The 71387-nt window shown below is 41.7% G+C and overlaps 3 protein-coding genes and 2 long non-coding RNA genes across 8 annotated transcripts; 1 reads left to right on the plus strand and 4 right to left on the minus strand.

The window, feature by feature from the left end:
- Window positions 1–2784: 2784 nt before the first annotated feature.
- Window positions 2785–17380, plus strand: efna1a (ephrin-A1a). Of its 2 annotated transcripts, none has more exons than XM_037795435.1 (5): window positions 2785–3136; window positions 14474–14769; window positions 15299–15364; window positions 15483–15581; window positions 15712–17380. In XM_037795435.1, the coding sequence occupies exons 1-5, from the start codon at window positions 2886–2888 to the stop codon at window positions 15834–15836; spliced, it is 837 nt and encodes a 278-aa protein (XP_037651363.1). In that variant the 5' UTR covers window positions 2785–2885; the 3' UTR covers window positions 15837–17380. The 2 variants fall into 2 exon arrangements, with proteins under 2 accessions (XP_037651363.1, XP_037651362.1); XM_037795434.1 differs by having other exon boundaries at window positions 2787–3136; window positions 15709–17380.
- Window positions 17381–24301: 6921 nt separating this feature from the next.
- On the minus strand, window positions 24302–25175 carry LOC119503710. The gene is made up of 2 exons (XR_005210374.1): window positions 24995–25175; window positions 24302–24647 (listed from the first exon to the last, which is right to left on the minus strand). It is a non-coding gene; the product is annotated as an uncharacterized LOC119503710 (long non-coding RNA).
- Window positions 25176–25287: 112 nt separating this feature from the next.
- Window positions 25288–26060, minus strand: dpm3 (dolichyl-phosphate mannosyltransferase subunit 3, regulatory). Its single transcript, XM_037795602.1, has 2 exons — window positions 25972–26060; window positions 25288–25748 (listed from the first exon to the last, which is right to left on the minus strand). Exon 2 carries the CDS (start codon window positions 25711–25713, stop codon window positions 25435–25437), a length of 279 nt encoding a protein of 92 aa, XP_037651530.1. The 5' UTR covers window positions 25714–25748; window positions 25972–26060; the 3' UTR covers window positions 25288–25434.
- Window positions 26061–39749: 13689 nt separating this feature from the next.
- On the minus strand, window positions 39750–58055 carry trim46b (tripartite motif containing 46b). 3 transcript variants are annotated; one of them, XM_037795614.1, is made up of 12 exons: window positions 57672–58042; window positions 53941–54202; window positions 53586–53775; window positions 51340–51538; window positions 50597–50743; window positions 49592–49687; window positions 47941–48194; window positions 46645–46766; window positions 46065–46403; window positions 43785–44014; window positions 42552–42619; window positions 39750–41164 (listed from the first exon to the last, which is right to left on the minus strand). In XM_037795614.1, exons 1-12 carry the CDS (start codon window positions 57762–57764, stop codon window positions 40699–40701), a joined length of 2466 nt encoding a protein of 821 aa, XP_037651542.1. In that variant the 5' UTR covers window positions 57765–58042; the 3' UTR covers window positions 39750–40698. The 3 variants fall into 3 exon arrangements, 2 of the variants coding, with proteins under 2 accessions (XP_037651542.1, XP_037651543.1); XM_037795615.1 differs by lacking the exon at window positions 57672–58042 and adding an exon at window positions 56824–57196; XR_005210375.1 differs by lacking the exon at window positions 39750–41164 and adding an exon at window positions 44741–44805 and having other exon boundaries at window positions 57672–58055.
- A 5345-nt stretch (window positions 58056–63400) lies between these two features.
- LOC119503446 lies at window positions 63401–64590 on the minus strand. The gene is made up of 4 exons (XR_005210316.1): window positions 64479–64590; window positions 64272–64303; window positions 64014–64172; window positions 63401–63651 (listed from the first exon to the last, which is right to left on the minus strand). It is a non-coding gene; the product is annotated as an uncharacterized LOC119503446 (long non-coding RNA).
- Window positions 64591–71387: the final 6797 nt, after the last annotated feature.

Below are 71387 nucleotides of genomic sequence, written 5' to 3' on the forward strand. Positions count from 1 at the left end.
TTTTAATGTTCAGCTTTCATTAACAAGAGAGCTGCTTAATTAAGTCTATGGTCATTTTTTGCAGCTCTATTTTGTGGTATTATTCTATTGTTAGGTGTTCATGTTTTGTCTCTCCTGTAGGAAAGAATTTATATGTTACAAGTAGGGCTGTCAATCAATTAAAATATTTAATCGCGATTAATCACATGATTGTCCATGATTAATCTTGATAAATCGGAAATTAATTACACATTTTTTATCTGGTCAAAATGTACCTTAAAGTACAAGTATTTAATACTCTTATCAACATGGGAGTGGGCAAAATATACTTGCTTTATGTAAATGACAAATATTGTCCAGAAACCCTCACAGGTACTGCATTTAGCATAAAAAATATGCTCAAATCATAACTCAAGCCCAACAGGCAACAACAGCTGTCAGTGTGCTGACTTGACTATGACTTGCCCCAAAGTGCATGTGATTATCATAAAGTGGGCATGTCTGTAAAGGGTAGACTCGTGGGTACCCATAGAACATATTTTCATTCTCATACTTTGAGGTCAGAGGTCAAGGGACCCCTTTGACAATGGCCATGTCAGGTTTTCCTCGCCAAAATTTAGCGCAAGTTTGGAACGTTATTTAGCCTCCTTCCCGACAAGCTAGTAGGACATGATTGGTACCAATGGATCCATTAGGTTTTTCTAGTTTGATATGATGCCAGTATCTACACACTCGCTTTAAACCTAAAAATGGCAAATTGTGTTAATGGGTTAAAGAAATTAGTGGGGTTAAAACGAATTTGCGTTAATGCGTTATTATCACGTTAACTTTGACAGACCTAGTTACCTCCGCCATGGCCGAAGGCCTTGGTAGGAGGTTATGTTTTCACCAGCGTTTGTTTGTTGGTTGGTTTGTCCGTTTGGAGGATTACTCCAAAAGTCCTTGATGGATTTGAATGACATTTTTTGGAGGGGTGGGGTGTGGCACAATGAACAATCCATTAGATTTTGGTGGCAATCCGGATCATGATCCTGCTTCGGGAATTATTTTTTAATAACTCCGCTCAGCCTGTGCATTAACGACGTACATGAAACCTGCCTTCCACTTCTAATTGCAAGTGCAATGAAAATTATTTTACATGCAAGTAAGTCACATAAAAAAATATATCATATGAATAAGTGATAAGTGATTTCCTGTTTTACAACACGTGTTAATAACCTACTGTACATGCAACACGATGAAGCCAATGACTCATTTTATGGTTTAACTACTCTCAGAGTGTGATGTGATTACCCTTCTAGTGCTATTATAATCCCATAGAAAGGGTTTTACAAATATAGGTAACTATAGAATTGTAGGTATACTATGAAATCTGCAGAAAAGCCAAACATATTTTATTACATTAAAAAAATACCATGAAATATAAGATAAGATAAGATGAACCTTTATTTATCCCCGGAGGGAAATTCAGGTGTCAAAGCAGCAACATCAGCAAACAGAGTGAAACAGGAGAGGTACAGGTATACAACAATTATAAAAACAATAATAGAGATATAAAAGATACAGAGGGAATGGGTTAACATAGTGTGTGCAGTCCGTCAATAAATAAATGTAGTATGTGCAATAAATAAATGTAATATGTACATATGTGCAGTCTATAAAGTGGTATATAGGATGTATAGTGTAAAGTAAGTGTAAAGTGTGCCAGTGGTTAGAGTCCAAGATGGTTGCAGATAGTGCATGTTTAAAGTTCTTAAAGTCCTCATAGTTCTCATATGGGGGTCAGCCTTGGTTGTGGAGCCTGATGAATACCAGCATGAAGGACTGACCCAGGCGCTTTGTGTTGTGCCGAGGGGGGATGAGTCTGTGGCTGAAGGTGATATGATAAGGTTACTTTAAGCACACATTCAACTGTCTGTAAAAATTCCATAAAATATTTCTAAATGTTGTGTTGTAGGTCTGTTCAGACACACTGTGCATAGTAGTAGTAGTAATAAAGTATAAACATACAGTACAGTAGGCTTACATGTAGAGAAAGTTGCGTCTCTCGGACAGCCCTCTGATTGGTCTGCTCCGGTAGTGCTATTATAATCCCATAGAAAGGGTTTTAGAAAATATAGGGAACTATAGAATTGTAGGTATACTATAAAATCTGAAAAAAACATATTTTATTTCATTAAAAAATACCATGAAATATGATGAGTGAAATACTTTAAGCACACATTCAACTAAACATTATATTGCAAAAATCTAGTGTAAAAACTCCAGAAAATATTTCTAAATGTTGTGTTGTAGGTCTGTTCAGACACACTGTGCATAATAGTAGTAGTAATAAAGTATAAACATACAGTACAGTAGGCTTACATGTAGAGAAAGTTGCGTCTCTCGGACAGCCCTCTGATTGGTCTGCTCCGGTAGTGCTATTATAATCCCATAGAAAGGGTTTTAGAAAATATAGGGAACTATAGAATTGTAGGTATACTATAAAATCTGAAAAAAAACATATTTTATTTCATTAAAAAATACCATGAAATATGATGAGTGAAATACTTTAAGCACACATTCAACTAAACATTATATTGCAAAAATCTAGTGTAAAAACTCCAGAAAATATTTCTAAATGTTGTGTTGTAGGTCTGTTCAGACACTGTGCATAGTAGTAGTAGTAGTAATAAAGTGTAAACATACAGTACAGTAGGCTTTACATGCAGAGAAAGCTGCGTCTCTCGGACAGCCCTCTGATTGGTCCGCTCCGGTCAGGAGGCGGGGCTTGTAGCTGTGCACATTTCACAAAACCAGCCAGCACGCCGCTCGAGCTCCCATTCACTACGGATTTGTCGAGTTAACCTGACCTCCATACGGTTCATACTCCTCTGCGAATCTACTTGTTTTCTTTCTTTTACCGCATGCGTAAAGGTGTTTTGTTTAAGCGTGCAAAGCTCCAAGTGCGCAGGACGAGCTTTTTCTCTGTGAACTTTTTTTTTTTTTTTTTTTTGCACAACCTACCTGAGTTGTGCTTCTCTCTTCTCTGTCTCTGCACGCCTCCTCTCCTCTCCGCCATGGATTGTGTTTGGATTGTGGGCTTCGTTGTGAGCCTCTGCGCCTGGTTTGCTTCAGCAGAGCGACACAGCGTCTACTGGAACAGCACCAACCCAAAGTAACTATCTCCTTTCATCTCTCTGTTTCCTACATTAATGCAGCGCTCTTGAACACCACCCATGCACTTTTTAATTTGTCAATGCAAAAAAACAAAGTTTGGCATCTTAAATAAGTTATTATTAGTGCAGATGAGAGCTCCTTTCATCTCTCTTTTCCTACATTAATGCAGCGCTCTTGAACACCACACATGCACTTTTTTATTTATCAATGCAAAAAAACAAAGTTTGGCATCTTAAATAAGTTATTGTCAGTGCAGATGATGATTATCATTATGATCCGGATGCATATGAATAGTTGCATCTCGTGCATATTCATCTAGCTTGTTGTGATGAATTTGTGATGAAGCAACTGGCTGCTGTTGTCATGATAATGCAAGACAGTTGGGAGTCTCTCTTTCTTTCTCCCTCCCTCCTCCTCCCTTCCTTTTCTGGGCTCGAACCTGTTATTATGGTGCTGTTTACCTGAAACACTGTGTGCCTAACCTGTTCACATTTAATCCGTTTCACAATCTGCACACTACCTATGCTGCAGGATTAGTTCCACTAGGTATTTATCTTTTTAAACTGACAGTGTGCCAACAGATCATACTTTTGAGAAAAGATAGCTCTTTTTTAAATTGTGTGTTTAATGGGGCAGAGAAATGCGAGGATGTGTTTTTCTTCATTCCAGGACATGATCAAGTATAATCTATGAGAACACATCTCCTCATTTGGACTCTTTATGCACAAATGTGTCTTTTTTCTGAGTTTCTTTCTTGCAGGAGTGCAGCAATAATTCAGTAGACGTAGTCAGTGAATTTGTGTTATTTAGATGCTTTGCATGTTGAAATCCTACAGGGGGAGGATTTTATCCCCTGGCGAAGGGTTGCATTTTTTTTGGTGTTGGTTTTACAGGTTCTGACTCACACAAAGTGTTGAAATATCAGTTGCAATATCCTCCCCATCTTGACAGAGAGTCCTAACCTCTGTGTGGGAGTGGGAGGTTGCCGTGTCCCCTAAATCAAGAGCTATCACATTGGGGGCTTACGTGGCTGTCAGGGAGACATAGGGCTGTTCATATTTCAGGTGGTAAGACAAGTAATAATGGTGGATGACAGAGACGGAGGAGGTAACTTGAGGCCTGCCCAGTAGGTCACGCTGTGGGAGAGGGAGATAGATTGCTCGGGGGGGAGAGAGAAGAGAAATTGGAGCTGAAATTGTCAGGGCTGTAGGGGCCATTCGGAATAAGTGGGGGTCAATTAGAATTATGTTTGAGGGTATGAGGTGGGGGAGTTAGTTTAACACGCCGCAAAACCAACTTCCATATGCACAAACACACTCGGGAAGGGGCAAGCACAAACAGGGAGTCCTGGCAGACAATCACTCAATCACAAACTGGGACAATCACAGCAAGTGACGTCATCTAAATCAATCAGTGTTCCCTCTCTCTGCTGTGCAAACACATGTCTTGTGTTGGTTGCAGACAACCAGATATTTCAATATTTTCTCCAACAAGCTTACATCCCCCCCCTGTGGGTTGAAACTACAGCATTGAGTGTTGTCAGAAAAGGTCACAATTACAGCGAAACAGTCCCAGATGGAAAGGCGTTTTTTCGTGGAACCACAGTGATCATTCCTGTGTATGTTATACTAGTAATCCGTCCTTTCGCGCTTGCTGTTTCTTTTTCCGGATGACTGTGCTAAATCTCCCCCTTTTGGCTATACTCTTAATCCGGCATTCGCGGAAAAAAGTCTCCGAGATGTTTTCATTCCGTACTTTTCATCATTCCCGGCAATCTGCTGCGCTCCCCTTTGACCCGCTACTGGATACGGTGCATTGACGTCCATCTTTTCCCGCATGAGATGTGTGTTTTTTTTGTTGTTGTTGGCCTCAACCGTTCATTGTTCCATCCCGTTGGTCTGGCGTTAATCAAATTGATCTCAGATTGATCGCTGCGGTCCATGTGGTGCATGCTCATTTCCTTTCGTGTGTTTGTTGAGGGATTTAGCAACACACAGACACACACACTCATGCATATACATGCACAGTTGCCCCACTGATGTGTGCATGTGTGTGTGTGTGTGTGAGCTGGCTTCCAAGGTCACGTCTCCCTGTACTTTGTTTCAGCGTGAGTGAGAAATCTATTCAGCTCTTTCTGACCTTTTCCGCTCTTTGGCATTTTTGTAACCTTTGTGTCCGATTAGCAACGGCTTAATCACGATGATTCCCAGAAAGAGGCTCACCAGTGTGCCCAGTCGGTTCGGGCCCTTGCATGCCAGTGTGTGTACGTGTCTTTTGTGAAGGGAGTGCCTGTGTGTGTGTGTGAGCGTGTGTGCGCGCTCACAACATCACCAGATTCGAGTGACTCACACTCTCATATACACATTAACCCCAGTCATCCACACATGTGCCACACAGTTGTGATTAATGTTAACATCGTCCCTGGAGCCCTCTGGACTCCACAGCTCCAATAATCTGCTCCTTCACTGCTTCTTCCTCCCTTTTCCCCTCTTTTTCCCTGCTGACAGAGCACGAGTAGACCACCATCACCCCCTCCTCCTCTTCCTCCTCCTCCTCCTCCTCCTCTGCTTTGTACCTGTCTCTCCCTCTCTCCAGCACCTCCCTCCCTCCCCCTCTTCTTGGCCAGGTTCCCTTTTTCAACTTGGTTCTGTGGCCTCCAGTTCTTCTGCGAGTCTGTTAACTGTTTCATAGCTCTCTTTCTCTCTCATGCAACATGCTTGATCCGCTGTTTTATTTTAACATCATCACCGTTTCTGTTATGATAACACATCTAATCTGCGCTAACTAGGACTTGTTGGTGTTGCCTTTCTAATGACCTTTTTGATTTGGTTAAAACAGACACCCGATTTGACTGTTATCAGGCCATTAAATAGGCGTTATCATTCACTATAAGCACCATAGATGTGGGTCATTAAGGAAACTTAAAAGCAACACAAACATGTTGTAAAACTGAATGAAACGTCACGTTTTGAACACAAACAAAAAGGCTTCTTTTGGTTTTGGCAACAAAAACACTTTGTTAAGTTTAGGGAAAACATTGTGTGTGTTTTGGGTTAAAATAACTACAAAGACAACTACAAATTGTTGGTTTCACACGTGATGCGAACTCCGGTCTCCTGGGTGAAAACCCTGTGTACGGTTGCTAGAGGTCGCTGTCGTCTTCTTTTATACCTTCTTTCAGTGATCTACCATATGACTTCATGATAAAACCTACTATTGGGTATAGTAGGCCCCTATTAACCCACATCTATGGGGCTTATAGCTACTGATATGGCACATTTAATAACCTGACAACAGTCTAATCGGTTGAAACAGATGGTTTTAACTCACTCAGTGGTTTACTTCATTCAATTGAATATGCTTTTTGTGCTGCTCAAACGAGGGAGTTATTTAAGGTATGTTTCACCCATAAGGAGGTTTTCTTTTTGGTATTTATCCAGTCAATATGGGTGTTTTGTGATGCTTCCCATACAAATTGGGGGACTGGTCTTCACGGTGAGCCACAGAAAGAGAATAGTAACTGGTGTGACCGATCGGGGGGTCAGGGTTCGCTATGTGATGAAGTGGCACAGCCTCTATCAATCTGTCAGTCATTCTGTCACGGCGGTGGTCCCTGAATGCTGCCTGCCACTCAGTCCGGCCTCCTCTTCACACGGGCCGTGGCTCTGCCTCTGGGAAAACTCTCATTCGTCCCCCTCCTCCTGTCTCTATCGGTCCCCTTCGCTCCTTCACCAGGCTTTTATCTCAACTTTTTACAAGCTAACCCTTTTCAGTCTATTATTTCCTCACCTCCAACTCTGGCTCGCGGAGAAGAGGGGGGGGAAAGCATGCTAAGAGGTGTGGAATTTGTTTTATCGTTCTTGGCATCCATGGCGATCCGTCACAAGGCACTTTGCCCTTTTCCTTCACGCTTTTTTTTTTCTCCAGCTCTCTTTTCTTAAAGCTTCCTTCTTCTACCTCTTTTATGAAAAGCCACTCTAGTCTTCCCACAAACCTGTTTCTGTTTTTTCTGCCCGTGTGCTTCTTCTCCCCTCTCGAGTGTCTCGCTGAAGAAGTGGTAGAGCCAGTCTGAGAACTCCAACCATGAAAGGACAGGACTTTAAATGAAGAAACAAAACAAAGGCGTAGGAGTAGGCTAATGTGTCTGCTTGCCTTCCGTGCACGTGAGTGCGTACATGTTCCAGAGATGCGAGATAAGATTAGGTGGAAGTCCGCGTGGTATGATTAGGTGGGCACAATAGATATGAGATTTCTGCCGTTTCCAAGTAATCTGAACCGAAGCTACTTTCCTCGAAAAGCATGCAGGTTTCCCCACTTCACTTCCTAATCCAGCCTTCGCTCTAAACCCACTGCACACCCCTTCTCTTCAGCAAATTCATCCATCTTTTTCTCGCATCGTCCCCTCCCACCACCCTTAATCTGGCGTTGTAATCTGTCTGGTGAATTCAATCTGGGGGGAAAATACTCAGAGATTGTCAAACGGATGGTAATCGGCTCAATGCTCATTGAAGTGCGTTGACGTTTTCCCATCTTTACAGCCCGTAATCGTCTGTAAGAAGACTTTAGCTCGGTGACCATACTGTTCGATATTCCCACTTGTTGTTGCCAGTGTTAGCGGGCGAGGAGGGAGGGAGAGCTTGTTTTATTGACTGCACTAGATAGAGAATCAGGCCAAAGGTTTTACCTTCCCGCGGGCGCGCTGCCGGCGTTACCAAAGTCTGCACGCTGTCTGCTGTGTGTGTGTGTTTCCCTGTGAAGTGCTGCACTTCCTGGCTGTTTCCCGGGAAAACCACGTATCCTGTCTGCACAATAAACAATACAGTTCTCACACCAACACACACGCAAAGACCGTAAAAGCCTGGATTTCCCAGGCTCGTTTGAGGAATGATTTAAACTCGGAGAATAAAGTAGATTAACACTGGTTCATTGTTTAGCTTTTTTATGAGGGATGTGCTCGAGCCTCGAGGATGATTCGCCTGCGCTGCTGCTGTCAAATCTGTGTGTGTCTCTATTTGGGATTCTCCTCTGATCAGTGTCACCCCAACAACCCCCGCTAGTGTTTCTCTGCTCCCCTCCTGCCCCATCCTTAAAGTTGTGCCTCTACCTTATCTTTGCAGCAGACTTCCCCTCCTCCTTCTCAGCGCTGCTTTAAAAAATCACAAAGGAAGAAAAAAGCATTAATACACAGATTTATGATTATGAGTGGAGCCTGCACTTTCTTTCTTTCTTTCTTTCTCATGGTGTGTGTGTGTGTGGGTGAGGAAGAGATTGTGTGTCCTCCAGACTTGTTTGTCAAGTCTTTGACATTCAAACAGTGTTTGGATGAGGAAGAATCAGCCAGCAAGAGTCAGATATTATCTCAGAAAATGAGACATTGTATTTGTTTAGTCGTGTAAATAAGTCTCATTGTGTTACTTTTGTTTTCCTCTTCTCCTGTTTGTTGGGTTTAGAGTGTAAACATGCCACAGCACATACTGCCGACCCCTAGAGGTCAGGCAAAGTATTACCATTATGTCTATCTGTAAGCAATAAGTACTACTACATTTTTTTTTAAAATCCATTTAATAACCTGTGGCCTGTATTGTTTGCCCGTGGGATTCATTAAGCCACAAGCTCAGACTGTGTTTGCAGACAAAACAAAACGTGCGTGAAAGTTTTGCCTCGTGGAAATCAATCCAGAAAAAATCAATTTCCTTGTACAGATATTTGCCGCCTGAGAGATGCGATGTCAGCGGTGACCTTTGTGTTCTGGCCCTTTTTATGAGATACAAATGGCTCAGGGGACAGCGTGAGACAGTTGGAAAGAGCATATGTATTCATCTGAGCCTCCTTGGTGCGGTGCAATCGGCCAATTATTTTTTCTCCGCTGGACTTAAAGCTTTTGTCGCTTTGCTGGGTGGCGAGTTCGGCCGGGGGAACGCCGGCGGAATGACCAACGATCCGCAACGTACAAAGGTTTGAATGACAGATGTGAGAAAGCTGATTGAGACGGATGGCAAAAAGTCAAACGGCGCAAAGAATGAAGGCTGGGAATATTATGTTAAAAAAGGAGGAGCCGGAATGAGTCGGACCATATTTGTTTCTATGGCGACCGCTCGGCATACCCACGCTGCATTGTGCTCTGCAAACGGTGGGTCAGAAAGTTGCATATTTGGAATACCACCCGATTGTGATTGGTTCAGCAAGTCTGGAGTTAGAAGGGGGGAAGGACGGAGTTGACATGAGGATCTGGTTTGCTTATTGAGTGATGAAAGACGGACAGAGAGTGGGAGGGGACGGCTGGCGTTGATGGATGATTAGATAGACAGATGAAACAAAAAAGAGTTTGAGCAATGACGTTTAACAGTCCCCGCTTAACTAAAGTCATTATGCACCTCCTGTGTGATGTACCACCTCCCTGGTGGAGTCACGTAGCCTTTAGATATATCAGGAAAGAAATGTCTCTCTTGTGTCCAGCGTCTTTCATTACTCTGTTAACACCTTTCCCCTCACACACATCCATAGCCAGTGTGTCTCTTTTTGAAGTCCAAAACTCCAGTGTAGAGGAGTAATACCCCTCCTATTCTCTGTGAGAGAACAATAAAAAGCTCCACCCTGCCTGCCTTTTCTCACCCCTCGCTCCGTCCCCAGCCCCTCAGACCCCGCTCTGGGCCTCGCTGTCCACCCTAAGCCCCGGTATTAAGCAGGGTCTGGTGCTGATGAATGGACCAGAGCTCAGCCTCTGCTCCACCCAATAATCCAGGCTCGGATGAGCCGATTAGGTGGTCCCCACATTCCCGGTTCACTCATCTGTGACGCAGGCCCGTCACCTTTTTGAGTCACGTTAATGGCGTGTGGAGGAAAACAATCATGTTTATGTGTTCGGGGTGACGGCAGGTTAAGTAGACCAGAGCTCCTGTTTTTACACGTCATGTACACGGTGGCCTTTACGGAGCTTTTTAAAATACATCTGAATCGATCTTTAGAAGTGAGCGATTCCCGTCTATAGAATTTAAAATGCACAAGGCCCCTTCTTGCTGACTCTTCGTGTAAACGCTGACTTGGCGATTGTCCGACCTTTTGATCCACATGGCGGCCTCTATCGCCTCAGAGGTCCAGCATTCCACAGAGCGATAGAGTGCAGGGATGAGAGGGTGATGGATGGATGAAAGGAGGGGGGGGGCAGAGGTGGAGAAGAAAGCAAAATGCTTGGCCTGGGAGATTAAAGAAGAGAGATTAGACTCCAGCTCCTGAAGAGGCTCCAATAAATCAGGAATTCCTTCTCGGGATGGGAGGAAGAGCAGCCGGGAACCGCTCTTTATCACCAGATTGTACTCTCTCACACACACACACATCTGACCACTTGACATTCCCTCGCCGCCGCTATCATCGCTGCTCATTATTGGCATTCATTATCCACCTTATCATGGCTGAAACACACTCCCAGATTCCTCAACCGAAACACACACACACACACCAACACAAACAATCACACATTTAAATGTCTGAGACAGACACGCATGCACACGATCCTCGCTGCGTGTCTGCCACAGCTCCACAAATCATCCATAAGCAGCGAAAACTCCTCCATGCTGTTAGTTCTGCTGAAGCTCTGAGCGTCACTGTCATTAAAAGAGAGAGCATCCCGGGATAAACAACGAGAATAAATCACGACAGCCCTATTGACGGAGAGAGGGGAAACAGTCTGGAGGAGGGAAATAACAAGGGACTCACACTGGGGGAGACACGGGGGGATTTTAGTCTGCTAAAGTGAAGGTGGCATGATTTGACTCTGTTAGCTAAACCTTTTCACACAGAGGGTCTGAGCTCTCTTTTGAAGTGCGTTGCCCCAATCAGTTAATTAAGCGGATGATGTGAAAGGTTTCAATGCGGAGGCGTTAGAGGGGAACAAAAGGCAGCGGGATAATTAAAACTATTTGGCGTTAATAAAAGGGGCTAGCCAGCCTCCCCGGGTGTGTATTCAGCCTTCTGCTAAGTGAGGTATTCCATCAGCGCGGGCACGTTGTGAATGGAGACACTGTATGAAACGCTGGCATTGATAAAGAAACTGTAGCATAGATACTGAGAAAAGCCATTTCCAACTCAAGCCCTTTGACCCCCCCTCCTCCCTGCCCACGCCTATTCATGCCCTCCGCCTCCCCCCCCCCCTTAACTCTCAGCCTAAAGGGGCTGGGAAGTGGGGAGCAGGAGGGCATAATTACCCCCCTCCAGGGCAACTTTAATACCCCTTTTTGTGTTTTAATTGCACCCCCCTTCGACCCCCTTTTGATGAACACATTGGGAGCATACCGCAACCGGTTTGTAATCCGGGGCTCGGAGTGAGGGAGGGGGAGATCGGCTATGGGGGAGTTTGTTTGTGTGCGTTTGCGGTGTTTGCTGGGGGATGATAACTCTGTCAGGCTGAAAGCAGACAACAGTGTTTGTTCAATAGTGTTATCGATTCGACTGGAATTGAAAGTGGCAGGGGGAAAAAACACTTTAGCGCCAATCTGGTAAACAGAGCGTGGCGGGCAAACTAGAGATAAGCACTAAGCTGTCTGGACCCTGGCAAAATGATAATTATTGCTCCCCCCACCCCCCCAACAAAAAATAAAGTTGGCTGGGGCAGACTATTATCAGCACAGTTAGATGGAAGTTTCATCATTATACTAAAAAGGTGCTTGTTTTCTAACGGGGCCCCGTGAAGCTGCTATAATGGCGTTGCCAGCTAATCTGGTCATCAGTATTGAGGGAATGCAGTCAGGCGGAGAGGGGTAAAGGGTTGAGGTGGGGTGGGGGTGTAGCAGGAGTCAGGGCCCGGTGTTTGGAGCCACAGCGTCTGTCCTTTAACCAGGGGGTACCAGGGAGACCCCCGGCCAAAAACAACAACAGCGGCTAACGAGCGGCGGGGGCCTGCGCCTGTGCACTTTGATCGTCAGTCACACATATGGACCTTGTCACACAAACACAAACTCCCCAAATGCTGCTTGTTACATGGGGGGTGGAGGGGGGTATGGGAAAACGACAGAGATCTGCCGATCGGATTAAAGCTTGAGTAGGCAGAATGTTTTTGGCATCATTAGGCAAAAAATCCATAATAATCTTTCAGCATATTGTAATTCAAGTGTTCTGAGAGAAAACTAGACTTCTGCACCTCCTCATGGCTCTGTTTTCAGGCTTTAGAAAATCTAGCCTGTGACGGGAGACTTTGTCCAATCACGGGTCATTTCAGAGAGAGAGCGTTCCTATTGGATGTTCATTTATCGGAGACAGCTGTCACTCACAAACTAAGACCAAACGGTCAAACCAGGCAGCGCTGATTAAATATGAATCACTATTCTGTTACTGTAATGCCTATTTCTGGCCTCAAATGATTTCAGAAACGTCTTGTAGTGTACTGTTTAGCTGTAAAATGAGAAAGTTTGCTCCGGCTGGTGGGCGGTGCTTGGTATTTCCTCAGCTGATCTCAACATGGCTGCCGGGTCACAAACTTTATAATTTTACAGCTAAAACAGTACGCTACAAGATGTTTCTGAAAACATTTGAGGCCAGAAATAGGCATTGCAGTAACAGAATAGTGATTCATATTTGATCAGCGCTGCCTAGTTTGACCGTTTGATCGGAGTTCGCGAGTGATTGACAGCTGCTCAGAGACGGCACGGCTCCAGCTCGGCTTTGATTGGTTGTTTTCCTCCGGACTGTGAAATCTTGGTACATGATTTTTTTTCAGATTATCTGTCAAATTCACTACTGTCAGGATATAATGACCGTTTTATAAAAATAACTTTTTTTAATCATATTTGCTCCACTTCTACCCGCTGCTGCTGCTTTAAATTGCAGACAGTAACTTAACTCACACTGGCTGCGTGCCTCTTTTTGTGGGGTTTTTGAAGGCCTGATGAACCAGCCGTGTATTCATTGCAAAAGCAACAGAACCCTATATTAGACACACATTCTCCCTGTGTGTTGTGAAAATATTGAAGTCTGTCAAATTTCATCCATTCCCCGAGAACCCCCTGGTGCTCCAGAACAGTAGGAGACGGTAAACTGATAGGCATCGCTCTGGAGCTCAGTGCCGGGGGAGGAGGTGTGTGTGTGTGTGTGTGTGTGTGTGTGTGTGTGTGTGTGTGTGTGTGTGTGTGTGTGGGTTTGGTGGGTGCAAATAGTAGGTAGCTACTGCTTTAGGTTGTTGATAGATGGGAATTACTTGGAAGTGCTTGTGTGTGTGTTGCTAGCGGCCAGCTACCGCTCCAAGCCGGTGATAGATGGCTTTGGCTGTGAAGAGAGCATTAGCTGTGAGCCGCCCCTGGAGCAGCCGCTCAGTCAGGGGGAAGGGGACGAAGCTGAAATACCTTTAGTGACAATTCCCTGGAGATAAACTCATAATATCTTTGAAAGATTATCTAGGAGAGGGGGGGAGGAATCATCGACAGTTGAGATAAGGCCAATTTAAACTGCCTCAGGGTATGCTAAATTGTCTTTCTGTGATTGTTAAATTGTGCTTGTGGGGACATTTGAAAGCTAAACAAGTTTTCCGCGAGTGCTCTTTGACCCGCGTCCAAGAGGAGAGGGAGGGAGATTACTTGAAGCCCATCGTAAAGAGGGCGGAGGAGTGAAGGCAGCGATGGAGGGGAGGCAGACAGTCTGACTGTGTCTCTGTGTTTGTAATGAGAGGGAGTGTGGTGGGAGACGCTTACAGGCCGTCACCAGACTCGTTTTGTATGTGTCCGCCTGTCTCTCTGACCCTAATGAATGGCTAAAACATATGTGACCTTTATTTTTATCCCCCCCCATCTTTAGTAAACTCAAGATGTGTGTCTGCTTCTGTTACAAGTGAATTTGTCATCGTGCATTCTGCCTCTTCATCCGCGTGGGCGTTTGTGTGTAGCCCCCTGCAGATGTCGATACTCATCTCCTGTCTTGACGGGCTAACTGACTGCTAATGTTTCTCTGTAAACATCATTCAACTCCGGGGGGACGTGGGATCAATGTTGCACTCAGTGCTAACTCTCAACACGCGCAGCAAGCAGCAGCCACACCGGCCTCACGTTCATCCATATTTATGCACATGTTCTCTGCAGATCATTCTTCCCCTTATTGCGTTTTCCCTCTTCATTCCACTCCAACACACACATATTTCCTCACTCTCTCTTTCTCCCGCTCCTCTCCATCTCTCACTCCCAGTCCTCTCAGTCTTTTTCCTCTGATTTCCCTGATGTACACTGGCGTGTGGGCCGATCAATATATAATCACAGGTTTTGAGGCTTATATTTATTACCGCTCCGATGCCATAACCACGGTTATCAGTCTCCTGCCACTTGCGTGACCGTCCTCTTCTACCTCCTCCCCCCCGCAGGTTCCTATGGGACGACTACACCGTGGAGGTGAAGCTCAACGACTACCTGGACATCGTCTGCCCCCATTACCCTCAGGGTGAGGTGCCGCTGCTGGATGCTGAGCGATACGTGCTCTACATGGTGGAGCGCGAGGACTACGATTCCTGCAAGCCCCAGTCGTACGACCAGATGCGTTGGGAGTGCGGCCATCCGTTCGCTCCTCACGCCCCCGAGAAGTTCTCGGAAAAGTTCCAGCGTTTTACTCCGTTTACTCTGGGAAAGGAGTTCCGCCAAGGAGAAAGCTACTATTATATCTGTAAGTGTCAACATAGCTTTACCCTTACAATAGTTAGGATTCATGATATGGGAACCATATTGGGAACATTTCATGGCCGTCAATGTAAGAATTGTCGAGATATTTCAGTCTGGTGTTATAGACCGACCGACCGACTGAAGGATGTGAGAGCAAAGGTCTGCAGTTTTGTTGTTTTTCTACAAACTGTGATATGCTGGAGCTTGGTTGCCAGCTCTTTTAAGCCTAACATGGACATTAACTGGGGTGTCAGCTCAGTTTGCCAAGTTTATGCCACACTTACCCTGCTAGAACGTAACCACAAAGAGAGAGCAGTGTTGTCCCCCCGACCACGGCTGTAATTAGATCAACTGCAGGACAAGACACACTTCGCCCGGTCACAGATGGCCTCCTAAGCTTTGTCCCTGTGTCTCTCTGTTGCCAAGTGTTTGTGTGTGTGTGTGGGCGCAGGCATGAAGGTCAATTAAGGGGCCGGTGGAGGATAAATGCATTAGTTAGGATGTTAACGCTTGTGTTGTTTCTTTCCCGGCAGCCAAACCTTTGCACCACCATGGACAGGAGTGCCTCAGGCTCAGGGTGGACGTCGTAGCTGCTGACGGTGAGTTTAACCGGCCCTCCCGGCTGTAAGATGAGCAGCGCAGTCGCTTTTGAAAGACGTGTTGGGCTATTACGAGACCCGAGTGGAGTAATTGATGGCATTTTGTCTTTTCTTTCAGGCTCTCAAGAGGCCAGAGTGGCTAAAGGAGGCACAGGAGGTGGGGCTGGAGTCGGAGCCGGGGGTGGGGTTCACAACCCGTCCAACAGACTGCCTGCAGGTATGTTGACCAACCCTGCGTCCTCTCTTATTATCCCCGACCTTAAAACAATCCAGGCCCACTCAGGATTACGTTAGGGCGTGAATATGTGGCGCTAATGTGTCTTCTTTTGTCTCCCATCTTCAAGCAGATGACCCAGTGGTAATCCTGCCAGACGTCCAGAAGAGTGTACGGTCAAACTCTCCATTGACGGCGTCATCCCTCTCGATCCTCTCACTGCTGGTCCCGTTTTCATTACTGCTATTGTTGCACTGAGAGCACACGGAAAAGGACTGCTGTTAGCAGCCTTCTTTTTTTCAGGGACTACAATGAAGACAGTCCGTGGGGATGAAACCACTGACTCAAAAAAGACAGTGCCCAGTGCTGGCCACGTGGGGAGAGACTTTTGAAGCTTGTAAAGTACAGATGGACTCGCATTGCACTACACGTGTGCTGAGCAACTCCTGAGCATTTTGAGACAGAGTACGTCTTATTTTTCAAAAGTTTTTTTTTTTTTTTTTTTCTCGGAGCTCTCCTTGATTTGTATTTTTTTAGGGCCAAAAACTTGAACATCTTTCAGATGATAACCCTAGAAGACAATATGAAGAAGTTGGATATAAAAGTGGCCGAAGAACAATCAAGAGCAAAGACGCCGACTCGGTTTGAATTCTATAAATTTAGATGGGATGAATCCACATTCAACGGAAAACGTAATCTTACCTTTTGAGCCAAAGATCAGTCATCTCTCCAACTTGTACACTATTCCACCCTTTGAGTATCGTGTACTATTTGTTGTATTGTTATCGTGACGGTATTGAGTGGCATTGACGTCCCGAGTGATTCTCTTAAATGTAGCATTGACAGACACGGAGGGGCTGTTCTCATCATGACTACCATTCCTTTGCGAACTCGACCATGTGCTTATATACTGTAGCACTAATACTGCACAGTACAGACACGCCAACACACACTCCACAACAGTGTTCCACACACACACTGACATCATGACATGAAAACACACCACATTGAACTGTGTTATGTGTACATTCTGTGAAGATAATTTATAACATTTGCAGCTGAGATGTTTTACTGTATATACCATGTGCTCACGAAAAAGAAATGTTTACTGTTGGCAACGTGGGAGAGCTTTTCCCTCTCTCTCTCTCTGCTGGTAGAGGTAGTTCTCGTGTGAAAGGGATAAATGTGTGAGTTGAGTAAGAAAAAGGGAGCGCTTGATTTGAAAGAGTGATGAGACGAAAATGTTTTTTCTGCCAAAAGCGAACACTGAGATGTTGTGTGCGTCGCAGAGAGGCTGGACTTCTCTGTTTGTTGGATCTTGCCGCTGTATCGGTCAAACTGTCTTGACATGAAAATGCTGGTATCTTTTTATTACTACAGGACCCAACCCTGTGTATCATGGTGCTTTCCCCCCTTCATACTTTCAAACACAAACTTCAAAAACACAAAGTTCAGCTACTTTCAGAATAACTATCACAGTTTTTTTGGATGATTTGAAATCGTTATAGTTCACAACAAGACAAGACGCGGCGTCAAACCGAGTTGCCAAGCACATGTTCACCCGACAGGCTGGCTCGATCAACAAAGCACAACAGTGTATGACTACCATTGAAGTCAGTCTTTTTTTATCTGAATTCTTGTTACCTAATTTTTGTACATGTGTAAGTAAAGAAAAAGTGTATGATATGTATATATTTATATATATATAAATATAGAAGATTATATAAAAAGACCCGTTTGATAAATATGCTAAATGTGAAAATTTCATGTGAAATAAAAAAAAAGATATTTTTGGAAAACCAGAACGGCTTTCTTGTGATTATTTTTAGCCATGCTTGCATGTCTAGGCATGGTATGGAATTGCTTGTATGGCTCCAGGGATGTCAGTCTTTGTAATTTTGTGGTTTTGAGTGAAATGTCTCAACAACTCTTAGATGGATTGCCATTAAAGGGGAAATACATGCATTTTCAAAATGCATACATGTTTATATATATATATGGTCTAAAACAGTCCAAAAATATTGGTAAACTTGAACAACTCTCTCCCAAATCCAAAAACTAGAGTGCTAAAACTCACATTTGTGATGTCATAGGGTATAAAACGTGGAGCTGCTCCATAGACAATGATTTGGGAGAGATGTTCTAGATGACACAGAGCATCCTGGGGAATGATCTGACTATATGGCAACATTTTCAAAACTGAGATCACTACAACAGAATAAAGCTCATTTGGGTATAAAAAAGATATAAACAAACATTCTGTGGGTCCATAAAATCAGTCTCCCATTCATCGTCTATGGAGCAGCTCCAGACCTTAAACCCCATGACATCACACGTTTGAGACTTCTGGTTTCTGGCTTTGAGAGAGCGTAGCTCATGTTCACAAATATTGATTTAACTTTACTATGCCATGGGAATAATGTGAATTCTTAATTTAAGTGGTGTTCCACTTTAACACTGGTTCAGACATTCATATCCCCCTCAGGATTAATTGTAATAACTTTGGTGATCCCTTAACTTTTCATCTAGCACCATCATCAGGTCAAAAGGTTAACTTGTCTAATGCTTTGGCTTAGTACCAAATACCTGCAAAACTAATGTCACTTCCGTCAGCCCCAGGTGTGTTAACTAGTAATTGTTAGCACGCTATCCCGCTAAACTAAGCTGTGGAACATGGTAAACATTATACCTGCTAAACATCCGCATGTTAACATTGCCATTGTAAGTCTGTTGCCATGCGAGCTTTAGCATTTAGAGTTCACAGCAACACTGTGCCAAAGTACAGCCGCTAACAGGACTAGGACTCTTGTACATGATTTTCTGTAAAAGTTTAATAATCTACCCTTAGAAAAAAACAATAATCCAGTTTCCCAGCAGTATCCTAAATTAAACATCACCTTTCCCCTTGGAACTGGGGTGATTTTGGTGCTAAAAAGCTTTCAGGAAACCCAGCCCGTCTCTACTTTTGATTACACCGGAAAGATCCCCAGAGAAGGAGCCAATGGCTCAGATAATGACTCACTCACACTAATGTGACAGGAGTTGAATTGAATCAAGGCCAAGGTGGCCGGAGACCAGCTACAATAGAGAGATAAAGGAAAGAGGAGGATCATAACCATTAAAGAGTGCGATTAAATGTGAGATTTGGGAGAATGGGAGCATTTTCGAATCAAATTGCCTCCGCATGGCTCTCAACATGACGACGGCTGAACCAGCGGCTCGTTGCTAACGGCACTAACAGTGAAAACAACGGCAACAGTGCTGACGGAGCAAACAGTGTTAACATGGGGGGGAACTAAAGGGTGGGCGCTACGCCGAGCCAACACAGTGCAGAGCGGGGGCCATGAGATAGCCAGCGGGGCACGCTAACATGCACGAACATGCACTAAAAGCACGTGCGGCCGTCCCATTTGGAGCACCTTTAAGATTGCCTTTTGGCATGAAGACTAAACACACAGGTGTGATCCCTCTACTGTTTTTATCTCGACCTTCTGGCGAGCCTCCACCCTGAGCTACAACGTCCCCCTCTTCTTGTCTCCAGCCATGATACTTTGCTCGTCTGCCAGTTGCATGACAAGCCATTGTTCCCGTCTCTCCTTCTCTTGTCTCTCCCTTCCCAGGGGAGCTTTACGGCCGTGACAGTAAAAACAGCTGTAACACCAAAAACTGGTGCCACGGCCTCACAACTCCCCAGTGTTGTGAGAGGGTTGGTCATAAATTAGGGCCGGCGGACAGGCCCCTTAACCGCCCGACCCCAAGAAGAGGCTCCACTGAGTGGTAGCTCGTCAAGAGCAGACAATCCTCTTTATTTACTCACTCGTTCGGCGCACCAGCTTGAGTAAATGTAAACAGCGAGTGTGAAGCCTTTAACGCCGCAGTAAATGTTAAGGGCAGTCAGGAGATAACTGGAACAAACGTGGAGCACAGAAAACAAGAACATCCTGAGGCCAATGTTTTCACAGGTCCTAAAAGAAGAATATATAATGTTTGCATAAGATTTTAAAGGCCAAATTCACAGATCAGACGAATTACAAGCGCTACAAAAGACAGTATGAATCAAAATACTGGGAATATGATCAGAGAAGGTCAAAATGCTTCGAGGCAACATACCGTATAGAGCGTATATTAAATCTAGTCTTAGTGTGTGCCTCTCGTGTATTTCCATTGCATTATATTCATACCTAGACGATTGTTTTATCTAGAGCTGAAGGTATTTCCAAATTCCTCAAAGACTCTTTCAGTCATCTGGATGGAAATGATCTCAAGCTGCTATTATGTTTCCAATCCATGTAGCCAGAAATGACATAGCTCCATGCTTTCTCCTGCTTTTGTACGATACAAGAAAAACATAAACACATTATTTTGTATTAAAGTATAAAATGATAGTGTAACATCAATATAGACAAATACAACTGTGATTGTTTTATGCTGTGCAATTTGAGCATTGGGCATACAGTTTGCCATTTCCAGTTACTGACTGGAAATTAGTTAGTTTTGTTTGGATTTAACAGCAGCCCAACTTGAGAAATAAGAAAAAGAAAAAAAATTATTGTGCAACAGACGCTTTACCTTGCACGGCAGCTGGAGTTTCGCGATGGTCATGTCTAGAAGGTACCCCGCAAATTGAGAAAACTTACAAAAATATGCAAAAAAACTCACTGCCAGACGACCTATCCTAACCTTAACTATTCAACCTTAACAATCTCACGACAGTTTCCCACATTGTGGGTTGCCTTCTATAGACACGTCCCGAAAATCCATCTTGTCAATCAACATCCTGTGAGGAACTACTGGTAGCTACAGGCTCTGACTTTTACTCTAGCGCCACCATGAAGTTGACATTTGTGGTTTTGAATGAAATGTCTCGACAACAACTGGATGAATTAACATGACATTTTGTACATTCATAGCTCAAAGCACCAGTGTGCCTAAATAACGGCTCACATATCAGCTAGCATGGCTGTTATAGACTCTTGGTCTTGTTCAAAGATCCCAGTTTCAGACAATACACGAGAGGCACAAAATGGGGCTATGTAAAATCAAACATTTCCCAACAAGCAGAAAAACAAGGCATTTAACAAATTATCGGGCGTCAGCGTCTAACCGAGCGAGAGCCGAGCCAACATTGTGTGTGTAACTAAAAACTGTGCGGAGGCCGTGAGACATAGCGAGAAAAGAAAAAAATCTACAATTCAGAGCAGGTTTGGCATCACCAGCTGGTCTATCTCTGCGTCTCTGGACTGAGTCATGCCTCACTATCAGCAGGGCAACGACCAGTCCCCGTCTGCCTGCTACAGCGTATGTTACTACTCGGAGGAGCCAGGAGTATCTGCCTTACGGGGCCTCTGGGAGGTTACCTAATGGTACTGTAGCTATTTGTAGCATTTATAAGCTTCCACGCTGCCCTGGAACGGGAACCCGGTGTCCTTTAAGTATCAAAGCAGCTGTTTATGAGCAGCGAAAGAACAATAGGCTAACCCGTGAGTGACTTTTTAACCTTGGTCAGAGCTTTTTTATTCAGCATCGGATTAAATGTCGTTTTTATTGTAGCGGCATGTTTGGAAGATCCTTTATTCCCTCTTTTGCTTAGTGCCTGTAAAAGCTTTAGATGCCAGCAGGGTCAGACGGGGCTGATGGGAAGGAAACACCTTGGTTATACAGAGTATAAGACGGAGCCTCTGGGCCAATCAGGGCACATGTTTGGTCCCCTGCCATCGCCGGCGGTCGGGGTGTGGTCTCCTCTTCCCGAAAAAAGTCCTGTCACACACTCTGTCTTGTTCCAGCTCATGCTTCGGTTTCCTGTCCGTGTCACTTAGTCACTTTCCTTTTTTATTCGTCCTCACTTCCACACTTCTTTTTGTTCTGCCCCTCTAAACCATTCAACTTGTGTTTTGATTCCCCCTCTTATCACTCATCCTGTCATTACTGTTGTTCAACCCGTTTCTGTATCTGCATCAAATCTCCATCTCTTCCAGCTCTGGGCCTCGATTACTAACTCCGTCTCTCTTTCTGTGTAGATTGGTTTGAGGTTTTGCTGTGAAATGTGTGGGTGGGGAGAAGAAAACGAGTCTTTTCTGTGCAGAAAAATGATAACCTATCATTTTTCAGTCTCGGTTCTCAGCCTGTCGAGATGGATTCGCTCCTAGCGGTGTCACCGAGTGTCTCTAGAAATGTTTTTTTATAGAGTCTTAAGGTCTCTGTGGGGCCATGCTGCGGGCACAACCCCGTGTCCTGCTCCTCTCACTGTCTCTATATCCCCATTAGGTTTCAGCTCCTCTCCCAATTTACCTGACGCCTCTCACCTTGCCACTTTGGAGCAGAGAACATTCTGTGCACGTTTGTCATCTTTCTCAGCCTGTCGAAGACAGACAGAGCAATTATGAAAAAAATTGTAAGTGGCTCTCATACCCCCAAAACCGGGAAAAAAAAGAAAAATCGAAGCGAGGGGATTTTCAAGTTGCCACTTAGACATGTTACATCACCGAGAGATTTTAGATGACTTTGACACACGAGTCAAGCCCACAGAACTCCACTACCACTCTGTGATACAAGAACGGATAAATTATTTATATAATTCACAACAAACCAGCTTCATATCTTCAATGTGGAAAAACAATGAGTCTCTACTTTGGTTTTGTATTATTTCAGGTCAAGTTTAGTTTGTTTAGTTTAGTTTAGTTAGTTAGTTAATGCAAAGTGATCTAAATGATATACTGTAAGTAATGATATAATGAATGAAGGTTTGATTCCTTCAAAGGCTGTCAGTCGATTACAATATTTAATCGTGATTAATCACATGATTGTCCATAGTTAGTCATGATTAATTGCAAATTAACATTTTTGATCTGTTCAAAATGTACCTTAAAGGGAGATTTGTTAAGTATTTAATACTCTTATCCACAAGGTTTGGGCAAATATGCTTGCTTTATGCAAATGCATGTATATATGTATTATTGGAAAACAATTAACACAAAACAATGACAATTATGGCCCAGAAATCCTCACAGGTACTGCATTTAGCATAAAACAATATGCTCAAATCATAACATGGCAAACTGCAGCCCAACAGGCAACAACAGCTGTCAGTGTGTCAGTGGGCTGACTTGACTATGACTTGCCCCAAAACTGCATGTGATCATCATAAAGTGGGCATGTCTGTAAAGGGGAGACTTGTGGGTACCTATAGAAGCCATTCACATATCTGGAGGTCAGAGGTCAAGGGACCCCTTTAAACATGGCCATGAGTTTTTCCTCACCAAAATTTTGTGTAAATTTGAAGCGTTATTTAACCTCCAAGCTAGTATGATATGGTACCAATGGATTCCTAAGGTTTTCTAGTTTCATATGACACCAGTATCTTCACTAGCTTCCAAACTGAGCTCCCCGGCACACACCTAAAAATAACAAGTAACGTTAATGTGTTAAAGAAATTAATGGCGTTAAAATGAATTTGCGTTAACGCATTATTATCGTGTTAACTTTGACAGCCCTAATTCCTACAGCTATATATGAAAGCTCATTATCGCCAAGAAAAAAATGAGATAATTTGGTAAGCCAAAACTTTGACAGGTAGAGATACAGAACTGCTATGGAATTATTATTATGGATTTTGCGCATCAGGTGCGCCCTCTCTTGCGAATATTGCCACTCACTCGCCACGCAAACAACAGCAGTGGTGATGCTAGTCGTCTCACATCTGCTGCAAATGAAATGCATGGAGATGTAAAAAAAAAAAAAAGCTTGAATATTTGAGGTTGGGACAGCTTTTTCTACATCTTTGTCTGTGCATCAGATTACACTTAATTACACTTGCTATCATGTAAAGGGCTCAGTCTGGGATGAGCTTATGTACTGTGAGTTTGAAATAAGGGATTAAAAGGAAAAGGCAACAATACTTGTACATGTATATATACATACACATGCACTGTATATGGTCTGTAAAATGTTTGGCCTAATCTAATTTATACTCTTGTGTCTGATAGCATGCAGAATAAAAACAAACAGATGGACATCTTCAAAGTTAAATTCGGGGAAAATGATGACAAAGAAAAAAGCGATTAACTATTTCACATGTGGTTACGAGTAAGAGCATAACTGCCTACCAAGGGAAGCCTTTGGTGTAATTGCCAAAAGTAGAAGATTTGCTGGTAAATAACAGGTTGCCTTTCATCCAGTCTACTCCTGCAACAGCTTGCAGACGTTCATGGGGGGTGACCGTGCAAGGCATGATGGGGGCTGCAGCCAAACGGCACAACGGGCTGAGCCTTGCGCACGGAGAGTTGCCAGCTCTTTTGCATTTGCTCTGAAGTTATGGGAGCTTTTGAAACCCTATAATGATGCTTTTGGCCGGGCTATGCTTTGTTTATGCCCAGCGGGAACTTGCTGAAAATGAGCATAGGCAGCCTTTTTAAAGGCGCACACAAAAGAAGTGCACTTGCCAACATCAGATTAGTTCAGGACTACATATTTAGCATACATTCTCTGATTGGAGCAAACCTCCGTGAGGGGCGAAAAGGGACATGCTGTATAAAGTAGATTTCATGTTAACTACAAAAATGTGACAAAAGAGATCTGTCTCTTGCACAGAGGGAAGCATTGAGAAGTTGATATAAAGCCCTCAGGCCATGTGGGTTACGCTCGGAGAAGGAATGCATCGCATGTGCACGTACTCACATATATATCCGAACCCCCAACCCACAAACACACACACATTTTGTAGGCAGAAAAACCGAAGAAAAATAGACTCCAATTTAATTAAGTTCCGTCAACAGCCGCAGGGGCACAAGTCGGAAATTTGACAATGGAATGTACACTTCTTTACAGATAAAATCTAGTCAATCTATACAGACGAGCAAACGATCTCCAGACACACACAACAAGGTCCACACTGTGCAGTACTAGTTTGGATTTGACACAGATTGAAAGCATCTGAGAAATCCCAGTGGTAACAGTCTTTAGTGTGACCTTTTTGGTTTCATTTGCTGGCATTTCAGTGATGGGCAACTTTTTACAGATGATAATTTAGCAGACCAGTGATTCTCTGGGGTATTTAACTTTGCAACCAAAGACCTTTAGCTTTATCAGGTTTGAGGTGTGCTAATTGATGAAACCACCTGCTACAAACCGATTTCAAACACAAACTGGTGTTATTGGTGAAATATCGTTCAGTTACTTCATAAACAAGGTCTTTATAGGGTGAGAATGATCAACTTTGACACTGCAAACTGCTGCAGTATGAGTAACCCAGAAATCACCCATCAGGCTGTTCATTTCTAATTTCCTGAAACACATTTGATCAATATCTAATAAGAAACACTGCTACATAAAAGGGTCATTATGATTGATGTCATAATGATGATTTAGCAGACCAGTGATCCTCAGGGGTATTTCACTTTAAGTAGTTTGCAACCAAAGACCTTTAGCTTCTTTTATCAGGTTTTGAGGTGTGCTAATTGGTAAAACCACCTACAACAAACCGATTTCGCAACACAAAACTGGTGTTATTGGTGAAATATAATTCAGTTACTTCATAAAATAGGTCTTTATATGGTGAGATTGATAAACTTTGACTTTTTCAAAGTGCTAACTCAGGCCTTTCATTTCTTATTTCCTGACACACATTTGATCATTATCTAATAAGAAACACTGCTGCATAAAAGGATCATTATGATTGATGTTCAGATCATGTCTGCTGTAAACAACACAAACAGAGGGTGCCAGCTCAGAGTATAGTTTCATCCAACACATTTCACACATCCTAAACATTCTCTGTGCAGACTTGTGTGTGAAAGTAGTCCATGCATCCTCTTCCAGTCTCTCAAAAGTTCCTCTACATGGTCCTTTCCTTTCTCAACTTCTACATCTTTAAGCCCTTTTTCCTCAAGTCCTCTTTGGCTTCTCGTATCTGCTCCTGCAGCTCTCTGGACGCCTGGTCGCAGTCATTGAAGGTGGCCACCCTGTATCCCACCGTGGCCAGAGAGTAGCAGCCAAACGACACCAGCAGGTAGAGAGGCATCGGCCAGGCCACCTCTCTGTAGCTGTGAGGCAGCTTCAGGTCCAACAGGTCGAAGGAGACCAGAGCCCAGGCTGCGACCACCACAGACACACCCAACAGCCACTCCAGGAGTTTAGTCATGATGAGGATCTCAGGTGAGCAGCTGGAAGACAAACCTAGAAACAGAAATGGTTGTTTCATTCAGTTAGCTTAGCTTTAGCTCACCAAAATAGCACGTTTTGTTATCTTTCTAGCTACAAAACACGCAGGAGACACACAGGGAGTAGACGACAGGAATACAACAGTCGTACAAAAGCAACTAAATGAAACGAGTCATTCGTTTAAAGAGCGTTTAGTTCAATAAACACGTTTTAAGAAGAACTAATCCGCTGTGTTTACCTCCTCTCTCTAACGCCACCTCAGCTCAGCGCAGAGTTATGACGTAAAACCGTGACGCCTTGTGGGAAATGTAGTGACTGCTGTGTTGCTGCAGAAATTCCAACAAATCTCCTGAATTATTGATTAATTTGTTTAATTTATTTATTATTTATATATAATATAATATATATAATATAATATAAAATAATATAGTATAATAATATATATATAATTATATATATATATTTATCCATCTACATATTTAGTAATTTATTTATGTAACTGTTGTTGTACTGAATTCATACTGTATTCTGTATGTCCTGTTTTGTTGTAGATAAACAGCAACAACATGAAGCACTCTTTTGTACACCAGTCAATCCTAAAACTAAATATGGAGCTTAATCCCAGATCAAATGTACGTTGAAGGGCCCTGAATATCGTCTTCTGTGATTGTAATGTTTAAATGTTTGTATCCTTGTTTCTTGTCTTTGTCCTTTTTGTGATGTTGCAAATGGAACTGCTGTTATGCAAAACAAATTTCAGACCTGTCTGACAATAAATTATTATCGTATTATCGTATCGTAATAATGCACTATACTCAGCTGTTACTCTGCACTATATTCAGTTTTAACAGTTTTCTTCATCTCCTTGTATTTTTATATCTGGTATATTTTTTTGTACTTTGTACTTTGCACTACTAACTTTTTTACTGACTTTTTACTAACATGTTTTGCACTATGGAACTGTGATGCTGGAAACTTGAATTTTAAGAGGAGTTTGAAGACAGTGGTCAGAAAGATTCATTACTACATTCCCTCATTATACGTCTCAATAAATCTCAATCTATGTTTTTTATTAAAACGCTGCCCTGGACTGTTGTCTAATATATTAACAACACCAGCACCCTGTCAGCTGAGAGACAGAAAACAATTTGTTTCTACTAAGTCTATAATGAGGCCCCCAGTCAGGCTTTTAACACACATTAGACCTTTAACTGTTTCTCTGTGCCATCCTCTTAATTTAGAAAAGCCATTTTGAAAATGAGTTTACCATTAGTACTAGCTGAAAGCTATCCATAAATACTAATGTTGTTTCCAAAGCGAGGAATCCGACAACTATTTCATTAGGGGCCTCCGGGAGCACACAGTTGTTTGATCTCTGTGTCTCTTTAGGTGCCGCGGGGCACGTCCGTCCATTCAGGGCGGTGAACTGTCCAGGTGCAGAGGGCACAGACGTCTCCAGGGTGAAATCAGGAGGAGTGGGAGATGTAAACATCATTCGGTTGGCTGGGGGAGAGGGACGCACTGAAGAGCCACTGAGAAATAAACATCATTCTTAGGGGGAAAATGGAGAGTTATTCTAGGAGGGCGGTGTTTATGTTTGTCTGCACCAGTGTTAATAGTGTAAGTGACGATCCGCGCGTCTGCCAGGGGGGTAAAGCCTGTTTCTTCTGTTTATGGAGACTGTTATATGCAAGACTGGAAGATAGTCAGGGTTTATGTCTGTTTGCAGAAACATAAATCTTGAAATCCTGAAGTCAACAATTATCTTTCCAAGTCTGCAATGTAGTTCGAGGATGCTTTATCTTGTGAATGGCTTTGCGGCTTTGTATAACAGCCATGATGTATGCTGCCTAAATGCCTGCATGTTTATTGTGCTTGAATTTCCTTCAGGGAGCTGCAAGTAACTTTCATCACTGATTCATACGGTGACTATGTTTTATTAAGATTTTGATAATTTAATAATTTAATCTGTAAAATTCATTTGCCACTGCCCAAGGTAACATTTTCACATTCACAAAAATCAACACCCAAAGCCGCCATCTGAATTCCGTTGCTCCTAAAGTAGTGTTATGGCACGTGTCCACAGGATTGTGTTGCGTTTCGAGAGACGGACCGCCATGTTGGCTGCTCCTCATTTGCATAAAGTTGAGGTTTAGGCTACTTTATGCAAATCAAAGGCATCCGGCACACCTCGCTGCCTCTGGAAACTCCCGAAAAACTTTTAAACTAGCTTTATTGATTTAAACTGAAGACAGATTTAGCAACTGCTTGGCATTTCTCGCCCAACATTTTTAGAAACACATTTCGGGGACCTATTTTTGTAATATACGAGAAAAAAAGTTTACGAGCCACCATATTGGTTCCGGTTTGAAAGCTGGGAGCAGTAGCCCACGAGTGAAAGTTCAATCAGGTGCCTACTGCCTAGTGGCAGCCCATCAAGTGTCCAATGCTGGGAAGCAAGGCGATCCCTCGCGTCCAAAAACGCCCCTGTGGACACATACACGTCTGAGCGAGGCGAACGGCGTTACCATGGTTTTGCACTTGGTGGCTCACGTTACCGCAGTCTTGGAAAGGGAGGAGTGAGCGGAGGGGTACTCAGTTGGTTGCAATATGCAACCACGCCACTAGATGCCGCCAAATCCTACACACTGTACTTTTAATATTCAGTGAATCCTTTAATAACCTAAAGCCTTTATGCACATTTGTCTCTGAAAGAAATATAATGTTAAAAATTAAAAGGTGGAGACTCAAATACATCTTCAGAATCAAATCTATTTATGAATTAGACCCTGTGTTGGTGCAGCAAACCAGCCTGGAGCTACCTGCTACACTTATTAAGATGTGATATGATACCTATCATACCGTGAAGGCCAGGTTACTCCATTGCATCGATGAAATAAACTGAATCCAGGTGTGACTACCCATGAAATGATGCATCATTACATACATCATGGCGTGTGCTGTGCTGTGTCCTGCCTGCGATGCATCGGTATGAGCGGCAGCAGTGTGAGCGTGTGTGCGACGCTCAGTGGGAACGGTTGGAGCTGGCTTTTCTCAGTGTGTCTCCCTGCTGCCAGCTCCTGTTCCGTTCCAGTACTCAGGAAACCTGCGCTCCAGCCGAGAAGGCCTGGCAGACACAACACAACAGCCTGTGAGCGGGAGGGGCATTGAAACAGAGAGAATGAGAGATGTAGAGAAAGAGAGAGAGAGGGAGAGAGGAGGGGGTACATGTAGAGTGAGACAGAAAAGGAGACAAGGATGCGAGAGAGGGGTGAAGCAGTGGCAGCAGTTACTTTCGATAAAGAACCAGAAAAGAGAGGGGGTGGGGGGGGGATTTCATAGCTGACAGGGCAGGAGCGAGAAAGCTGAGAGGGCCAGGAATGAAAAGAAAGGGTGGCTGAGTATGTGGACGAAAGAGGAGAGGGCAACAGAGAGAAGAGGAGAGGAGGGAGCAGACAGGGGAAAGAGGTTTAGACGGGGGGGGTGAAATCAGGGGATTTGCAGGTGCAGCTTGAACAACCAATGACCTTAATGGTGCATTAAATCCAGCTGTTGCTTATCCAGACTTTTCTTCAATCCCCCTAACACCTTCGACTGCGCAATAGACTGCATGCAGCACCTCGGTTCCCACAATGGGGAGAGAGTAAAGCAGCGTAGGCTGAAGGAATGAGGAAAGAAAAAAAAAAAAAAAGCCAGAAGAGACAAGTGTTTTGCGATGGCAGAGGAGACACTTGATCCTCAAGTGCAGGAATGGGAGTGACTGTGTGACTCCGAGAGCAAAAGATAAGACGCATAGATAAAACAGGAAAAGTGGTAATGGAGAGTTGTGTTGACTTTATCTCTCTGGCTTTGTCAATATTAGTAGAGTGAAAGGTCCAGATAAGAATGTGTGCTACTATAGAGCTATATAGGGATCAAGATTTGGCTAGATAATAATTGTGTAATAAAAAATTGTGTGAAGCAAGAGCTGGAGAGGCTGAGAAAACCAGGCAGAAGGAGAGAGAGAGAGAGTGTACTGTCAAAGTGCTGTTTAAGATAACAATAGAGCTTGGACTCAATAACAGGAACCCTCTGTTTCCTGAGCTGGAGACTAGCTGTGTGTTATGTTGTCATTAGATGTGTGTGTGTAGATGTGTTTGGGAAAAGGAAAGAGTGACTAAAAGTGCGTCACGATGTCCACATTAGTGGAGGAGACAGAAGTGATACGTGTCTGGTACTCTGAGCACGGAGAGGAGAGGTGAGCCTGGAAACCAGACAAAATCTTTAAAGGTTTTGCTATGAAATTTTGGTCAGGAAAGAAATGAAAATTGACTGCAGCTAAATGCCAGACCAATCAGCAAACTATGAGGGATGGTTTAAGTGAACCTCTCAAAAATGAGTTTAAACTAGGCATTGTTGATTTAAAATGAAGCATTATTTCACAACGGCATTTCTAACCTCAAACACAATATGATTTGGGAGAAACTTTATAATGTAACCACAAGGAATCCCATGATTTCCTAGTTTAAAAAATCTGAAGAATTGACTAGTAACAGATCTCATTTCAAGTCTTTTGGCGCCAATTCCAAGTCTGTCAAATCTTATCATTTTCTCAACATTTTCTTCAGCCATTCTTGGTTTGAGAAATGATAAAAGTTATGTTGAAAGACTTCATTTTGTCGGGCATAATAGTTTAAAACAACGACTAGTTTCAACCTCATGTGGTCTTCACCAGGCAGATAAATAATGTGGCAGGCTCCACAACTAATGCATGTCTATAGGTCTTGTGTGTGCATGTGTGTATTTCAAGCCTATGTGTGTGTAATATAATAAAAACCAAGTGTAAAAATGTAATTTCCCCAATAATGGATTAAACAGTGTGTAACATTTAGGGGGATCTATTGGCAGGAATGGAATATAATAAGTATGTTTTCTTTAGTGTATAATCACCTGAAAATATGAATTGTGGGTGGGGGGGTTTACCTTAGAATGAGCTGTTTACATCTACATACGGAGCAGGTCCTCTTCACGGAGCCCAGAATTTCTACAGCAGCCCAGAACGAACAAACCAAACACTGGGTCTACATAGGGACATTTGCATTTTCGAGTCAGCCACCGTAGTTCTCCTACACGTTTGGCACACGGCAGAAGTTTCAGTTGGTTGCAATCTGCAACCTCACCACTAGATGCCGCCAGATCCTACACACGGCTCCTTTGATAAAATACTTCTTGCTTCTTCTATAGACAATACTGCAGAAATATTATTCCATCGCATAATGAAATGCCCAACAAATATAGATATCATAATGATATTAAATATCAATATCATGAAAAAATGTATCAGGTCTGTGAATGCTGAACATGAAAATGACACAGCGTTTGACCATTTTCCCTTCAAAGCTGTGTTAAAAGTGCCTTTTTTACATTGCTGAGAACAGGCCTAATATTAGCTTATGCATAATTAAAGCTATTCTTCAAATACATTTTTGTTATACTTGTTGAAATTCTCATTACGTCCCGAAAGCAATCAATAAATCAAATGTCCTGACAAACAAAAGAAAACAAATCTGGTATCTGCGGCTGTCAAAGGACTGTAATAAACTCGTCCAATCATTTCATTCGGCCTGCATTTAAAGTAATGATTGGATGGGCTGCCTGCCTGCCAGTCTACCTGCATGCACTCTGCTCGTGCACTCATTGCACGTCATCGGAGTCTTTCACAAGCTGCCAGCTTGACAGCTGTGAGTACTAACAATAGCCATGTTCGTTGTTTATGTTCATAATGTTAATTTTGGGGGAGTGACTTTGGAGGGAGGCTGGAAGGGACGGACTGTCAGTGTTACCGACTTTGTGACTTTCTTGCTAGATTTAGGAACTTTTGGAGCTAGTGCTGCCAGCTACTGTCATTGGAAGGGCAACACTGGGCTCGGTTTTTCGATTGGATAATTTTTTAATTTAGCGTACTCTTGATAGTTTCTCATTATAACCGACCCTAGCTTTAAATATGCCCATCTTACATAATTGTACAGGATGTGGAGCTATGCCAGGTCTGCCTGCCGCTGTCTGCTGATTTTACCTCATTAAATCTTTGCTCTCTTTGCTTGTCTCAAGTCAAGTCTGAATTAAGTCAAGCCTCAAGTGTTGATTTTTGCGACTTACAACTGGTCTGACAGTCTCATGTCTCAAGCTTTGACTAGTGATAGTCCAGGCAGCGAGTTGTTTGTTCTCCCAATCTAGGGTTGCGTTTGTGTCGTCTCCTTGAACAAGAGCACTTCTCAATGCTCCGTTGTTCTTCCAACTTGAAATGTCACCTGCCCCTTTTGTTCCTGGACAGAGCACGTTGAGTGAAGCAGAGTTGGTGGGATGACTTTACAAGAGGGCTCCTCAGACAGGCGAGGTGACCACGAATCAAAGTAGACGCGTCGGGGGGTTGAGAGCCCCGTGATACCGCTCATCAGGGGTCCCGAATTCAAACCAGGGCTGCTGCAAAGTTTTGACGTTGATAAGCAAGCTGCTCGTAAACATCCTTGAGTCAAGATCATTTACTGACAGGGAGAGTCTGTATTAAATTGCTGAGATAATAGTTGCGAGACCCCTTGCGCTACTTAGGGCCTACTTAATGAAGTCTTGGGCTACTCAAGTGGGGAGCTAAGGTCAGAGTTTGGTCAAGTGTGACCAGTCTGAACCATGTGAGAATAGCACTTGTCCTGCCCTCGGTGCCCCCGAGTAAAGACACGCACCTGTTTCGACTGCTGCTGTGACGGCCACTGAAACAACGGAGGAATGCGCCCCCCCACCACCACCACACACACCCTCCACACTCTAAATGCTGTCCTAATGAATCTCATCACACGGCCTGTGTTTGTCCTACTAGTGCTTTGTTTGTTGACCTTTATAAGACGTCATTACTTATTATCTTCATGGGTTGTGTAATTCTGCCCCATAACACAACCCCCTCAACCACGTCCACGGCCCACAATGAGTGTGTGTGTGTGTGTGTGTGTCTGATCAAATGCTTCTTGTCAGTGTAACAGCCATTAACAATGAACAACGGGCATAAGCTTGATGATGTCTCTCCCTCCTCCCTCCCTCTATCCATCCTCTCCTCTCGCCCTGGAACACAATGTCCTTTAGCATTACCATTATTGACAGTGGAACTAATTGGCACATGGTTATGGAAGTTTCCCCTGGGCCATTTTAAATTGGACTGCACAATTTCCCTCAACATCTGATAGTAGGAGAGTCTGCGCACGGGACCTGGGGAGGTATTGATTATAAATGTATTAATGTGGGTCATGGGCTGTGTGCTCAGCGAGGGGCGGACGATGTAGGGCTACATGTCTAGACTGCCGCAAACTGACTTCATCTTGTGTGTACATAATGGATAGTAATGGGAGGAAGAGTATCTGCTCACACTACATTGGTTTCCTCTGATAAATGTGTTGCACCATGTGTTGTTTACTGTATAGGTGAATGTGATTGCAGCTGTGAACCATCATGAACATATCTCTTGCCAATACCACATTGATTTCAGGGCAGACACTGCGAACTTTATCGCCTCATTTCACTGATGTAATTAAGGGGGCTCGGGAGAAACTGGGGCGTGCATTAGATAGCCTAAACATGCCAAACTGAACATGAAGTTACATAGAAAAACTCATTAAGTCCAGTCGATGGATGTTGAGCATCACTGCCTGCATACAATACATTGCCTTTGGTGTCTCATTATGCAGATGATAATGTCCTTTCCTGCTCCCCCACATTAGGTTCGGCGTTCTGGGCCGAAGTCGTGTTGCTTTGCATGATCAGAGAAATCAAGCGGGTTCAGTCATCTGGGCGCACGTCAATATGCTGTTGATTGATTCTACACACTAATTACAGTGCAGCTTGCGTTTAAACAAGCCACAGAGTTGAATGATCGGGCAGTATGTCACGTATCGTCAATAACCGCCACTGGAAAGGTGCAGCCACTTCCACAATTACAGATCCGTTTTGGAATTGGAATCACACAAATACACTGTACATTTTGTCGATGCCATCCTGGCTGTCATTGACTTTATGTTGGAAACGCAAAAGGTCAAGGATTCCAGGATTATGGATTTGTGGTGGGCGGCGGGTAATACCCTGAAAGCTGATTGTGGCCGCCTCAGGGCAGATGTGGCTGTCTGTCAGTGCCCGTAAATGAAGTTGATTAGGGGAGACTGCTTCTCTGTGGTCCCGTCTATCTCCTGCTCTGGACACTAGCCATATTGCCCCCCCCCCCCCCCCCCCCCCCCTCCCACCGTCTCGCTCGTTCAACCCAAAGACTGCGACTGCTTGACCTCTCCAAGATCTGACCCTTGCTGCTCCCCCAGGCACCTGCCAACCTTTCACCCCTTCACTGGGAGAGCATCTGGAAGGTGAGGAGGGACAGACGAGGAGGCCAGGGTGGGCTGTTGTGAAGTATTGACATGGTAACAGATAGGACTGTGGAGTTGTCAGACTTCAGAGAGATGCTCATCAGACTGTTTTTCTCTTTTCCCAGATCGAATACCCACTAACCCTCCTTAGCCTCATGTTCTGTGTCGGTATCCGTTGTTACATGTCTGCCTCTTTTTCTGTCTGTTTCTTTCTTTATTTCCCTCTGTCTGCGTTTTATTTCCTTCTTTAACTGTACCCACAGATCATGCAGGCTATGATGTATGCACAGCTGGTCTTGACAGAGCCGTCCAGGAAACGTGTGGTTTACAGATCCCCTGTTGACACACTGATTTGACTCGCCTTTCACTTTTCAGAGACCTGGAACTTGAACAGTGTAGGGGCTATTGAGGTTCGACTCAGCATGTTTGACCACGGTGGAAAACCACTCAAAATATGCTGTGTCCTGACTGACAGACTCGCTGAATGGAGTTGTCACATAGTATATAAAGCTCAATCAAAATCACGGTTTCTGACCACACGTGCAATGGCCCCACACCTGCTCACACCATTTGTTACAAAGAATTTTGTATCATTAGTCTCGCTAAAATGCTATTCCACACCTCGGTTTTATGGAAACAATAATATCCTATAGGTACAGGCGGAGTGTAAAGACATATATCTGATGTTACGCCAGCCTTAAAGTTACACTTTAGGGCTTTAAGCGATGTAATATAGTTTGGTCCGCTTCACACTCGTGATCCAAAAGACAGATTTTAATGGTTCAAACCAGTGAACCGTTGCTCTGGGTTCAGAGTGAAATCGTTTATAAAGGATTAGATCCCCACGTTTCACACTGTAGTTAAACCTGCAAAAACTATTTTTGTTGGCCACTTGGAGGCAAGGGGAACACAACATCAACGTATCATAACCTTTTTAAAGGGTAACTTCGGTATTTTTCAACCTGGACCCTATTATAGAAAGGAAACAAAACTAAAAATAAAATGTTTTTCTTTACCTTCCGCTGGATCCTGTCTGTTTGTTTGTCAGGGTAGCTTAGTGTTATCTAAGAGATTTTCAATGTCATGGCAGAATATTTAGATGATTTCAATGAGGACTTGATGCAAGATTTTAGGACGAGACGTGCGAACAGACAGACTTTACCGTACGGTAAGGAAAAACGTCTTATTTCTCTGTAGGGTCCTTACCACAATGTTGACAGACACTTATGATAACAATCTGAGCCTGACAGTGGCAAAAACAAGCACTTTTAGTGGACGTTGACAGTGAGGAATTGCCCCAAACGATTACATTGCAGCTCGTTTAGCGGCTGCCGGCTGCAGTGCTCTCGCTCGATACTGGACCAATTTCAAAAATTGTCGTCTCCATTAGTGACTTATACACAAAAACATGGGAAAATAGGGTCCAGGTTGAAAAATACCGAAGTTACTCTTCATGTTGAACACATCCAGTAGTTACAGGAAAACATCATCATTCGTTTGGAGTCATGTTAAGAATTTAAATTCAATATTAACTCTCTTTTAGCTCTGTTTTTGGTCTCTACCTACTCCTGATACCACTCTCATATCTGTTAAGTAAAATATGAAGCCACAGTCAGCAGACGGTTAGCTTAGCACAGAGACTGGGGAAAACAGCCAGGCAGTGAAATAGCTTGGTACTTTGGCTTTTGTATGGATTAAACAAACAAGATTTTACGACAGGTAGATAACTAAACTTTAGAGGTGTTGGCAAGCTAGCTGTTTCCTCATTTACAGCCATTATGCTTAGCTAAGCTAGCCAGCTGCAGGCTGTAAACTTCTATTTAATCAACTTGTCAAATATTTGCGCTTGCTCAGACCTCTCTGCGTCACTTTTTCTGTCGCACTAAACACATGCTTAATGACCCCACGGTGTCACTTTTTGATCGCAGTAAACACGTTCTTAACGTTGTGAATTAAACAAAAACACTTGCTTAGGATTAGCCAACAAAACCACTTAGTTAGGTCTAGGAAAAAACAACATAGTTGGGTTTAGAATTACTACATTTTTACAGTGAAAATGTGGCTTGACGTTGTGAACGCAGGACATGAACAAACAGCTGATTGTAAAGTGAAACGTAACGCTCGAGACATGAACAGCGGTCTCCCAGATAAATGGTAAATGGTAAATGGACTTGCATTTATATAGCGCTTTACTAGTCTTCCGACCACTCAAAGCGCTTTAAAAAGAAAAGGATAAAAGCCTTGTGTTTGTTGGGCACATCCGCCTCCTCTTCTGCCCGCCATGTGTCTTTATCGCTCTTTAAACTATTTCACCACAGCACTTTACCTGTTAGTTTACTGTTGCCGCGGATTGGTTTACATTCCAGTTAATGAAAAGCCTGTTGCATCTCCTACCGCCGCGAAAGGGTGCCTTGTGCGGCGGTATCAAACACTGACAGCCGTGACAAAGGCATCGATCTTCTCATCTAACTCTTAGCACGAAAGCGAACAAGCGTATTTCTTAAAATGAACTAACTAACGAGGAACTATTCCTGGAACGAGCCCTTGGTGGCACATGGCACTCTTAATTGTCCAATTGTGCACTGTATGCAGTTTGATTTATGTAATAAGCTACACAAGCATTTCATAATACTCATTGCATCATTAAACAAAGAAAACAATGTGCAGTACACAAATCCAATACAGGAGGATCCTTGCCACTGGAGTGTAAATGTTAAACTGAATTAGCCCTGTGTCTTCTGTCAGTGCACTAGGTTACAGTATGTGGCCATATGGGCTCCGTCTAGCATTACTGTCACCCCTCATTTATTACAGTGAGGGAAGATGGCCCCGCTACGCCCCTCAAATCCTCTTAGCCAACATTTAGCTGATTGATTTTCCCCCCCCTTCTACGTCCTATTCAGATTATCAATGAGATAAAAGCAGGAAGTTGTGTATTATTAATGCGGTCCAGTCTCATGGGTGGATGGACGGACGGGACGGAGAAAGAGGAGCATAAATGTTTCAGCAGTGGCCACGTCTGGAAGAATAATATCAGGGCGACGTTATTGAATTTAAAGGCAGAGCAAACCGAGTGAAAGAAATGAGTGACGTGAGCGTGATTCAATCCCTTTGGCGAAATGACCTGTTACACATGGAGAGGGAGGAATTAAGAGTGGTCACCTCTTGTGAGTGTAATGTAGAGGGTTTGTGCTTATGGAGATTAATAATTAATGTAGTCCACAGCTATAAAGTGTAGCTGTCATAAACTGAGCTTGCAGCAGAAACACATTATGCATTATTTTATTTCACCCCCTGCCTACTTAATTCCTACTGCAGGCCTCCACCGCTGAGATCCACGATAATGGGTTTGATTTAGCAGAATAGTTTCAAGCAGGTTCTCCCATAAACAACGAATTCCACTCCAGGCTATAGAAACCACATAGAGGGCTCAACAAACAAATCAGGTCTTTTGAACATGTGGTGTAGCTTCATGTTGTTTAAGACAGTTGGGTTAGCGGATTCCAACAGACTTTGTCCTGCGTGTTCTCCAGATGGCACCGCACACTGTCTCTCCCAGATTGCACATATAGCTCTTAGATCCTTCATGAATTCAGATGCTTCCACCCACCCCCCATCCTCTCCCACTGAACTATACTAAATGATGATCATGGAGATTATGTATTGGTAATTCCTGCCAGGTCTTTAAAAGAATGCCCATGCTGTGCGCTTAATACTCGGCGGAGGGATTATGCGGACCCCTACATGTGGTGTTGTGGCTGCATACCTCCAGTCAGACTAAACCCAATCTGTTACAGATTTGGACTAAAGAAGAGAGGTGCAGCAAGCTCAAAGGGGGGCGGATGGGTGGAGGGCTGTGCTGTATTCATGCTTTACAGTACATTCCACTTCTTCTATATCATAGGGGATCAGAGCTAAATCTCCCTTTGGAGGCAGTATTTTTTATCTGTGTGTATTAAGACGTTAAAAAAAAAAAACCTTGGCTTGTGTCAGGGCTGTGCGCTCTGCTTTATAATTTCTTTTTCTTCTCGATTCTCTTTTTTTTTTCCTCTACATTTTGTATTTTCCCTTTGTGGTCGAGGCAAACCCAAATCCCCCTACAGTTTCCCCTTGAACGTCGGTCCAATTAAACACACATGTGGATTTTCATATTGAAGCTCATAAAAGGTAAACGCCAGCGATTTACATTACATTTACATAAGGAATGCTAAGTACCCACACATGTGAGGTGTTAATATCTCTATCAAAAGCAGATGGTCATCACTATTCATTTATCCAAGGTGTTTCATTGAGCAAGAATCTCTCTCAGTCAGGCACTAGGCTGTTTCCTATTTTATATTGTGATTAGCCAATAGGTGGCGTCCTTTGCACTTTCTAAAACTAAACTCATGTTGCACTCAGTAAATCAGAGGTCATATAGGTCTAAAGTATTTTATGTCTGCTGTTATGTGAACTTTTTATTGCATGTGTGTAAACAGTAAAGTTTGATTCATGGTAACACATAAACCTATATATACATATAAGACTTTTGGCAGGAAATGCTTTTCTGTAGAGTTCAAAACTTGGCATGAATTTTGTCAAGATCGGCCAACACGTGTAAAGGTTTGTAATTTATTATCATGGCTATCAGTGGCAATCAATCAAAGTGTGGCAATGCATATATGGTTATAGTTAATATATATTTTGTCAGTGATTCTAAATTCTCCCCCCTTTATTTTAACCCATTTGTGCCCGCAACTGAAAAGTGTTCTCTGGGCTTGCCTAAAGCACAAATGTGAAAGAAACAGTAGTCCTAAGACTAAATACAGTATGATAAGAAACTCAGAAAATCTCAGAAACTACAAGGAGCATAATCAAGTATTTGGTATCTATGAACTCATAACAAGTTGAATATTAAAATTACACTCCCCTATGCAGTGTAAAAAATATTTTATATGGAAAACATTTAATAAACACAATGTTAGTGTTTTTCCTAATTTTTGAAAAATCTGTTAGAAGTGTGATTTTTTGTTGCACCGTTAGATACTTGTCCAAAGTATGTTCGTACCAAATTTCAAGACCTTTGATCAATCAGAACAAATGATGTGGCATTTTTCCATATCATACCAAATGTAGTCTTTTCGCACAAATGGGTTATATCATTTATATTATTGTCTCATAGCATCTTGTATATCATACACAGCCCCTTTCAAAAAGAGTAATAAAAAATTCACCGTAAGCAAAGCCAGAAACTGTAGTTAACTGGGAACAAAAAAAGGCCGGTGATATATACTTCTATAAAAGTAACAGATCCATAAAAGCAAATCTGCAAGAGATTTAGTTGGGAGATTTTGGAAAATTATGCCTATATTTCTTTAGATATAAATATATGCTTGACAGTATAATATAGGGCTATTTGTATGGAAAATGGGTCCAATTATTCCTCTTTCCAGATGTAAATATTCTAACCATTACAATAGCTGCAGTGTGTTGAGAGGTTGTGGATATCTCTGGTGTTCTACAATGTCTTGCTGCACTCTAGTGGTGAAACAGCGAACATTCATCCTCTCGGAGAAGCAGGTAATTATGAACAGTTGAAAAACAACAGGGATTTGAATTAAACAGAAACGACAACAAAAGGAAACAGAAGGTGTTTTCGTAATTTAAACAATTTGCATTTATTCAGCGTTTATTTCCTTAATCCATTTTTTTCTTTTTGCAAATATTCTGCCAGCAGGTGAAGTTTACATGGATTTAATCTGCTAATCGTTTCATAAGAAGCGCTGCTCATTAACTTACAATCAAGCAAAGGTTGCAGAAAAAAAAAAAAAAATCAGAAGTATTGTTTGCGAAAAAAAAAACTTTTTACTGTCAGCCAATGAACCAATGCTGTTATCAGTCAAACCACACACGCACCCATGCGCATAGGGGACGCAAACACACTCATGCACACACACACGCATCATTTGAAATACAAAACTGCACAAACAGAACGGCGGAAACTAGTGATTAGCTGTGCAGCAGAGGTATAATTGGAGCTTCTAATTACAGTATCGCCTCATTGTTCCTCTCTATCTCTAATTTACCACATTTACATCCCAGAAAAACACTTTGGTTGGGGATCATAACGGGTGAAATCTGTGTGGTTAAACACAAGTTTAGTTATAGATGCAATAAAATAGTCGTGGCCTTTTTTCTTCTTTTTTTTTTTTTTTTACATAGTGTTCATATCTCTAAAACATAAGCTTTTAACATTCAGGGCATGAAATAACAGAGTAAAAGCTTCTACAGGAAGGACGACATTGTGTGCTGCTGTATCTACATAGCTTTATAAATGTTTGCAATATAGCCTGGCTACAAGCATCAAAGATATAATTAAGTGCCGGATGTACCAAACACTACTTAAGCGATAACTCTTGCAAAACTGCATATAACAAAAATGTAAGAAACTTAATTACATTGCATATTCGTTGCTATAGAAACATTTTCTTATACAAAGAAAATTAAATACAAAACAAAAATCGCTGAGATGTCTAACTTTTCGCTCTAGCTGAGTAAATACTTCACAATTACCAATTACATTCCAAATTTTACCATAAGACCTCAGATCAGTTGTTGTTTAAATTCGAGCCTCTGGGTTGGATGGTTACCCTCCGGACCGGAGTCTGATCTGCGTTGCGATTGGCCACCAGCTCCTGCAGCTGTAGAGCCCCTCCACCAATGAAACAGAAAGCCGGGCACACGGGGCCGGAGCAATCCACGTGACCTTCCCACAGAGGTCGGAGGGAGTGGGCGTCGTAGAAGGTGACGCGACCCTTCTCAAAGTCAAGGCACACGCCGAGCCGGGGCGGCAGCGGGTAGGTGAGGCCCGTGGGCGAGGAGGGGCCGTTGCCGTTGGTGATGGGGTCTCGGATGCCGTTCCCGTGGCTGCTGTGGTGGTGTTGTTGTTGGTGGTGGTGGTAGTTGTGCTGGGGCAGGTAGATCTTACCCATCCCCATAGTGAGGAAGCAGAATGGTGGAGCGGAGTCCAGAGCGTCCTCTGCTCCGCTGTCATGACCGCTGTCTGGGTCGTAGCTGGAGACACAAATAATCATTATGAGGGAGTCATCTGCTTATTTTTTATCTATTATTACCCACCGTGGCAGGTGAAATATTCAGATCTTTTACTTAAATAGAAGTACCAATACAACAATGTAAAAAAAAGTAAGAAGTTCTGCATTCAAAATCCTACTTATGCAAATTCACAGAAGTATTATCAGCAAAATGCACTTAAAGTATCAAAACTAAAAGTACTCGTTCTGCAAAACGGCCCCTGCGACTTATTATATTATTATTACATATTATAATATATGTATTATTATATAAGACATTATGTGATTTGATAAAACTGATGCATCAATGTGTAAGCACTACTTTTTATATTTGTAGCTGGTTGAGGTAGAGAGTTGGACTGAATCTTTGGGCCTCAAATGAAACCATCTGAAAAGTTTGGAGGGGGAATTCACTCTTTAGTCGAACTGCCAACAACTAATAGACATCTGAAATGTGACAAGGAACTCCACCCAGACAGTTTTTTTGTAAGGAGCCACAAGCCAAAAGGGCGTGGAAGCATTGGCTTCATCTTTAACAATAAATTGAAATATCACATTCTGCCTCTCTCTCCCTCCAGCCACATTACCCCTCCCTCAGACCCATTCACTGCCAATCTCTTCCTGTCTACCAGATGCTCTCTGTCTTTTTTCTCCTGTCCAAGTCACCTGACCAGTCTTCCTCGCCAACATCCTCGGTCGTGTCTAGAGGGTAACCCACAAGTTGCATAAACATGCAAAAACTACTACTACTTTTGCAACTTGTGGGTTACCCTCTAGACATGTCTCACCTCCTCGCCTGCTTCCCGCTTCCCGCTTCCCCCCAGTGGTACATACTGTATACCAGTTAATATCCACTAGTATGCTGCCAGATCATCAAAGTTGCCATGTGCCTCTCGCCTTTGCTCACCAGCCTCTGTCATCTGAAATCTGTTACCTGCATGTTTTTGAACCTTGCTTGATGTTTTTGGACTTTAGATTGTCTGCCTCCCTCTTTGGAATTGGTTTCCTGTTTGGACTGCCTTCCCTGTTATTTTTAATTTCCTGAACTGCGTGCTTTGTCTGCATTTGGGTCCTATCCCTGTTTCGTTGTACTCACCTGTACCTCAACTGTGACAAAATTGTATTCCATCTCTTATGTAAAATCTGTATCTGAAAAGCAACAAGCAACTAGAGCTAACAACTCAATGTAAAAAGCAGAATATTTCCCTCTGACATGTAGTGGACAAATAGAAATACCCAAGTAAAGTACCTTAAATTGTACATAAGTGCAGTTCTTGATTAAATGTACATTACTTTCCACCTCTGATCGCATTCTACTATTTCTTCTTTTTTTTGTCTGATAATTTCCACGTCATATTCCAGCTACTCACCGGGGACTGGCCATGTCTTGTGGAAGGTGAAACCACTCCTGCAGTTTAGATTCCAGACCGACTCCCACCTGTTCAAAGAAGCAATTTATTTGTAATTAACTCAAATCTTCACATAAACGATTGATCTAGTTCTCTCCTTCATCATTTGATTATTTTAAGTGAATCAGAAAAACAAACATCTTTACGAGATAATAATCTTTTCTCTGGTGATTATTTATTTTACAATCTCATGAAAAACAATGTGATAAGCCTCACATATGTAATCACCATGTACACCCACACAGTCCTGATGAAGCAGATCAGCTCAGTTTTAAATTCTTAAAAAATAATATCAAAGATATTTTGTTTAAAACTTTTACTATGATTGTTGCTTATTTAGTCAGAAATATTGATCATTATCAGGGAAAAAACTTGAAACCAAGCCTCCTTCATACTGGGCCGTATCATAGACTGTATATAAAGATGGAAGGCATGACAGCTCCCCAAAAGTGAAGCCAAAACATCTTGATCACCCCCTGGTGGCTGGCTGCAGTATAGGTCATAAATCCCGCCCCCGCCATGTTAGCAGATGGGACATGGGCCAAACTAAAAAGTCAAAGTACACATCAAAATACATTTTTCCCAAATATGGTTTATCTTCTTTTAGATAGTTCTTATCACGCTAGTGTATGTTCAAGTGTTTATTTTTCTGATAAATTAGGTTGTAATGAGTTATTTGATGCTATAAAAAGGAGGTGAGACGTCATGATTGACAGCTGCTGTGAGTGAAGTAGTCGCAGCCGGAGGCTCAGGAAATGTACGACAGAAGATATGTAACTTTAACTTTCCATAACCAAGTGTAATAGAACGTGTCAATTTGATAATTTAGAGATATTATTGTTAGTTGCTGTAGCCAAAAAGCTACCGTGGTGCTAACTTAGCAGCTACGTGACTCACGCTAACAAGCTGCAGCTGTTCTCTGCTTGTGATTGGCTCGGACGGGTGTGTGGGCGGGACCTCGATACCGCGGTTCCAGCCCCCCGATCACTACTGCGCAGACTCTGGCTCCAAATGACGTCAACATCTCAAGATGGCAGCTCCTTTATCTGGGATATTTTGGCTTCACTTTTGTACAGCGGGAGGAAGTGAGGAAGCGTCGTCCATCTATATATACAGTCTATGGGCCGTATGCTCTAATAATATGTAGTATTCAGTACATCAAATATGTAGAATGCACTACTAGAATTGACTTACCTTCACTAGGTAAGACCCAGGCTCCACTGAGCATGCCCAGTAGTGCCGCCCCTGTGTGATAGCCACATCCCCCACCAGGAGGTCTGAGGTCAGGTGACAGGAAGTGAGGGCGTGGTCAGCGGCCTGCAGCAGGGAGAGACCGGGGACGCTGCGGGCACAGCGCTGCTCTTTACTGACCACCAGACGGTCGGCATGGAGACCCCAGCGAGAGTCCAGGTAGAAGTTGAGCACTGGGAGGAGACGGGGAGAGAGGACACGGCAGAGGAAAAAGGAAAGGGAGGTTGAGAGGAAGTAGACGTGAGAGGAGAGGGAAGACAAAGAGACAAGTGCATTCAAAAATGACATATAGAGGTTTTAGTAGCAGTTTGGGAGGCGACAGAGGGGAGAGTGGTACGGATTTACAGTCCGAAAGCAGCAAGGAGAAGAGAAACGAGGAGAATACGAAGCAATTGAGAGGAGAGACTATAGGGGAAGAGGAACAGAGAGCAGGCATGCACCTCCTCCCAGCAGCACTGGAAGAGAAAAGGACCCTCATCTATATATTGATGACTCAGGGAGTAAAATACAGAAGGTATCACAAAGAAGCTCTGGCTGTGGGGAGTGCAGATTTTTCCAAAGGAAGTACAATTTTACAGCGGGAACATATACGCAATAGCAGGAAGGAAAAACAGCCTACAGGGGGACACAAGGAAGTCACCAATCACTCAACTCGACCAATAAAAAGCCCCGGATCTGAATCCGATCCTTGTTGTTAAGCCTCGCATCTTAACAAACTGCAAACCTCATCAGCGCTGGGACAGATCTCGTTATAGGAGGTAGCGTGGGAGGCGGAGGGGTGAGTGGGTGTTTGGATGGGGGTGGAAGAACAGAGGATGCATGGGATGACCACAAAGAGAAAGAGGAGACGAGTATGGGGGTACAGAGGGGTGGTCAGGAGACATGAATGCACTTCTTACGTTCCGTAGGAGGCATGTAGTTTGGCGGCGTGGAAGGAGCGCAGAAGAGGATGACAAGTACAAAGCTGTGAAATGGAAATATTACATGAGAGAAAGATGAAGTAATAAAGTGAGGATGTGATGACAGTGGAGGAAATTGGGAAAAAAAAGAAGAAGATGGGAATGGAAAGAAAAGAAAGAGAATGAATTATTAACTGCTCATCATGGTAACCATCCCATATGCTTTTAAATAATAGCAGGTGTGAAGAGATGAATGGCTCCTGGGTGACAGCAACTACAGCTTGCTGTGTGGATATAATGAGACTTTTTTTGTAGCTGTCATACATTGTCAAGAATTTAAGTGGCTAGTCATTAACCAAAATTGTAGAAAGACTCTTGCATACTCGGGTGGAAGATAAAAAAATAAATGTATAAAAGAAACACATTCTGGACACTTAATGCAGGTGGGGGATGAGCAAGTTAAAGCATAACCCCAGTTTACTACTAGTTAGGTCTTATTTTACTCTCTTACAATCTGAAAATAGCTAAATTATGCCAGTATGCACAACACCAAGAGGCACTGTCCCACTACATGACGTACAGCCATCATCAATGCATGTGACCTCATCCAATGGTTCATATGATATCTTACGTTTTCCTACAAATGTCCAGCAACACGTGACAATGTCCACTTAGTTTTAGGCAACAAAACTAGTTAGGTAAGCCCTAGTTATTCTATTCTAGCTAATCTTTATCTTTTATTTTACTCTTTAAAAATCCTATTTATATGCATATGTTTATCTTGTCTTGTCTTGTTGTAAGGCTCTATACAATAGAACGCCTCACCTCACCTTGTTTGCCACACCCAGAGTTTATCCTCAGGGTGGTGCATTAAAATAGCAGGATTCAGAGCAGACAACCTTTCTACAGTCGACGACAGTGTCCTCTAAATACATTCTTTCATATAACGTGGACAGGAGAGGTCCGCTGTGTGTGTTGCAGGCAACAATGTGATGCCTCAGATGTCCAACTGTACTGTGGACTGAGGATCACTTGTTAGGACAGTTGCCTCATGTTCATCTATTAAGGTTTGCCTCCAGATGGAGAATGTTTTGACGTTGGGGTGCAATGAGTCCAATGCAGTTTGTGAACAACGCCCTCTTAAACCTCAAACACACCCTCCCTCCCGGCACCTTTTGATCACCTGTTTATTTTCCCAACGATCTACTCTGTGACTTTGTTATATCTGTCCCAAATCCCACAGTTGGGTGCAGTTCCCCTGTGGCAAAGTCAAAGCCTCTTTGTTTACTTGTTAATGACTGAAAAGTTGTGCGTGTACTCTCACCTGGTGCGGGCGGGGTGTGAAGGTACACCTCCTCGCTGTACTCCCCGTAACCCGCCTTGTTGCAGCCTCTCACCCGCAGCACGTACACGCTGTCCATCTCCAACCTGTCGATCACAGCGCTGGTCCCGCTCACTTCATCCATTCGCTGCCAGCCCCAGCGGGCGGCGGCCAACCCTCCTCTGATCCCGCCTCTGGACGCTCCCCCCGGTACCACGCCACGACGGCGATACTCAACGGAGAAGTGCCAGGCGGTTGCAGAGTCTTGGGGCAGTCGCCAGCACAGGAAGAGCTGGTCGTAGGCCAGGGTATGCTGGGTGTCAATCACTGGAGCCAGTGGAGCTGCGACAAAAATGTTTTTTAATGTACATGAATAACTCCAATCTAGAAAAGCTTAACATGTCATAGTACTACCACGTTCACTTCATATATTTCATGGCATCTCTGCTTCATAAGACAGATATAAGGTAGATAAGAAAGTCATCAAAAAGCCCCTGTCTTCTCCTCTCCTCTTCACTCCCTTCCTTTCTTCCACTATCTCCACCCCCACCCTTTCCCTTCCTCCCATCACTCCCCTTCTCACCCTGGATGAAGTTCAACTCTGTCAGGAGTTTGAGTTCTTTGGAGACGTCCAGCTGGAAGTGTCTGAATGACGGGTCAGCAGCCAGAGTGAAATGCTGGAGATTCTCAATTGCTTTGCTGAATCTGGTGCAGCGAAAACAAAAAGAAAACAGCGAAAGCCGTGTTTATAGAGGAATAAAGGAGGAACGGTGATTACATGATGCGTCCATCAAGATGGGAGGGAGGGGTGTATGATAATCTTTAAAAGATAAGCATTATTCGTCATTCTGTTGGTGGATGGATCCAACAAACACAAGGCTTTCATCCAGGAGGTTGCTGTTCCTGTCCCGTGTGTCAGGTTACAATCAGCTGATCGTTCATGTCCCCTGTTCACAACGTTCAGTGTCATTTTCACTGTACAATCACAGTAGTTTGAAGCCCAACCATGTTGTTTTTTCCTTAACCTAACTATAGTGGTTTTATTGCCTGAGCCTAAGCAAGTGTTTTTGTTTACTTCACAACATTAAGCATGTGTTTACTGCGACCGAAAAGAATGACGCAGAGGGGTCTGACAAAAGCCAAGCCATTAGATTCTACTAAAGACAGGTTATAAATATGTTGTTTTATTTGTAAAAATCTGTGAAGTAATTCCCTCAAACAGCTGGGCACTGTAGTTTTTAGCAAATGTTTCTCAAACGGAAGTAAATTGTGCATTTCTTGGGGGACTATTTTCAGCTGCGAATTAATACACATTTGGTGCACTAGTGAGTATTTGTGGGAGCAGGACAATGTGGGATTGACTAACAATGAATGTGGTCACTGCAAGTTAGTTTAGAGTCTAAACTAACTTGCAGTGACCACATTCATTGTTAATGAAGGAACACGTCACCCAGTGTGACAGCGTGGCTCACTGATGTGGTTTTTGTTGTTTTTTGGACAACCGTGGAGAGACGAATAACCTACACAGGCAATACTTGTTAGTAGGATCAGTTCATTGCTGCTTTTGGTCTTTTTATGGGATTTGTTGATAATAAGAAAAATATAGAATATGAATATTATTTAAGACTGTTTTACTGTTTGTTTGTTTTTTAAAGAAATAATCGCATCTTCTTTTATGTCGATCCACTTGCCAAGAGCTAATCAAGTTCTCACTCTTGATATGAATGCAGGAATAACAACAGCTAACTGATCCCAAACTAAGTTTGAGTAAAATCTGTTCTAAAAGAAACAAATAAAACTAACAAAAAAAGACAGATCTAATCTAAGATCAGTTCAATCGAGGCAGAGAACCAATGCCGAAGATAAACAAATGGAAAACCTGTTATGAGTCTGGCGAGCAGCCTGCACAAAGCAGGGTTGGTCTGTTTCTTTCAGCAGCTCCTGGGTAAACGCCATGAGGCCCGCGTGTTCCATCAAGCCTCGTCTCTCCGACACTTGAGCAGACAACGCCTCTCCTCGTTTCTTGCGCGCCGCCTCCAGGGCCTGGGTGAGCGAGCTGTGGCGCTCGGCCAGAGCGGCCGTCAGATCCCTGATGCTCTGAGCCAGCTGCTCTCTGGCTGACACACTGTTTACCTGGTGATGAATAAAACAGACAGATAAGCGCAAACATTTGGAAACACCCAGCTGATGCTAGCCTTTAATTTGTATTATAGAAACCGTTTTACCATAACATTCATAAAAACAGATAAAAATAATGAAAACAAGCATGTGCGTTTGCGTATGGCAGATTCATGCCAGATGCAATGTTATAATGGACAAATTACTGCTGTGCACTCTATAACATTAGGATATATAACAATTTATCAGCTGGTTTTTACTCATTTCTTCATCTGCATGGACTAAATCTTAAAAAATTTGACTTTAACTCCATAACCACATTTATAACAATCAACTGTGATACAAAACAGGACTTGTTTGCATGACTGCACCTAGTTAGGAGTACAAAGAAATAGTATTGTGTGAAAGTTGGATGCTATGTTGTCCTCCTGTGAAGCATCCATTATTGGTGTTTCAATGAATTAATGAATAACAATAATATATTATATGATAACTATATAAGGTACAGTATTAATATTAATATTAAGTATGTTTTTAATACATGTATTAATCATATGTATTTATATAGTATTTATTTTAGGGCTGTCAGTCGATTAAAATATTTAATCGTGATTAATCGCGAATAAGTCACACATCTGTTTATCTGTTCAAAATGTACCTTAAAGGAAGGTTTGTCAAGTATTTAATACTTTTTTAATGTTTCTAATCAACATTGGAGTGGACTAATATGCTCGCTTTATTCAAATGTATGTATATATTTATTATTGGAAATCAATTCCTTAGGTTTTCTAGTTTCTTACGATACCACTATCTTCACTCTAGCTTGACTAGAGTGAAGTCCACTGCAACCTAAGTGTCGCAAGTTGCGTTAAAGAAATTTGTGGCGTTAAAACGAATTTGCGTTAAAACGTTAACTTTGACAGCCCTAATTTGTTTATAAATACTTCTTCTTCACTCTATGACAACTGAGCAAAACCAATTATGAAGGCCATGAGATGCAGCTGAAAGCTCCAGGAGAAATCTAGTGACTTGAGTGTTTTGAAAACATTTATAAACAGTATTAAACTGGCATATAAATTATTTATACATACGTAAAAACTGTGTTATCAATCATTAATTAACTGTTTATACACCAGTGCTTCATAGGAGGAGTTATAGCCTCGTTGTTGAAAAACACACTAATAAAGACTTTAACAATATCCTTATGATTACAACTACATTATACTGTGTTATAAACAATGCATGGATTTTTTAAATATATTGTTACCGGCAGCCTTTTTACTCAACTTTCCACAACTGTGAGTGAGGTCACAAAGGAGAGTGTTAGCAAACACTACTGACAGTTTGATGGTGTTTAGCTGCTGACTGGTGTTACAGTAATTCCATGTTCAGCAACATTTTGCATTAATCACCTCCGTCTGAGTGATGGAACTCTCCAGCTGGGTAATCTGAGCCAACACTGTGTCCTGGTTGGACAGAATGTAGTTCATCTCCTTCGTAATCTTTTCCTGTCAAATAAACAGCAAAAACACAACATATATGGACAACAAATACACACCAGACAGCTTAATTGTTACACATTAATGCTGCAACAGCTACTGTACTACTCTATACTACTGTCTGTTGCGTGTTTCTGATATACTGAAAGCTGCTTTTTAACATTTTAAATAATGCAACTGCATCAGGTCACTAAGTAAAATACCAAAATTCATTAATTAAACTTTAAAGGGGACATCATAATGCTAATTTCCAGGTTCATACTAGTATTTTTGGTTTCTACTAGAACATGTTTACATTCCTTAATGTTCAAAAAACACATTATTTTCCTCATACTGTCTGTCTGAATATACCTGCATTCACCCTCTGTCTGAAACGCTCCGTTCTAGTGCCTGTCTCATTAAGACACCCTCCCAAAAAAAAACAGTCTGCTCTGATTGGCTTGTGAGAAAGAGCCAAATCTAAATGTCTTGTTGAATCACATATTTTCTGATCTAGGCAGCCCACAAAAAAACCTGACTGGGTTGTCTTAATTCACGGTTTGTGGGTTGGTAGGCACTCCAGATACCCAAATGTACGAGCACAAGCACTGAAAAAGTGAGTTTTTCATGACATGTCCACTTTAAATGTTAGAGAAGCAAATATCAAGCATTCATAATGTTGAGTAAACACAACCTAATACCAAAATTGAGATATCATCCTTTACTTATATATAAGTATCATTTTAAATCATCATCTCATCATCTCATCATCTCAAAAACATAAGTTTGAGGGTAGAATCCTTCCCACCATTCATATGAAAACTATTTCCAATCTCTCAACAAAGTGTGTTTTTCAGAACTATCCTATGTATTAAACATTTAATTTTACGGGACATTCAGAGAAACACAGTCCAATCTATGTCTGGTTCAGAGTCGTACCTTCAGGGCTTGGTATGCGTGGGCCACTGGCAGGATTTTGTGTCCGGTGTGAATGCGGCGCAGTTTGCAGAGAGGGCAGAGCAGCCGCTGACAGGACCGACAATAGAACTGTAGTTTCTCCTGGTCATGCTCCGGACAGGTCAGAACCTGAGGACAAGAGACAAATTAAACCTCAATGTTAAATGTTAATTCCATTAGTATTTATCAGTCATTAGTTATGACTTATACATTCTTTATAAAGGGTGCCTTATTGCAAAAAATTGAGTGATTTTTTAAATAATTGGTATAACATCTGTAAATACAAGTTTATGACATCTTATTATTAAATATGTAGATTAGGGCGGTCATAATGTCAGATTTTCATAGGATTATCATGGCAAAAAGAAATGATGATAATGATATTATCGCAATATCTATAGAAAATCTAAAACAATAATAATGAATCAGTGAAATCCATCTTTAATTTTGTTTATTGTGCATTTTGCCTCTTTTGTGGCTAATTAAATCCACTCAAAATACTACTAATAATAAAGTGTAGGGAGGTGAAGTTGAAGAGAGTTTGTAACCATAACTGTAAAAAAGCATACAAACGATTACAGTTAGAGACGCTGGATTACACAATACCATCATATGTGTATTATTAACACAACATCACTATTTCATTTTTTTAAATGTCACGGTTTTCGTCAATACCGGTACATTTCCCCTAAAGTAGATCAATAGTAATTGCCCCAATGTCTTACCTTTGGTCTGAAGTTGAGTGTAGGCTGGATATGTTCATGCTGCGCCCGCGGCGTCCCCCACGGGTGATACAGCTTGAAACACTCGTTGCAGAAATTGGACCTGCAGTCGGCGCAGCCCTTGGTGGCCTCCAGAGCTTGAGGAGGCTTACAGAACTGGCACATCACAGCAACGCTGCCCAGACTCACTGTGTGTCTGTACCTGGTGGTGGCGTAAAGGGAGAAGGGCAAAGGTGGGAAGAACAGAAAGATTGTTTTAGCCTTTATATATGATTCGTTCTATTGTGATTAAAGCTTCAGTCGGTAACTTTGAGCAAATATGATGAAGTTATTTTTATAAAACTTTCTATATCCTGTATCCCATAGCCTGACAGTAATTTATGAGACAGATAATCCGTGGAATAATCCAACCCATCCTCATACAACAGCTCTTATGATATTTTACGAAAAATTATTTCTTATTTTTCATGCGTTTTCCTACAAATATCCAGCAACACGTGACACACGTGTAATTTTACGCTCGTGACATGCATACAGTCATTTCAAAATAAACTTATGGCTTCACAGGAAACAACTTTGTTAGGTTTAGGCAACAAAACTACTTAGTTAGGTTCAGGAAAAAGATTTTGGTTTGGGTTAAAATGACTCCAGAAGTAGCGTAACTGAAGTATGGAAGTTACGTGATAAATCCATCAACGTTGACTTCTGGTTTCACTCGGGGTACGAGCAGCAGTCTCCTGGTCTCCTTACCTCTGGTCCGGTGTTTTTTTGACCCACCCGTCCACCCTGACCTCCTCCCTATGCGGCGTTTATACTTCCTGGTTCACGATACGAATTGATTTTGTGGAATATATACGAATTACAGTGCATTACTTTTCATATTTTCTTAGCTACGAATGATGTATGAGAACTGCCTGAAAAGATTATGTTCCTTTGCCTCCCCCTAGTGCTCCTAAGAGTCTGGACACACAGGGCTCGTAAGCAGCCTCTGACCGCTGCCTCGTTGAACTGCTGCTTGACTCACGTGTCGGTTGTTCACACCTGCTGCGTTTCTGCTGCGTTTCTGCTGCTGCCAGCCCTTTCTTTCTACATAGTTTGCTTTTCATAATGGCTATTTCATTTCATTATAAATTTCATTTATATTCATTTTAGACAGAAAAAGGTTAAGAAACATGTGGTAATTTGTAAATAATAGTTATAATCCACATTACAACCCCGTACTATATTCATTCATGGAGCCGTGCAAATCACTGCATGTTCTCCAACACTTTCCTGCACATATTTCAGATTAAAGCCTTGTGTTAACAAATGAAGGAATTCTGTCCATAGAAAAAAACGCTTGAGGGCTTTTATTTTGAAATGAAAGCGGGAAGTGTTGATTTAAAAATAAATCTTCATATTCCACATATTCTACAGATACAGACATTGAAAGTGTAGTAATGATGCTGATATGATGTCAATATAAAGTCAAAAGATCACCTTCACTGTCTGTGACATATTCTACAGATGTCTAGACATTGAAACTGTAGTAATGTTGCTGGTATGATGTCAATACACGATCAGAAGATCACTTTGAGTGTCTGTTGTTGCTGTAAACCGCATGCGGCTCGCGGTAAAAATAGGCGAGACCTTGAATCTCTAGAAGAGGTATCACGCGGGTTTCTCACGCGGGCGGTGTGGCTGATCTAATCGGTTAATATGGATACCGAAATAAATAAATAACAGGTTCCGCAGCCTCTAAAGCAGCTGTCAATCACTGCTCATGATACTTGTTACCGACTGCAGCTCTAACTAACTATTCATTAACAGATATCTGCCAACAGACATATACCAAATAAAAGAGTTGAATCAAAAGCATAAAACAATTATGGATGAGCGAAATTCCAATTCCAAAGACAAATGAAAGGTTGTGAAAACTTTTAATATGAGAGGACAAAAGGTTCACTGTGAGAGAGCGAGCCAAACAGTATTGAATAGGTGATAAATTGAGCACAAAGCTACTCGACTACGGAAGCACGCAGTCAGCCATGGTGGCTACAATATGTTGCAGTGCACACTCTGCAGGATTCCTCAACAGCTCAGTCGCTGCTGAATAATTACATGTTCCCCCACCCTGTGTTTTTCACACCCAAGTCATCTATTCATATACATTTGGCTCCAAACATAAGCACTGTCTGGGTATTTTTGTGCATATCTTTCATTGTTTTGCTTGAAGAATGTGTGCATGTGTGTATGTGTGTGGTACCTACCTCTCTACTATACGCTCCAAGGTGAGGTTGCGCAGACAGTCAGTGAGGCCCTTCTCTCCCAGCTCCACGTCTCGGCCGCAGGGGATACAGGGGAACATCATCACCAGGGGTGGGCCCTCCTTACGGCGTCTCCCTGGATACGTCCCATATCCCGGAGACCGGGGCATGGAGGGCGAAGGCGGGTGGGGACCTCAAACCAAGAAGAAAAGCCAGTTGTGAGCAGAGAGGGAGACAGAAAACAACATGAGAGGATCTCTTTTCCCAACATGTTGCATATTGATCGTGGTCTGACAGTGAAATACATCCCCCTCGGCAGATTAAACTGATATGGCAAATATCAAGAAGTATTCCAAACCTGCCCGCAGCACGCGGTCAATAGGTCGCTGCTCAGCTTTAGGTGTAGGCCTCCGGGCCTGGCGGGGTGAGCGGGTGTTGGGTGTGGAGGCTGGGGAGTTTGGCTCTGGGGGAAGATCCGGAGGCGGGTAGCCGTTTGCCACCAAGACCTCCGAGGCACACATGAGGCAGACGCTGTGCTGGCATGGCAGGACCACGGGCTGTTTGACTATGTCCTTACACACAGTGCAATGCAGCTCATGCTCCAGGCTCTTCATGTTAGACTGTCAGAGGCAAACAAGTGAGGGGTTATGATCTGCAAATGTAAGAGCATGTAAAAGGAACAAATGTGCGCAACTAACTAGCCTTTAAAGGGATAGTTCGGGTGTTTTGAAGTGGGGTTGTATGAGGTACTTATCCATAGTCAGTGTATTACCTACAGTAGATCACGGTCGGCACGCCCCCAGTTTGGAGAAGCAGACAGGAGTTACTGCACAAAACCAAAGCAATGTACTGCTGTGGACGGGGCCGGCAGCAAAACGTATTTAGCCACCTAAAAGAAAGGCCCAAATCAGTTTAAGTGTATGTTATATTTAGAATATTTTCGCCAGTTTACCTTGCCGTGAGACAGCTATACAGCCATACTGTTTCTGACATGGAACTGAAGCTCTATGCTCTCGCCAAAGCAACCAGACTCCAATGAAAAAAACACTTGCAGAACACAGGAGTTGCTGGTCTACCTCTGCCTCGATCGGTTAGTTTGTTTGTATTATTGTGTGACTTTGGTTAGTTCGGGCGAGGTAAAATTATATGTTTTTTTCAATGGAGTCTGGTGGCCTTGGCGAGAGCATAGCTGGATACAACGGCATCAGTTCCCCCCTCAGAAAAGGTTGTCTGATGGCAAGGTAAACCAGCAAAAATATTCTAAATATAGCGTACACTTAAACTGATATTAATTTTTTTTAGCTGGGCCTTTCTTTTAGGCGGCTACAATACGTTTTGCTGCCGGCCCCGTCTACAGCAGTACATCGCTTTGGTCCCCTGCCTGTTTCTCCAAGCTGGGGGCGTGCCGACCGTCATCTACTGTAGGTAATAAACACTGATTATGAATAAGTACCCTCCTTAAAAACACCCAAACTGTCCCTTTAAGGGGATTAAAGAAAAGTAAAACTTGCAGGTATAATTTGACGTTTTCCAATACTAATGCTGATGAGTTTTGTTTTCTGATACCAAAACAATACTTTTTCAGTATTATGAGAAATATAAAACCCTTAACCTTTTATAAAACCTTTTTCATTTAGCAAAAGCAGCCGACGCTTTCAAATATTGCATGTTGTTTAAACATGAACAATTGCAACATTTTGATTTAAATCAGAAACTATCGGATAAAAGAATAAGTAAATGATTAGGATTAGGAATCTGACCAGATACTCAAAACCAGTTTTCTGTACTGACAGTTTTCTATACTCAGTGCTATGGACACATTTGAATCGGTACCACCGAGGAGGTTCAGGAACATAGGAGGTAAAGAGACTGAATCAATGTGAAAAGCCTGAACATGTGACATAGGACATCATTCTTGTTAAATATGGATAAAGACCAGGCATTAATTATTCAACCACTGCACAGAGTGCATCCCTTAATTCGCAGCCCTACATATGAACATGAGCTCTTTAGCCAGGAGTCGCATATGCTTTGGTCCAGCATTTTACTGTCCTCATATTTTTTACTCCACATTTTGGGAGCACATACCTGTTACCCATGAGACATAATACACACTGCATTACATATAACATGGAGTGTAAGTGTTCAGCGGGAATACGTTTTACTTTTCACGTAATTTAATCAATTTTACAAAAATAACCTACAGATTATTGGATTAGTTTCTTTGTATTTAGGTGAGTGCTACACCAGTATACCTCTCTGCTGAGCCAGCACCTTCAGTAAAGTGGCCAGAGCTGGTTGATGGGGATGGTGGGAGGGGTGTGTGAAAAGCTGCACCTCTGGAGCAGTTAGCGTGTCACAGTCCTGCTCAAGGACATGGATTTGACAGAAAAGGGCACACTGGCTGTTGCAGACAGACTTCACAGCACAAGACTACCCTGCCTCATAAATAATGAGACGGCCGGTCAGTCGGAGGGAACCTGTTCCTTTAATCCATCTCCCCACACTGCTAGGTGTGATAATGACTCAGATTAAGTGTTCAGTCAGCATGTGTTTTAACGCTGCAGCAGAGAGTCGACATCACACTTTCTGTCATTTTGAGGATGGCCTGCTTTCCTTTTGCCCTTGACTCACACTGACACTACGAGTTAACTTCAAAACCAGGACAGGACTAACTGACTGACTGTGCTGCATAGGGGGTTTGGGGATTTGTCACTGTGATGTGATGAGATGCGATGAGATTGGGGGCAGTTTACCAGAGAGCAAAATCACTGATTCTGGGGATGTGGATGCAGCATCAGTAGGGATGATATACAATTGATTTTAAGAATTCACACAAATGTTGGATGAAAAATTCATATATAGGCCTGTACTTGTTGACTGATGAAAGCAATATCTTCCCAGTTTACACATAAAATAACGTTTAGATGAGACAAAATTAGGCTGCAGCATGGGGAAAGAAAACACAAGACCCACAGAAGCGTTTCATTGGATTAATAACCTACTTTCTACCTCAGTCCATCTCTCTCTCTCTCTGTCATTCTCCAATGTCAACTCAGGCCTGCCTTTCTCTCTCCTCTATTAGCAATTTAGCCTATATTGCATTTCCAGCTTCCTATAATAAACCACGACAGAGTGTGGGCCCCTTTGTATCCATCTCTCATCGATACTAGTGCGCACTGCTAATGATGCTGCACTGGTGAAGGCGTTAAAATGAGGCGATGCGACAGAGCATCCTTACCTTCACCTGGAATCTAGGCGCCATGGCAGTAGACTAGACTACGTGTATATTTCCAGCATCCATCAGACAGCGCTGCATGGCTCTTGAGCAGAGATGGGAGGGGTTTGAGGCTTTAACATCGCGAGTATAGTCAGCCGGTAAGATGGGGTCCAGGAGGATGGAGGACTATGGAGGCTGATTCGATGTGAAGATCAAATGTGCTAGTAACACGTGCACACACCTCGACTCAGTCCACCATCTATTGTAACCATCTCTGCAAAATTACTTAACCCTATAACAGCCGATGCTATAGCCAAATATATACGAGCACACTTCTCTCTCTATCCTTTGCCTCCTCAGCAGCATCCGAACGGTCCTGCATCCCGTCTCCATGGAAACGCCCCCATCCCCATCCAAAAAAAGAAACATTCCAGTCTGCAACCCACACACTGTTTTTTTTTTTGTCATTTGATGTTTGAAAACACCCCTTCATAAAAAGATGTTTTCTTTCCATTTCTGATGGGTGAATTTTAGCTCCATCCTGCAGTGCACCGAGGCATTTTGAGGACCTCCATTAAAGGGTTACAGCATCAAGACGACATTACAAACCATTTTCTACAGCGAGGATTGAGGATATAGCCATTATGTAGGGATATTTTAGCAGTTTATTTAATTTTATTTCAACCTTTCTCCTCCTGGATGCAGAAAAAACATATAAAAAGGCCGATTTATTTTACAGAAAATGGTCCAGGCAGGTGAAACATGATGGAGACATTTGGTTCTCCATTTAAATATTACAGGCTGTATTCGAATAAAAATAAAAACAATAATGTGAACATATATCCAAACATAGATCACATTATACTCACACTGATACGAACCAATGCTTCCATCGTTGATGTGGCTGTTTTTAAATCCATCTCTGCCATTTTAAGAAAAAAGCTCCCTCCTGGTTTCATCATCTGGATATAGATGTATCTAAGCCATATGCCCTATTGTACATATCCAAAAAACCTTCTAGGTAATTAAAATCTTCTTCGTTTTCTTATATGATTTTTCAAAAGACACTCGATCTGGTCATTTTTTACGCACGAAAAAACGACAACAACATAAAAAAAAGGCTGGAAAAAAGCATCACATTCTGAATATATATAATAAAAAAAAAAAAATGGAAAATACCGAATTCTAAATGTGTTGTTAACGTCAATGTATATCCCCACTATCTGATGCCTGTGGCTTTATTCCTCAGCCAGACATCCCGCCCCCCACCCTTCCCATCCTGCACCGGATGCCTTCAAATGATGCTGCACACAGCAGGGAGGAAGCTTGATGTCATAGCAGGAGGAGGAAAATCACTCTGTTATAAAAGCAAATGTGAATTTTCTATAGTCAAGCAGTATTATTGTTTCCTGACGGATGTAGAGCAACATCTTCGATCGTTTACAGTAATCTAGAGGAATGTGGAGACTGTAAACGTTTTCAAGATCCTCCGGAAATGATATGGTATAGCCCTAGTTCAGGGGTCAGCAGCCTTTACTATCAAAAGAGCCATTTTAGGCAAAAAAAAAGTTTATAGTTTATAGTCTAAGTATATAGTATATAAGTCTAATGCAGTGACATGCAGAGCATTTGTTAACCACTAGAGCAGGGGTCCTCAACCTGCATCTCCAGAGCCACATGCGGCTCTTTAGCCCCTCTCCAGTGGCTCCCTGTAGATTTTTATTTATCTTTGTTGTAGGTCTACGGAGTATTAGGGTCACCTTGAGGAAAAAAAATAAATCTGAGATTTCAAGAATAAAGTCTTAATATTACGAGAATAAAGTCATAATATTATGATAATAAAGTTGTAAAATTATGAGAATAAAGTCAGAAGTTTACGAGAAAAAAAGCCATAAAAATTATGATAATAAAGTCAGAAGTTTACGAAAAAAAAAGTCATAGTATTATGAGAATAAAGTCAGAATATTATAAAGTAGTAATTTTACGTGTTATTTTTTCTTTTTTTATCGTAAAGTTCTGACTTTATTCTCGAAATTTTACGACTTTTTCTTTCATGAAATAGTATGACTTTATTCTCATTAAATTGTGACTTTTTTCAAGTAATATTATGACTTTTTTCGCGTAATCTCAGATTTTTTTTCTCGGCCAGTCTTCCCTCGAAGGCATCCATGTTGAACGCAGAACCCAGAATGCGGGCAGTGGGCGTGTAGTTACAAAAATTCAGAGGTGCACGACCAAGCGCTGCGACAGCTTGCGGAGCCTTCGTGCATCTGGCGCGTGCACCTCACGCCGGTTTCACTATGGTGACAATAAACCAAGCTTTAGATGCAGTGCTTGAAGTGGAAAAAATAAGTGCTGGTACTCCCCTTTTTCACATGTTGGCGCGTGTATCTCTTGTGACTTATTTATTATTATTCATTATTTCTTTAAGCATGTTATTCTGTGTCAATCATAATCAGCTGTGGTTTTATTGCTATATTATCAGGCTATTCATCTTCTATAGTTGGCCTATTATACTCCAATAATATTCCAACTGGAACATTATAGGGTTAAGGTGGCGTGTTTGTATATTTTCCTGTGTTATTAGTAGTATCGCTCTATAATATAGGCCTATTGTAGGATGCCTATAGGCTGGAATCAACAGCAGCCAGTCAGACAGGCGGGTATGCCTGCAGAGCTGAAGTGTGTGAGCTCTTCATTCAGGTTTTAGGAGCAGAGTCCCAGTCAGGATGCTCCTACATATCATACAGACACATTCTGAATTCATACAGTGAATAAAAGACACTAGGAGATATTTGGGTTTGAAGGTTTTTGACTTAAAACTATGCAATGTTAAATCATTTTGGACCACTTTTATTACTAATATAAATATAAAATAAAGTATTGATTATTTATCACAGTCTACGTCTGAACATTCAATTCTTCTGGAAATGTTTGCCCTGTTAAATCATATTCTATAAATCAGAATAGCAGACTCAGAAATCATTTAAATCATGTTTCATTAGTTATATTTGTTCACAAATGAAAAAAAGTTATGATGAACAGTTCACTAATTATTTTACAAAAAGGACGCAAACGTTGTATTGATAAATAAACACATACTTTTTAGGCTCATACGGCTTCTTCCTAACATACAACGAATGGGAGACTGATTTTAATTAGCAGTTAATCTCAAATAACTATGGCCAATGATGCGATTAATCGCGATGAAATATTTTAATCCATTGACAGCCCTAATATATACCAAAAACAACAAGCAGCTTTTTTTATCACCTTATTTAGTTGAGATTTGATGCTTTCCTAATATCAGATAAAGATAGACAAAAGTTATTGGGGGGGAAGTAGAGTATTACATATTCAGTGTTCATCTTTTTAACATTCAGCAATTAAACTGTGGCCACCAATTAGAACTACATTTTTCATTATGGTTAGGAGACCTTGTTCGGGGCTAAAAGAAATGTCATTTAAATTGAAAAAAAAATGCATTTTGAACACTCTATATTTATAATATCACTTGTTCACACATTTCTTTGATGAAAAGAAAACATTTGTAAAATCATTATTTTTTCATTCATTACTGAGATATGGAGTTTGGCAAAAAAAGGGTTTCTGACTGGCTGCCGCTTTCACTCAGTGGGTCTTCTTTTTGTCTATTTTTTTGTTGTTGTTGATTTGTAACAAGGAAGGAACTATAAACAATACTGTCCCAACCGGTTACTGTCCCAACTGTCCCAGGGAGAGCAGACATACTTTGGACTCTCCTGTGCTAGCTACCAACAAAAAAAAACTTTGAGGTTGAAAGTGAAGAGGGTGTGGCTGAGTATGAGCACGGTGAATGGCATAGTTGCTTTCTAACTCACTAAACGGTCCTAACTGTCCCAACTGGCCCCGATCTCCCCTATATGACATTACAATGACAAGAATCTTAGCATCTCAACACTGCATTAATTCTGTATTAAATCATTCTCTTTTGCAATATCAGAACCAGGCAAGCAGCAACGCTGTGAAGCTTACGTGTTCAAGCTGAAAGTCTGGTTTAGCTCAACTAACACTAGGATTAAAGAAACACTTGTGTTCTAGTTTGCAGTTGTGCAGTTAAGCTGCTGCTTGTGCAGTTAAGTTGGATTTCTTTGGCCGTGACACAAACAGAATAGATCTTACATAACCAAACACAACTCAGGAGCATAATATGCAATGGTTGTTATCCTCAAATGTGTTTTGGGTGTGGAGTGAATGGAGAGCTGGTTAGGCGAGAAACACTCTGGATTGTGAGAAGAATCACAAGACTCCTGACAGCAGTCTGAGTTTACCATTGGTGGAGGAAGTACGGAGACTTTTCTTAAAGTAACAGTGTGTACATTTTAGGAATCTATTGGCAGAAATGGAATATAATATTCACAACTATGTTTTTATTAGTGTATAATCACCTGAAACGAAGAATTGTTGTGTTTTTGTTAGCTTAGAATGAGCCCTTCATATCTACATAGTCATGTTGCACCGCCATGTTTCTACAGTAGCCCAGAACGGACAAACCAAACACTGGTTCCAGAGAGAGCCTTTCACGTGTTTACATTACCTGAAGGCCACCGTTATTCACGCTTGTGAAACTGCGGTAACATGAGCCGCAGAGGGCAAAACCGTGGTAACGCCAGCGGCCGCCTGACTTCCGTTGCTCCTGAAGTAGTGTTATTTTGGTAAGGATGGCCTCTTTGTGAGTCGAACGGCGTTACCACGGTTTTGCACTCGGCGGCTCACGTAACTGCTGTCTTGGAAAGGGAGGAGTGAGCAGAGGGGTACTCTGCTGCTTGCAATCTGCAACCACACCGCTAGATGCTGCCAAATCACACAATGCACCTTTAACCTGCGGTAGGCAGAACGTTTTTGGCATCATTGGGCAAATATTCCATAATAACCTTTCAGCATATTGTAATTCAAGTGTTCTGAGAGATAACTAGACTTCTGCACCTCCTCATGGCTCTGTTTTCAGGCTTTAAAATATCTAGCCCATGACGGGAGACTTTGACCAATCACAGGCCATTTCAGAGTGAGAGCGTTCCTATTGGCTGTTCATTCAATGGAGGCAGCTGTAAATCACTCACGAACTTCAGTGGAACTAGGCAGCGCTGAACAAATATGAATCAATATTATGTTACTGTAATGCCTATTTCTCGCCTCAAATGTTTTCAGAAATATCTTCTAGTGTGCTGTTTAGCTGTAAAATGAGAAAGTTTGTGACCCGGCAGCCATGTTTGAGATCAGTTGAGGAAATACCAAGTACCGCCCAGCAACCGGAGCAAAGCCTGAAAACAGAGCCATGAGGAGGTGTAGAAGTCAATTTTCTCTCAGAACACTTGAATTACAATATGCTGAAAGGTTATTATAGACATTTTTGCCCAATGATGCCAAAACATTGTTGCCTACTGAAGCTTTAACAGACTAAAGACTAAATTCCCCGGGTGTTACGTGTGGGCCTTAATGTGCCACAGGGCACACGGTTGTGGGCATGTTTTTGTTTCTCTGACTTCCCTCCCTTCCGACCTACTTTTTTTTCAAGAGGAGCTCACCTGAGACGGTGCACTGATTAAGGCAGAGGAAGAAAAGGTGGGAGGAACGTTGTGTAATGGCGCACACTCTGGCACTCTGGTTTTGACCTTAGATTACTTTTTCCCAGCATTTAGTTTGTAACTTTGTTTTTGTGCTGGAGATCTCCGGTAGTTAAGCTTTCGTGCTTTTGGTTTACGTTAGACATTTTTGAGTTTAGAGGGATGAGCTGGGTTTGACGGCCCACTGCGTGGCTGGTCCAGCGACTTCTCCTTCTTTTATCCATTTAACCGGGATCTCCAACCTTTTGTTTACTCAGTTACATTTTTGATAGTTACTTTTGTCTTGATTTGAAATAAATTGATTGTACTATTCTCACACAACTGTCTCTTGGCGTCCTTTTATATGCTTCAGTCTCTCCAGAGCCTTTGTTTGTTTGAGAGGCCGTAACACTGGGTCTTTCTGTTTTGTTTTCTACTTTATTTTTCATATCGTGTGATCCTGCATTTTGATATGTGAAATACCTGCATTCAGTTAATACAAGGTTGAAGATGAGATACTGTGTTTGTGCTGTTATTTCTCATTATGAGCTGTACTGCATAAGTTACTTCATATTTTTCTGATTATATTGTTATTAAGAACAGCATTATTCCCTTAGCCTCTCATTAGATATTAAAGGGAGTGAGAGTCATAGTTTACCTTAGACAGATTTATTTTACAATGAGATGTCTCTCTCACCGTTTTACCAAGTAGTGGAGTTTAAAGGCTCTTAACACTATATTGAGTATTGTGTAAAATGTTCCTCATATCACGAGCCTATGGTGTTACACATACATTTGCATAAAGCAAGCATATTAACCTACTCCCATGTTGATAAGAGTATTAAATACTTGGCAAATCTCCCTTTAATGTACATTTTGAACAGATAAAAATGTGTGATTAATTTGCGATTGATTTGAACAAATCTCAAATAACTATGGACAATGATGTGATTAATCACGATTAAATATTTTAATTGATTGACAGCCTTAATAAAGACAAAAAAAAACAAGCAGGCAAGATTGGAACAAAAACACTATTATTTATTATTGTGATATGAAACCACATAGGTCAGATGGTTTATTTCCCATCAATAGTGCTTTACATGTTCATTACAGGTTATTCTTATGCTTTCTGCTGCTCCTCCATGGCCTTTTGGAGGACTTCGTATTGACATTCGGCAATTGTACAAACCAGTACGGCGAACTCTTTGAAGCTCACAAACCCGTCGTTGTCGAAGTCGATGTTGGAGAATAGTTCTGTGTCGTCCTGAGGACAAAAGGGAAAAAAGGGAATATATTCACCCACTGTGTCATATTTCACAAAGTAAAGAGTTATTTATTTGTTAAGTCATGAGGTATTTTGTTTTTTCATCAAAGCCATTTCAATATCTGAAGAAATTAAACAAATAAAAAGCATTATAATAAATTATATAAATATAAATAATCAGCATTGCTCCTGCCGTGTGCCAAAGGTTTAAATGATTTATAAGCTTTTAGTGTGGGGTGCTTTGCAGAACTCTCAAACTAAATATGTGAAATGTTCTAATGCATGTCAATATTTAATTAATTCTAGTGATAAACTTTGCAGAATGATGCAGTGTTAAAAAAAAGTACAATGATTCTCCTCACCGTGAAAAAATGACTCAGTTCAGACTTCACCATTGTTGAGAACTCCTCTTTGGTCAGTTTTCCTTCTGCATTTTGGTGCTTCATGAAGACGCCGAACATGGTAACCACAGACACTTCTAAAGCAGTCATTTGATCTCCCATTTTTAGAGTGTAGAGGATCTAGACAGATCATAATAACATCAATAACAATCATAATGTCAGTGTAATAAGAAGAAGAAGAATTGGATTTAAAGATTTCTCTTGAACATATTTACGCACCTGTCAAAAGGCAGCCGTGCTGAAGCAAGAACCTGAAAACAGAAACCATGTATACCATCAGCAATACAGTAATTCTTCAAATACAAGACTTTGACTTTAATTCTTAAAGAGTTATGATCCAAGAAAAACAGGTATAAAGTTTACTGAAAAGCCTTGTTATAAAAGAAAAGCAACACCTGTATGCATTTCTACTAATTTCCTTCCTACCTGGATTCAAAAGCAGAGTCCACCGAAGTGAGGAGAGGACAGAGTGTGAGGGTTTAAATAGAGGAGCATGTCGGAGACACTCCCTGACTCTGCCACACCTTGGTGTTTAAAAAAATCCTGTCTTTCAAGTCTTTAGAAGTTAAAAAGAAATTGCGTAACTCTGAGACTGCTAAACAGTCATTTAGTGGCATTTATCTACACCTGGGAGGCTTTTTTTATGACCTTATTTAGTTGAGATTTGATGCGTTCCTAATATGAGATAAAGATTGACAAGAGTTATTGGGGTAAAGTAGAGTATTTCATATTCAGTGTTCATCTTTTTAACATTCAGCAATTCAACTGTGGCCATCAATTAGAACAATATTTTTATGGAGAGATGGTTGTCCACATTAGGAGATTAATTTATAGTGCAAATAGGCAGTCAAACTGTACGTAGGGGAGAGCGGGGTCGGTTGGGACACTTTTGTCTCGACACCAAATAACCTTCCATTACTCACAGACTGCTTGAACACTACTGAAAATAGTTTGATCCTTGAACAGATACAGGTGACAGCTATCAATTTATCAAGTTTTTTTTAGCCCAACCCAAACTTGAAAGACACGATTTTGTTAAATGTACAATGAGTGAATATTCCAAAATGTTCACTCCCCGAGATGGTTAGGACATCTTGATCTGGGCTAAAAAAATATATAATTTAAATTGGAGAAAAAAAAATCTAATTTGAACACTTTATATTTACCATATCATTTGTTAACACATTTCTTTGATGAAAAGAAAACATTTGTAAATTTATTATATTTTCATTACTTACTGAAATATTGAATTTGAAAAAGGATTTCTGACTGGCTGCCAGGAACTATATAAACAATACCGTCTCAACCGGTTACTGTCCCAACCGCCCCAGGGAGAGCAGACACACTTTGGACTCTCCTGTGCTAGCTACCAACAAAAAAATCAGACAGTTTACACATCAACTGATAGGTCCGAAAATAAGCTTTCCAACAATATCTTTTTTGTATTAAAACTGTGAATAAAATGTGAGGAACAGTGAGAAGGTCTCCACTTTGAGGTTGAAAGTGAAGAGGGTGTGGCTGAGTATGAGCACGGTGAATGGCATAGTTGCTTTCTGGGGCCCTGTACAGACCTGGCATTAACATGCATCCTAAGTGATCAGATCACAAGTGAACAGCTCTAAGTACAGGTTTGAACGTGCTCAAGACGCATTGAGGACGCATGGAGATCGGATCTTTCAGACCACATTCAGAGGTGGTCTGGGCCACATTTGGCCACTATCTTTTAGCAGTGTGTACGCGAATGCGTCCTGGGTCACATTAGGGAGCGCCTACTCAACCGATGTCCAGCTGGGATCTGCGGGTATCACTGCACTCCTCAGGTGAACAGACAGGCAGACATGGGCTCTTGTCAGCATGGAAACAGCCTCTGTGCTCTACTGTTTTCTGTCGGTACAACTGTATTTCATTAAAATATATGTTGTTTATAGGCTACATAATCTACAGACTATCAGACTAGGCACACAAAGTGCATTATTATCATATTGTCGGAGATGTGTTGGTGTTTTTGTTCCGCTGCTTTGCACGGACCTGAGACCCGTCCGTTCGACCGCCTGCTCGCTCTCTCTCGGGGAAGTGAGATCAGATCACAAGTTGCCATTTAAGACACATGTGGAGACGCATTCTAATGCCAGATGTGAACAGACATACTTAAAGCTGTCCACTTGTGATCCGATCACTGAGGACGCATGTTAATACCAGGTCTGAACAGCGAAACTTGCTAAAAGGGTCATGTCGTAACCGTCGCACCTGACCCCGCTCTCCCCTATATGAGATTACAAAAATCTTAGCATATTAGCAGTTACTTAATATTGTGTATATTTTTGTAAATCACTCTCTTCTGCAATATCAGAACCAGGCATGCAGAAACGCTGTGAAGCTTACATGTCCAAGCTGAAATCTGTCAGTCTGGTTCAGCGCAACAAACACCGTCAAAGATTTGTGCAGACTAGGATTAAAGAAACACTTGTGTTCTAGTTTGTAGTTGTGCAGTTAAGCTTGTGCAGTTAAGTTGGATTTCTTTGGCCATGACACAAACAGAATAGATCTTACATAACCAAACACACCTCAGGAGCATAATATGCAATGGTTGTTATCCTCAAATGTGCTTTGGGTGTGGAGTATGGAGTGAATGGAGAGCTGGTTAGGTGAGAAACACTCTCTGGGTTGCCACAGGGCACACGGTTAATATGTAAAGGTTGGAGTGAATAGAGAGCTTGTGAGGCGAGAAACACTCTCTGGGTTGTCAGTAAATTTTTGTGAGAAGAATCACAAGACTCCTGACAGCAGTCTGAGTTTATCATGGGTGGAGGAAGTAGGGAGGCTTTTCTTAAAGGATCTATTGGCAGAAATGGAATATAATATTCATAAGTGTGTTTTCATTAGTATATAATCACCTGAAACTAAGAATTGTCGTGTTTTCGTTAGCTTAGAATGAGCCCTTCATATCTACATAGGGAGTGGGTCCTCTTCACGGAGTCCAATGTTGTGTATGTATAAATCTTCAAAGTATCTATAGCTGTCAGTAGAAGTATAAAGTATAGCATCACATGGAAATACTCAAATAAAGTACTTTATTTAATGTACTTATACTTCCCATCACTGGAGTTTACATAGCAAAGAAAGAACAACAGCAACTCTGGGTATTTGTGTTTTCCATATGGGAACAAATAAATGATATAAACATATAATATCCATGAACCATAATGTTTAGCTACAGTAGAAACTATAATATATGCAGGTCCTCAGGCGCATTACCAGTTTAATCCACAAGATGACGCGCTTAGAGCTCTATTCAGGCATCTGCTCAATCAGTTGCAGTAGAAATGTGGATTTACTATGTTTATCTGACAGCTTTATTTCCTTTTCAGATTAAGATTATAAATAAATAAAAAATAAATAATTGATTAGTTTAAAAAAATATAATGCAGAGTCATAAATGTATGAATGTATAAATTAGCTCCACTTTGACCAGCTATGACATTGAAATGATGCTTGCACATTAATGCATCATTATTAATAATCCAACAATAATCTAATATATAAAAACATAATACTGATAGGCCTATGTTCTTAATAATAAGTACTGTTACTTTTGATGTTTTAAGTACATTTTACTGATAATCCAGTGTCTGTTTGTAATACTACATTTCAACCACAAGAGGGCCCACTCATTCACTTATTAAAGTGAACTCACCAAACCAGTCCTAAGAGCTTTATACAGTGGTCAAAGTAGCAATAACACAGTGCACATGCACTAAAAGGGACATATTTTGCAGAATAGCCCATTTCAGAATAACATTAATTCTAATATTGGATGATGATTATTGATGCATTAATGTGTACATCGCTTTAAGATTGCAGTTGGTAAATGTATCTAAATAATATATATATATATATATATATATATTATTATATATCCGATAATAACACGTTAAAGCAATTTCATTTTAACGCCACTAATTTCTTTAAGGCATTAAGATACTTGCATCATATGAAACAAGAAAACTGAAGGAATCCACTGGTACCAACCATGTCATACTAGCTTGTATATAACATAATACTTGTCGCGAAGGAGTTTAAATAACGCATCCAAACTTACGCAAAATTTTGGCGAGGAAAAACTGGCATGGACATTTTCAAAGGGGTCCCTTGACCTCTGACCTCAAGATATGTGAATGAAAATGGGTTCTATGGGTACCCACGAGTCTCCCCTTTACAGACATGCCCACTTTATGATAATCACATGCAGTTTGGGGCAAGTCATAGTCAAGTCATCACACTGACACACTGACAGCTGTTGTTGCCTGTTGGGCTGCAGTTTGCCATGTTATGATTTGAGCATATTTTTTATGCTAATTGCAGTACCTGTGAGGGTTTCTGGACAATATGTGTCATTATTTTGTGTTGTTAACTGATTTTCAATAATAAGTATATACAGACGTAGGCAAAGTTGTTGGTACCCTTCCGTTAAAGAGAGAAAAACCCACAATGGTCACTGAAATAACTTGAAACTGACAAAAGTAATAATAAATAAAAATTTACTGAAAATGAACTAATGAAAATCAGACATTGTTTTTGAATTGTGGTTCAACAGAATCATTTTAAAAAAACAAACTAATGAAACTGACCTGGACAAAAAATGATGGTACCCCTAGAAAAGATGTAAAATAATGTGACCATAGGGACATGTTAAACTAAGGTGTGTCCTGTAAATAGCATCACAGGTATCTTCAAACTTGTAATCAGTCAGTCTGCCTATTTAAAGGGTGAAAAGTAGTCACTGTGCTGTTTGGTATCATGGTGTGTACCACACTGAACATGGACCACAGAAAGCTAAGGAGAGAGTTGTCTCAGGAGATCAGAAAGAACATTATAGACCTTCATGTTAAAGGTAAAGGCTATAAGACCATCTCCAAGCAGCTTGATGTTCCTGTGACTACAGCTGCTCATATTATTCAGAAGTTTAAGGTCCATGGGACTGTAGCCAACCTCCCTGGACGTGGCCGCAAGAGGAAAATTGATGACATATTGAAGAGACGGATAATACGAATGGTAACCAAAGAGCCTAGAACAACTTCCAAAGAGATTAGAGGTGAACTCCAAGGTCAAGGTACATCAGTGTCAGATCGCACCATCCGTCGCTGTTTGAGCCAAAGTGGATTTAATGGAAGACGACCGAGGAGGACGCAAATCATAAAAAAGCGAGACTGGAGTTTGCCAAAATGCATATTGACAAGCCACAAAGCTTCTGGGAGAATGTCCTTTGGACAGATGAGACAAAACTGAAGCTTTTTGGCAAGTCACATCAGCTCTATGTTCACAGACGCAAAAATGAAGCATCCAAAGAAAAGAACACTGTACCTAATGTGAAACATGGAGGAGGCTCGGTTATGTTATGGGGCTGCTTTGTTGCATCTGGCACAGGGTGTCTTGAATCTGTGCAGGGTGCAATGAAATCTCAAGACTATCAAGGCATTCTGGAGCGAAATGTGCTGCCCAGTGTCAGAAAGCTTGGTCTCAGTTGCAGGTCATGGGTCCTCCAACAGGATAATGACCCAAAACACAGCTAAAAACACCCAAGAATGGCTAAGAACAAAACATTGGACTATTCTGAAGTGGCCTTCTATGAGCCCTGATCTAAATCCTATTGAACATCTGTGGAAGGAGCTGAAACATGCAGTCTGGAGAAGGCACCCTTCAAACCTGAGACAGCTGGAGCAGTTTGCTCACGAGGAGTGGGCCAACATACCTGTGGACAGGTGCAGAAGTCTCATTGAGAGTTACAGAAATCACTTGATTGCAGTGATTGCCTCAAAAGGTTGTGCAACAAAATATTAAGTTAAGGGTACCATAATTTTTGTCTAGGCCAGTTTCATTAGTTTGTTTTTTTAAATGATTCTGCTGAACCATAATTCAAAAACAATATCTGATTTTCATTAGTTAATTTTCAGTGAATTTTTATTTATTATTACTTTTGTCAGTTTCAAGTTATTTCAGTGACCATTGTTGGTTTTTCTTTCTTTAACGGAAGGGTGCCAACGATTTTGCCTACGTCTGTACATACATTTGCATAAAGCAGAATACTTGCCCACTCCCATGTTAATAAGAGTGTTAAATACTTGACAAATCTCCCTTTAATGTACATTTTGAATGGATGAAAAATGTGCAATTAATTTGCAATTAATCGTGATTAACTATGGACAATCATGCGATGAATCACGATTAAATATTGACAGTATGTATGTAGTAGAATGTATATTGACAGTCGTAATATACATTATATATATGATTTATAAAAATATGCATACAAATATTTTATAAAATATATTTAGAAATAGTTCAATAAAAATGTATCTGAAAATGTTAATATAATCTTTTCACATATTGAGTAGGTAATCTTACAAAATGATGATCTAGCTGTATGGGGGCTGTTAACCCTTTATCTAAAGTACTTTGAAATAATACAGAAATAAGACTGTTCTCTTTTAAGCAAATATATATACATTATTTATATATATAATCATCCACTTTATTCACTGGGTCGCTTGTGAATATCACCTTGATGTCATTGGTTTATTGATCTAAAAATATCATAATTTATATTTAATTTTAATTTTCTGAATCTGGAAAGCAACTGGTAACTAAAGTTATCAAATGCATATAATGTAGTCAAAAGTAGTGGAGTGAAATTTAGAAGAAGAAAGTAACAGAAAACAGAAATACTTGAATAAAGACACAAGTACCTCAAAATTACTTAAATGCAGTACCTGACTAAATGTACTTAGTTACTCTTTACCACTGCCTTTATAGGATGAATAAAATGAACAACCCTGAAAGTACAAACACTTGCAGTCTCTCTTATGTGCTGTAAATTATTCTTGCAAAAAACATTTTCAAAATAGAGGATTAAGTGGTGGAATGGGATCTGTTTGTTTGTTTAGATAACACCGTGAACTCAGTGTTTGACATTTGCATCACCTGACTGCATGTGTTGTCAGTCCCTGAGGGACTTTGTGTGGTAACATGCTATACTGATGGGCTGAACTGCTGATTACATTAAGCCCCATTCATGAATTCCATCATGTTGACGTTAGTCCCGCAGGATCTCTTCTTTTCTGCTAAGAAATCCTCTACTTGGTTGCTCATTAGCCTATTTATTTACAGTATATATAGGCTATATTACTAATGAAGATCAGTCTAGACTCTCTATAAAGTGACATCTATTTATTTACTCATTTCACAGCTTCACTGTAATATTGTGAAGAGGGAAGAGAAGTCAGTCAGTCTAACCACTCCCAGATCTAATATCAAGTTTATTAGACTACTTCAGTATGG

The sequence above is a fragment of the Sebastes umbrosus genome, chromosome 15 (assembly GCF_015220745.1).
Source record: "Sebastes umbrosus isolate fSebUmb1 chromosome 15, fSebUmb1.pri, whole genome shotgun sequence".
Lineage (NCBI taxonomy): Eukaryota > Metazoa > Chordata > Actinopteri > Perciformes > Sebastidae > Sebastes > Sebastes umbrosus.

Excerpts from the sequence above, each read along its gene's own strand:
- efna1a (XM_037795434.1), top strand. The coding sequence starts at position 2,886 with ATGCGTAAAGGTGTTTTGTTTAAGCGTGCAAAGCTCCAAGTGCGCAGG. Across the intron at positions 14,770-15,298 it reads AGAAAGCTACTATTATATCT|CCAAACCTTTGCACCACCAT; the intron begins GTAAGTGTCAAC and ends CTTTCCCGGCAG. Across the intron at positions 15,582-15,708 it reads GTCCAACAGACTGCCTGCAG|CAGATGACCCAGTGGTAATC; the intron begins GTATGTTGACCA and ends CCCATCTTCAAG.
- dpm3 (XM_037795602.1), bottom strand. The coding sequence starts at position 25,713 with ATGACTAAACTCCTGGAGTGGCTGTTGGGTGTGTCTGTGGTGGTCGCA.
- trim46b (XM_037795614.1), bottom strand. The coding sequence starts at position 57,764 with ATGATGAAACCAGGAGGGAGCTTTTTTCTTAAAATGGCAGAGATGGAT. Across the intron at positions 54,203-57,671 it reads AAGCATTGGTTCGTATCAGT|TCTAACATGAAGAGCCTGGA; the intron begins GTGAGTATAATG and ends TGCCTCTGACAG. Across the intron at positions 51,539-53,585 it reads TTGGAGCGTATAGTAGAGAG|GTACAGACACACAGTGAGTC; the intron begins GTAGGTACCACA and ends CGCCACCACCAG.